The sequence below is a fragment of the Centruroides vittatus genome, unplaced genomic scaffold (genome assembly GCF_030686945.1).
Source record: "Centruroides vittatus isolate TY-2023 unplaced genomic scaffold, ASM3068694v2 contig_2258, whole genome shotgun sequence".
NCBI lineage: Eukaryota > Metazoa > Arthropoda > Arachnida > Scorpiones > Buthidae > Centruroides > Centruroides vittatus.
Window position 1 is genome coordinate 1 of NW_027121411.1, and position 55,425 is coordinate 55,425.

At 33.6% G+C, this 55,425-nt stretch overlaps 3 protein-coding genes across 4 annotated transcripts; 1 reads left to right on the forward strand and 2 right to left on the reverse strand.

Moving 5' to 3' along the window:
* Positions 1-5,719: 5,719 nt before the first annotated feature.
* On the reverse strand, positions 5,720-45,065 carry LOC136971012 (gastric triacylglycerol lipase-like). 2 transcript variants are annotated; one of them, XM_067265495.1, is made up of 9 exons: positions 44,906-45,065; positions 44,633-44,834; positions 44,244-44,358; positions 44,034-44,181; positions 43,881-43,973; positions 43,661-43,816; positions 43,529-43,600; positions 43,388-43,456; positions 5,720-5,963 (listed from the first exon to the last, which is right to left on the reverse strand). In XM_067265495.1, the coding sequence occupies exons 1-9, from the start codon at positions 45,020-45,022 to the stop codon at positions 5,727-5,729; spliced, it is 1,209 nt and encodes a 402-aa protein (XP_067121596.1). In that variant the 5' UTR covers positions 45,023-45,065; the 3' UTR covers positions 5,720-5,726. The 2 variants fall into 2 exon arrangements, with proteins under 2 accessions (XP_067121596.1, XP_067121597.1); XM_067265496.1 differs by lacking the exon at positions 5,720-5,963 and adding an exon at positions 42,983-43,295.
* Positions 5,978-38,340, reverse strand: LOC136971011 (uncharacterized). The gene is made up of 17 exons (XM_067265494.1): positions 38,209-38,340; positions 37,923-38,127; positions 37,509-37,623; positions 37,301-37,448; positions 37,135-37,227; positions 36,919-37,071; positions 36,784-36,855; positions 36,639-36,707; positions 36,352-36,564; positions 19,058-20,341; positions 7,261-7,462; positions 6,912-7,026; positions 6,685-6,844; positions 6,539-6,631; positions 6,327-6,473; positions 6,195-6,266; positions 5,978-6,124 (listed from the first exon to the last, which is right to left on the reverse strand). Exons 1-17 carry the CDS (start codon positions 38,338-38,340, stop codon positions 5,978-5,980), a joined length of 3,420 nt encoding a protein of 1,139 aa, XP_067121595.1.
* A 2,643-nt stretch (positions 45,066-47,708) lies between the features above and the next one.
* On the forward strand, positions 47,709-49,703 carry LOC136971013 (gastric triacylglycerol lipase-like). The gene is made up of 9 exons (XM_067265497.1): positions 47,709-47,885; positions 47,961-48,162; positions 48,397-48,511; positions 48,579-48,738; positions 48,792-48,884; positions 48,950-49,096; positions 49,157-49,228; positions 49,299-49,367; positions 49,460-49,703. The coding sequence occupies exons 1-9, from the start codon at positions 47,709-47,711 to the stop codon at positions 49,694-49,696; spliced, it is 1,272 nt and encodes a 423-aa protein (XP_067121598.1). The 3' UTR covers positions 49,697-49,703.
* Positions 49,704-55,425: the final 5,722 nt, after the last annotated feature.

Here is a 55,425-nt window from a genome sequence, read left to right on the forward strand (position 1 = left end):
ATTTTATTTTGTGATAAATAGAATTGTTTAAATAAAATTTACACATGTCGAGTGAATTCATTTATTCTAATGTTTTCTGGTGTATTGGAAAGTTCAAACAGGAATTTGTAGTACACACTTAAACATGGAATTATTTTTTCCTTTTTTAATGTTTTTGGGTTTATTGGACCCAAAAGGTAGAAATTTGGAAATAACTTGGAGGGTCAAATTTGATTGGATTTCAATACTTTTCATTGTTGTGTATAGGTGAATCATCAGTGAGAATAAAGTGCATTTTCAATCCACTAATATTTTACACCATTAGAAAGAAAACAATATGCAAAAATTAAAAATATAATTGTAGTTTTTGATGCCGTGCTGATAATTTTTCTTTTTTAAAATAAAAACTGGCCTCATAAGACACCATGTTTATAGACGTGTTTTTACGGAGAACAGCGGGAATTTATAGGTCTTCAAATTTTTCAAATTGCAGCCCAGCAAAATGACCGGGATCGCGCGTCGAACGTTGGCAGAAATTTCCGACCTCCTACGGCCGACCTTGAATTTTACTTTTGTTCTCGTTGTAATTATGAGTAAGCATAAAATTGCTGGAGAGAACGAATCGTATAGGGGGACACGCTAAGTATATTCAGGCTTTTATTGATTTGTTAGCATGTGCATTGTGGGGAACACGTGCAGTACCTCATCAGTCCTTTTTTAGTTTAACATCAGTCAGATTACAATTTACATTTGATTAAACATTATAAAGTTTATGGATTTTTTTAACTATAACTTACTGCCACAACTTCCGAACATTTTCGAAAAAGTCGAAGTCTCCCGAGTTTTCCTGCCGCAGACATCGTTTTTAATTAAAAACGTATAGCATTTTCCTAATTTTAACTAATCGACATTCACCCAGCTGGCGATATATTCGAAATAAATGCATTTACTTATTTATTTTACATTTTTTTTATTATTACTCAAATACGAAGGTTGTCAACACCGACATTCCATTGCCACGTGCGAGAGATACGGAAGACTTTATGCACAAAATATTTGGCACGGCCTTAGCCTTCTATCTCCCTGCATAGCTTACGTAAGGCTGCATCATTTGATATTTTCTTATTTTAAATAAGTAAGGAGAGAGAGATTTCTTCTGGCATCTCGAGTACCTTTGTCCCACTCCCATATTTATCGTCGTAATTTTTCCAAGTAAAATTCCTACTTTTTACTTTGCATTAAAATATTGGAGATTTATAAATGTCCACAGTCTCTGTCTGTCTGCCTATCATTTTATCTCGAGAACAGAGTTAGATAAGTGAAACTCGAGACCAGATATGGAAACCTTTGGGGTAACAAGCCCTTATTAAGTATACATGAACTTCCGATACAAACCAGAAGTCACGCTATTTTAATTCAAAAACTTTCTCCCGAAAGGAGTTAGATAGATGACCGGCACGACTCCGTTGCCAACGGGAAGGCACGAAGTACAGGGGCAAGTCACTACTACTGTAATTTAAGGTGGGAAGCATATACACTAAACTCTCGGATTTCGAACTTCTGGCTTTTCGAACAATTCGGTTTACGAAGAAAATTTTTAACGTCATTTGTCCTGTTTGCCGTACGATAACTCAGTTGCCGAAGAAGCTATTAAAAATGCAATATAATATTATTTATAAAATATAATAGAGTACAGTAAAGCATTTTTAGGCATTTTTATGCATGAAACACAGCTAAAGATAGAAAAAGGGCATTGCTTTGGAGGTCGGGAACGGATTCATCCATTTTATATCGTTTCTTATGGGAAAATTTGTTTGGGTTTGAGAGCAAATCGGATTTCGAATAACTTTTAGGAACGAATTAAGTTCGAAAACCGAAGTTTGACTGTATTTTAACCCGTCATCACGAAATTAAAAATATTATTAAAAATTGCAGCCCTTCATTGTGACCATGTCACTATAAATAATTTATAGTTACAAATATTTTACTTATTCCAGTTTGATTTTTGAACTTAACCTTTAATATCCGATTAATGTTCGTATTGTTTTCGAGTCGTAATGTAAATTTATTTTCAATGGTTAAGAAGTATTTCCAGCAAGAAATTTTAGACTTTAATTTCAATACAACAACAATTTTGGTTTATTTGAATTTTCGTTAATCCAGATAAACGGCGTTCGACTATAATTACAAAAGAAAACTATTCCAAGTCGTTCTGTTATTAATTAATAAATTGGAAAAAAAATACATTTATATAGCTTAACTTCAATAGATTTAAGATTTAAAAACAACCACTACAGGTATATTTGTTTAAACAATTTATCGTATTAAAATATTTTGTTTACACAGAGTTTTATGTTTGTGTTTATAAAGACACTTGGTTGTGTTCTCAATAAACTTTGTTTTGAAAATTCCGTTACGTCAGACGATATTATTCTATTTCATTTCGGATTTTCGTCATTTATATATATATATATATGGTGTCTGTGCATCGCTGAGCTGAGCGTTAAGAGGCGTATGTAGAACTCAGTTTAAGAAAACACGAAGAACTTCTTATAACATATAAGGACGTACACTTTAATATAATACAGAGGACGTTACAACACAAAGAACACTAACAAATCGTCTTGAGGCGGACATGTCGTAGCTTCTTCCTTTCCTACTCTTACCGTCGTCGTCTTTTTGCCTCGGGGGAGAAGAATGCGCTTAAGCTTCGTCTTTTCCCGCGTGCGCCAGAATGGGTGCGCACGACATTCGGCTTGACCATGTCGCTAGCGCGGGGGACGGGCACCACATATATATATATATATATATATATTTAGTTATATTAAAACTTCTTGATATTTTTCTACAAAATTGATTTTTGTCTTTATTTAAAAATTAGACTTGGTCTCGTGGTTCTAATGTTCTCGGAACTTGTTTAGTTATCTTCAATTATATATTTTCGCTGTTTTTATAATTTCTAACCTTTGCTAATAAATTATTATTTGAAAAAGTTACGTTAGTTAATACGTGAAAAAATTAATTACCGGGTATTAATTAAATTGTACTCTTTTCGTACAATCTTAAATTCTTAATTACGTAAAATTAAGAATTTGAGATTGAGAGCCAAGAAAAACGCTTATAATTTGAATTGAATAAGTTCTATATTATTTTCGGCAGTTCAATTCTCTTATCCTTCGATTTTATAATCAATGAGGTAAATAGGCTGGGGTACAGATCGTCGCCATCTTTATCTAGGCTGTTAGGGCCCGTTACCATTCTAACGAGTATTCTTTACAGTGTTTAATTGGGGGAACAATCTACCGGAACCTTTTTACGTGTGAAAATCTGTTACCTCAATTCGATTGATTTTGCAGTTGTTTTCTGCGTCTTTAAATATTATATATTCATTTTCTGTTCCTAGAAGGATTGCGCATTCGAATTTAAGGACGAGTTAGCTATAATTTACCGTGATTCGAAAGGTTAAATATTGTGAAATAAAATCACAGAAAAATAAAGATATGAAAGAATTTTTACGAAAAACATAACAAACGTAAAGCAATTATTAGACAATTTCAAAAAATAGAACTTTTGTTTCTCGATTAGATAAGAAATTCGAATTTAGCGAAGCAGATTTGAACCACTCAGAAATATTTAAATTTGACAATATCGACAGAAATTTACTCGTTACGCAATTGGTTAACGAAATAAAATCGATTTAAATAAATAAAAATGGGTACGGATACAATAGACAAATAACAAACGCAGTCGTGTTTTTTTTTTAAATATTTTGTTTATCACATCCTGTTATTGGTGTCGAACGGTTAAACTTTTGTCTACGTTTTGACATTTAGGTATTCCGGTTCGTTCGTACGTCGAATAACAAAATTTCCCCGGCAAATTTCGGTCGGCGCTAATCCAATCCCCGCTTAATCCGAATCATGTGTTTTAGAATTTTAAATCGAGTCAATTGTAAATTTCGCACAGTTTTCAATCGTGTTCAATTGCAAAAAGTCATTGAATAGAGAAGAAAAACCAGAAGCTATTCCAATTGTTAACAGATTCATGAATGGTCTAAAATGGCCCTTCGTGACCGAACACAAAGACTGAGAAGAAAGCCATTCGAAAAACTGACTGATAATTTCGTGGCTGATAAATATTCCAGCAAAAAGGATAGAAGTCATAACGTGTTTTTAATGACTAATTTGCTAAGTTCAATAGGGCTAGGGCTAACAGATAATTTTAAATTGCAGTGTTCGTGCAGACCTGTCTATGTTCTTATATTTTATCGAAATCGAAAGACAAATCGTGGTTGTATTTATATTATAATTAATAAAAGACGAAATTTACTTTCAGTTTATTAAATTGGGGCTCAATAAGGTTTGCCATCCCTGCTATAATATAATTTCGTAAAATGTAACGGGCATTGCTTATTTTTCTAAATGTATATTATGTCATTATCTGCCATTTAAAGACGAATACTTACAGTTATTATCCTTCTGTCGTTTCAAACGTATGTTATTTTATTGGACTGCAATTTTTAAATTGCAGACCCATAAATGCCCATTAGTGTCTATCTGTGTGCCTGTTTTTCGTTAATTTCGCAAACGAAGACAGAGTGATGAAAGTCGAGACCAGATAAGGAAAGCTTAGGGACAGGAGGCCCCGAGTAACTATATTTGAACACTTGGACCAGAAGTCACGTGATATCAATTCACAATTTTTCTCCAGAACGAACTTACTTGTTAAATAGATGACTGACACGACACCACTGTTATGGGAAAAAGTAAGATGTACAGGGGCAGGACACTATTAAAATCGAGAGAATTTATTTTAAATTAAATAAATTTAGAAATATGATTAAAAATTGCAGCCCGGCATTGTGTTAGTTTCACCATATTGATGATGAAACAAATAGGATAAACCTATATTTTACCATTACTCAGTTGATTAAGAATTAAACTAAAATTAAAATTCGGTTTAGAAAATCTAAAAGGTTACTTTACTACTTAACTTTTGAAACGTCAATAGCCTATTATACTTTCATTTTGAAATTGTAAAAAGTGAATAATATGTCACAGCATTGTTTGTCAATCATGTAATCTGTTTTCAAAATTTCGTTGTTGTCGAACAGAAATAATAAAGGCCGGAAACGTGCGCAAAATAGAGTTAGACCGCTGTTTATCTAGAAACATTTTAATCCGGATAAAATTACGAAATGAAAATGGAAAACTTCCGCCATTGCTAGACGGATATTTGAGCAATGACGCGTGGCATTGAGTGTAGAGTGCGCTATTTCAGGACGGATTACCGACAGTTTAAGTAAATAAAACATTGTTATAAGCGTAGAACTAATTAATAGAATTGGTCAAATTCTTCTAGAAATGTTTCCAAGAACATGTACTTTAGCAAAAAGCAAAATATGGTAGTTTGTAATGTTTCCAGCAATCCACTGCGCTTTAGTAGCACGGGATGATAGTTAATGAGTCAGAAGTGTATTGTTAAATTTTTATTATTATGTGATTTCTGTTCATATGAAAGTTTATAAAAAAAAAAATCTGGAAACAAGAATACCAGAAAATTGGTGATGTTTCTCTGTTATCGTCAAATATTAATTTCGTTTTATTTCCGTTTAAAATTAATAAAAATACATAAAACTCACTCATCGCTTACTTTTTTAACTAACAGTTTGATACACAAAATCTCTTTTGATCGATTTCTCCGAAATAACATCGAAAATTACGTTATTGCATACAAATTGTAAACCTTTAAACGTTTTTCATTACTCTAATTAACTCGTCGTAAACATATTTCTTTGCTTCGATTGCCATTATGAAGTCTAGATGACCCCATTCTTCTAATTCCACTTTATAGTCTGCTGCCAAATTTTGGATCTTCTCTCGAAGTATACCCACGTCTTTAGGATCGGCCAAATTGTCGTTTGAACTCCAGAAAAGCGCAATGGGAGTGCGAATATTTTCTACTTTATACTCGGGAGGTGTAGGCTAATACATAATTATTAAATTAATACAGGAAGATGAATATAAGAACGATTACGGACATAAGGATAGCTATGGATAAAGGATTTGTCACCTACCTGATTGTAGGCTATTAAGTTTTTCTGTTTTCCGTAATCGAATTTTGGAAACGATTTGGAATTAATTCTCTAGGAGAGATAGAAAATTATTATTCTTATTGTATTTGAACTAGAAAATTTTCTTAAAGAAGCGGCTTACCTGTCCAAGATGAATCATATTCTTCGTAGACGCACCTGCAGGAAAGTGCGAAAAGTAGACGTCCAAACGAGTCTAAGACACTTTATATTAGCCGACATTAAACTAAAATTTTCTCAACAATCAGATTCTTACCTTATTTACTAGAGACGAATCTCCATTTATTACATAATAGGGACTGGAGCATAACTTATTTCCTAATCCACAGCCACCGAGTGCAAATAAATTTGTAATGTAATCATTTGCCAAAAATCCTTTCTTTCCTACAATCTTAGTTAAAAGCTAAAAAGAATAAAAAGTTAAAATTGTTGATGGAGAAGACACCGAATAGTGTAGGACATACTCACATCTGCCGGACTAGTTAAAGGGGCAAATACCCGTAAAGGATTTGTCATGTAGCCGACTGTGGCCACCGGTGCTAGCGATAATACTATTTTGATCTAAGAGGTTAAACATGTTAATTTCGAACAATACATTAATTTACTCAGATAACATTTTCACCTGCCTTGTTATAGCCGGGTGTCTCGGAGAGAAAAGCGTAGGCGTTAGTGGTGCCCTGTGAATGTCCCACGTAATATAGTTGATTCTGTTTAGTGACGTTCAAAATAAAGTCTACAGTGTCGGGTAGGTCGTACTTGGCAAATTCGTCGATACTAAAGAGCAAACATTAATTATTTAATATATCTACAAACGATTTAAAGTCTTCCACTTTTGACTTACGTGAAATTCCAAAATCGTTCTTCTTCGGGTGAATATTCGATATGTTTTTTGGAATAAGTATTGCCTCTCTGATTCCCCAACCAGACGTCGTAACCCTCGTCGGCCAGAATAAAACCTAAACATATTTTTAAAACTTAATATTTAAAGCCGAAGAACCGTTATAAATATCAGAAATATTCATAAAGACCCGAAGATTATAAACGTCTTCGTCAATCCAGACTGCTTTTAATCCATCGAAGTTTAGCGTCAAATATTTACTTCGATGGATTAAAAGCAGTCTGAATATTCGATAAAACAGAAATGAATTGATAGAAAATATCACGGGAAATTCCCGAAAACGAAGTCTTACCCAGGCTCTGGTGGGGAAAATTCATCACCCAGTCGGCGGAAGATCCGAAAAGTCCGTGTTGCAGGTACACCACCGGACGATCCGTGGCGTTTTGTTTACCCGATAGGCCACGTGGTATCCTTTGGATTCCCAAGACGTAACCGTCTCTGGTCTGGACGGAATATTCTTCCACCGGATAGCCCTTGCTGCCGATCATTTGACTCTAGGATAAAAGACGATTTGACTGACAGAAATATAATAACTTATCGTGGGAATAAAAAATCAAATTTAAATTTACCACATTTCTGTTTACGTCGGGATCCTTATCTCGAAACGCGGGTAAGATATTAAATAAGTCGAAACAACTTGTCAAACCCCAGCACAAAAATATCAATAAAAGACGGGCAACCGAACGATGCATTTCTCTAACAATTCTACCAAATACTGTACTAAGGAATAACGATTCTAACGCCATTTATACTGTCTGTATCCGATATACACTATATAACTCTACCGTCTTACGTAATGTGTCTCGACTTCATCGCCGTTTAACCAATGTCTGTGGATACGTTAATGTCTACATGTATTGGTGTAGTTTATTCACTTTTAATTGTTTTTAATTGATTCGGATCGGAAGATCGGTGACTTTATACGTGTACGTCATTGCCGGTTTTTCTTTTTCGAAATTTATGTAAATAGAGTAAACTATCGGAGGGTTAAGAGCGGCTTGCGATTTATTACTTGTTTTCATTGCAAATTTTTGTCTGCCTTCTTAAAAACAAATTTTTCATTGTTTCTCTATCGCGTCACTACGTATTGTAAATGTAATATTTGACGTAAGCGTCAAATATTACATTTACGTCATGGCTTGCAAAGCGACTGTCCGATAACGCATATATTAAAAACATCTGTAGCCCAAATTTATCTTTGTATACTAGTATATTTATCAATTAACAGGACTGGAAAATTATGGATGCAAATATTTAGTCTTAGAGATCAGAAATAATATTTTTTATTTAGTTCACCTGTTAGAGTTTCTGATTCTATTTAGTTTCTGATCTGTAAGACTAAATATCTGCATCCATAATTTTCCAGTATAAAAAGTCCTGTTAATTATTAAATGTACTATTATACAAAGATAAATTTAAGCTATGATAAAGGACACAAAGGCATAATAATTGAAACATCTGTAGCCCATTTGGTAGAAAAGCAACAGGTCACCCTGGATTTTCTGTACCCTTTCGACTTGTCCCGATTTTAAGTTTGCTCCCATCGCTTCATACGATGTCGAAAGCTCATTTTCTGTTTATAAAAGCGTGTCTGACGTCGTTTAGCGAGTGTTAATAGAACAATCGAACGTATCCAACACCTCATTATTACGTACCGTGAAAGTCGTATGATTGTTGTGTTATCTGTTTTTCCACTTTATTGTCAGAAGCAGGATTTTAATACTTTTTCCTTCAGTGACTCTGTCTAAACACTCGAACCCTAGAGATAAATTTTCATTGGTTAATCGAGTTACGATTCGTTATATTTCGAAGTTTCCGAGACTAACGTTTGGGTAACCCCAGAGAAACATCCGCCAAGTTAGAAACAATACCTGTAAGGTCTATCTCGATAGGTAACAAAACCGCTTTTATTCTTACACGTAAAATACGTATAAGAATAAAAGGCATTTTTACGCGCACTTGACGTGCGCGTAAAAATGCCTTTTATTCTTATCTGGCACGTGCGCGTAACTTTTATACTTTCTTTACAAAAGGAACTTTCTCTAGTACAGTACATGTGCTACACAGTGGCTATACGATTGATAAATTTGTAGTTTTTCATTTTTTTCGTATCAAACGGATCCAAGCATACGAAACGGCGATTACAATTTTACCAATTAACAGTGCAGATGAGTGGGGTCACCTTGTGACCCCAGCTCATCTGCTTTTTTTTATATTATTTTTCTTTATATTATAAATAAATATTATTTTTAGAGTTTGAGTTTTTTTTTTTTTTACTTTTATTCCCTACGGTTTGTGAACAGAGTATATTTGACAAAAATTCGATAATTGTAGTGGTTCCTATAAAAGAAATATTTGATGCTGCGCGATGGATTGTTGCTCTCGTGAGAATATTATATTATTTTGATTTGAGGAATTGTAATCCTAACTATAGTAGTAACTATAAGGTGTATTTAGTGTATTTATTAAGTGTATTTAAAAGTGTATTTATTAAGTAAGAAGCCGGAGATTATTCATTATTATAATTAAACCAAAGCAGGTGTTGATACACCTGACTAGGGATTACAATTGCTGGATCCCTCATCCAGCAATCCAGCTGGATCCAGCGCATTCTTCTGCCTGCTGGATCCAGCACCAGGTGCTGGATCCAGCGCTGCGGATCCGCAAATACTCAATTAACTTTCTAAATAATGGCGCAAAAGTCTACGTTGTCGGTGTTGCCGCTTTGCTAACTACTAGACTGCTACTAATTACTTACTCATTACTTCACTAACACCAATAATTAAATTACTAAAATAAATAAACTATACCTTTATCAATCCAGCAAAATTTAATAAAATAATAACGTATTCAATCGCTTTTAGCGATCTTCCTCAGTTACAAAAAAATACATTAACCACAGTACATAAAATGTGTTCGGAATAAATATAAAAAGAATTGTGCTTAATTACATCCCATTTTAAAACAAGATACATAGATGTACTGCTAGGTCTAATAATTTTCGCATTGTATACCGACGTAATCCTACTGTTTTCAAACTTTTAAGAAACGATAAAAAGAAAGAGGATCGGAATTCGACAACAGGTACTTTACACGACCAACGTTTCAATTCCAAGCTTGTTTATGTGGGTGCAACGATGCGTAGTTTAAAACAAAGGCTCAAGGAGCACAAATATTCAATCAATAAGAACCTTGCGCTGGCATCATACGCAAGACAGAAGGATGTTAACGTCCAATGGGATTAAGCGGCAATTATAAAAACGACGACGAATAGGCAAACGGTCAAACATCTTGAGAGACTGGAAATCTGCAAGACGTACATGGCAACTTGTTGTATAAACCATAGAGATGCAAACTCATTGTCTACCGCGTAGAGATCCTTTTACATTAATTAATGTTATTAACGGACAATGCTGGTTTCGTTGTCATATCTGTTTTTTTTTTTTTCCTTTTCGCTATTTATTTTGTTTATTTATCTATATTTTGTCTGCTTGGGCATTTTCCGTTAATTTTTATATTTATTCCGAACACATTTTATGTTCTACTTTTTTGTAACTGAGGAAGATTGTTAAAAACGATTGAAAACGTTATTATTTTATTAAATTTTGCTGGATTGATAAAGATGTAGTTTATTTAACTTATTCTACTTCTAGTACATAGTTTTTATATACTTATAAATAACTACACACTAATATGTAGAGCCTATATAAGAAAACTGGTAAGACTGATAGCCACTTAGCCACTGATTATCCGTTCTTACATTATTATAATATAATATATTAATATAAATTAATTAGTAGAATTACCTTTGCTATTATTTAATTTAAAGATTACATTATAATTATAATCTAACAAAACATTTAAAGTTAATTATCTCTATCTCAAGAGTTAAACCGAACCAAAGTTAAGTTTACTACCTAAATGTGTAAGAAGTTTTACTGATTTATAGTGACCAGTCTAAATAATAAAAGTTTCTTAAGTATTTTTAAAAAATGTTTTATTTCTTTAGAAAAAACCATAAATTTCCGGATAGATAGATAGATAGGCAGATAACACTTTATTGCACCAAAAATACATCCGCTGGAATTATTTTGATCCAGCAAAAATCCAGCTGGATTGAAAACACTGCTGGATTGCAATCCCTACACCTGACAAATGTATTAGAACATATAGCTGTCGGTGTAGGTCAAGATGGCCGATGGCTGTGCTTTTTAATTTGATCGGTCTAGTCGCTTATAATTCATATGTGCTTTATTGCCAGGCAAACGAAACTTGGGCCAAGAAATACCCAAAACGTAAATCAGGTCGAAAAGTTTTTTTGAAGAGTCTACGCAAGTTATTATACCAGATCAACATGAAATACAGATATGAACATTCCCAAGGTTTACGTAGCAGTTCAGTATCAGCACTAAAAGTATTTGATTTTGAATGCAATCAAGTGGGAGCAATTTCAAGAGAGACAGCTCAAACGGAACCAAAAGGAAGAGCAACAAGGAATGCTACTAAAAGTATTCCTATAAAAGGAGATGCTTTCTATGTCCAAGATCAGAAGATAAAAATATATGAAATCTAGTACAAAGTGCGCGAAATATATTTGCCCTAGACATACATCGAAAGAGGTACACTGTATTGTTAGAACATGTACTGAGTGCAATTAATTTAATTTTATAATAATTATTTTCAAGAATAAAAATTGTTTTGAGTTCTAAAAGTTGAGTATTTTAAAAATCCAAAGTTTTAGAAACAAACATATTAATAAAAAAATATATCAGCATGGGGTCAACACCTAACTCCCCTCATCCACAACGCATACATTTTTTAGAGTTGGGGTTACTTACTGACCCCTCTCATCTGGGTTTTCATGGTACACTTTTAGCATCCGGATGCGACTGTAAACGACACTTACACGTCGACTATTCGAAACGCCGTAGACGTGGCGATACGTCACACGAGGTAGAGGTATGGCACGCGTAAGAAATCGGCGCAGATATAAACAACAATGCCGATACTTCTCCCGCACTAGTCACACAATCGTACAAATATGTATCGTTCCTACGTTTGCCTCTTATGTCTATGCTTAGGTTTAGCAAACTGTTTGGATTTACTAAATATCCTAACAATATTGAACGACGACGAGCCCGACGCCAACAGAAATATAGTAAACTTACAAGTGTTATTGGTATTGTTAAAATTACATTTTCACTTGTATTTAACACGCTGTTTTCTTAGACCGAAATCATCAGGAGTAAGGGCTATCCTGTGGAAGAGTATTCCGTTCAAACGAAGGACGGTTATGTTTTGTCCGTGCAAAGAATACCCTACGGTTTGTCGGGCAAACAAAACACCACCAATCGCCCCGTAGCCTATTTACAACACGGTCTTCTGGAATCCGCCACCGACTGGGTCTTAAATTTCCCTAATCAGAGTTTGGGTAAGTTTTCGTTTTTGGAATAGTTTGGTTAATTTTCCCCATTCGACTTATAAAATTAAATGTTTACCCACACACAATTGAAATTATTATTTGTATCGTCCATACGCGTAATTTGCATCGATAACGGTCTTACTGTATTACTGTTACGTTTCGAATTCCCTCGGACCGGTATCTTTTCGAATAATTCTGGCTGATGATGTATATTTTTATGGTTACGAAAATCGTTTTTGTAACGCTCTTTTGGATTCGTTGCTAAATATTTAAATATAATTAGGTTATATCCTGGCCGACAACGGTTACGACGTGTGGTTGGGGAACCAGAGAGGTAACACTTACTCTAAAAAGCACGTTGAATATTCGACTAAAGAAGAAAGATTTTGGAATTTCACGTAAGTCGAACATCGGAGAGTGTAAAGTGTTTACGTATAAAGAGATTTTTTTCCCTTTTTAGCATTGACGAATTCGCCAAATACGACGTACCCGATACCATAGAGTTTATTCTAAATAAAACTAATCAGAGTCAGGTATATTATATCGGACAGTCGCAAGGCAACACTGTAGTTTACGCTCTTCTCTCCGACAGACCCGACTATGACAAAGTAGGTAATGATTTTACATGCCTGGATCCTTCTATCCGTATTAAAGATTTAATATTTCAGATCAAAGCGGTGCTATCTCTGGGGCCGGTAGCCACGGTCGGTCACATCACTAGTCCTCTCCGTTTACTCGCCCCCTTAACCAGCCCCATAGACGTAAGAAATGGTAAATATTTCGCTTCCTTTCGATTAAAAAATGTAATTTTCGTTTTCTTTTTAGCTTTTATACAAGAAATTAGGATACAGAGAATTTTTGCCGAACAGTTTTGTCATGAAATTATTTGCTCAAGTCGGATGTGGCTTCGAAAATTTCAATCTTTTATGTTCCAATGTGTATTTTCTAATGAATGGATATAATCCGTCTCAACTAAACAGGGTAAGGAAAAGATACTGGGAAAATATTACGATTCTATCGACTTATACAAATGCATTTTAGAGTCGCATAGACGTCTACATGTCTCATTACCCCGCCGGTTCTTCTACCAAGAATATCGTTCATTTCGGACAGGTAGGACACGCTGTCGAATGTTCGAATAGAGTTAAAATTTTGGTAATTGCAATCATTTTGATTTTATCGCAGATGATGAATTCGAAAAAGCTTCAAAAATTCGATTACGGGCCGGAGAAAAACATAATAGCCTACAATCAGGTAGGTGACAAATTCTTTATCCATAGCTACCCTTATGACCGTAATCTTTCTTATATTCATCTTCGTGTGTTAATTTAATAATTCTGTATTAGCCTACACCTCCCGAGTATGAAATAAAAAATATTCGCACTCCCGTTGCGCTTTTCTGGAGTTCAAACGACAATTTGGCCGATCCTGAAGACGTGGGTATACTTCGAGAGAAGATTCAAAATTTGGCAGCAGACTATAAAGTGGATTCTGAAAAATGGGGTCATCTAGACTTTATAATGGCAACTGAAGCAAAAAAATATGTTTACGACGAGCTGATTAGAGTAATGAAGACTATTTAAAATTCTAATTTTCTACGTAATAATGTATATTTTGTACGTTAACGTAAAAGCAATAAAATTGTAATTTGAATTTTAAGTAGACTTATACGAATGCTTTACGACTTTGTTTTATTACTAAATAAATACGTATTCTATATTTATACGGAAAATATTTTAAGAATTGCATATAATCAAAGGTTATAACGGCAAATATTAATCCCAATAATTACAATATTTTAATTTGTATTTAAAACGGAATTTTCTTTTTAGATAAGTAATCCGGTATTCAATTTGCCCAGTAGTATAAAAATTACGAGAATTTTTATTTAATTTTACTGTTAAAATATTTCTCGCCGTCGTTAAAATATTAAGCGCAGTTCGCTAATTTACCATATTTTTTATATTGCAAATAATTAACGGTTACTTAAAGGTGCATTAAACAGACAAACTGTCTTTTTTGTCATTGTAAACATGTTTCTAACAAAACAGATTTATCAAATTAATGATTTTTAATAGGGTTTAAGTAAAAATTAAATAATGAAAATAAAAGTAATTGCCTTCTAGTAAGTTCATTTTGCAACGTTTAGCTGAAATGCTATTAAATAATCACGTCTCCGAAAGTCGATAGACGTTTTTAGAACCTTAAAATCTTTTAATTTTTCTAATTCGGACGGAAAATTTTATTTGAAATATGCAATTTATAACGTAATTCTAACGTTCCTATCTATCCGCTTTCTTTATGCCTATTTAACAATAACAATAATAATTTTATTGGGAATTTAGTAAAATTTCCAAAAATATTGGCAGGTTAAGTTATGTTTTACAATGCATAAAAACATTTTCTATTTTTAATTTCATTTTTTATCTATTTAAACGATATCACATTGTAATCTGCCTTTATAAAAACGCGTTAAGGACAGATAAAGTTGGGAAGTAGATAAGTGAAGTCACATACTGACCTTCTATGCGCGTAATTGATCATCCCAAACCATTGGAAACGTCGCTAAATAATAAATAAAATTCGTGTTAATGATCCACGGAACCGGCCTTACTTTTAACACTTCTCATCATTAGAGCACCCTTAATTAACATTACATGTATCTTTACATTCGTTCATCAAATTGACTTTCGTTAATTTTTACATTTGCTTTTCAAAGTAAAACACCACACGTGGCTAACTCCAAACTTAATCTATAACAAATATTAATGTCAGATTAAATTTGTGAAAATTAACATTTGGTGATTATTCGTAGATACGTAGAGCGAGAATGTAATTTCTTGTGTTAAAAATACAGTAATTGGAAGTAAAATTTTGACGATTCTGTGCAATTCCTGTAAACAGGGGTATTCTTTTATGATAAAGTTATATTATTACGCTTAATACAAATATTAGTATTCTTATAAAAATGTGAGAATAATACACTGGAAAAACTGTATTTTACCGGATACCAGCAATTTTTAGAATTCGATATACGGGTGTAGGCAAAATACGAACGCGTTTTGGTTCGTCTGGAGTTTGTAGTTTCCCTAATACTCGTAGCACGAGTATTAGGGAAACTACGGACTTATATTTCTGTTATATTTTACTTTTGGGAAACACAAAGAAAAATTCCCAAAAGTAAAATATAACAGAAAACGGAGAAAAAAAATGAATTTCGAATTTAGGTACTTTTCTCCATATTTTAATCGAGCATCCCAAACACCAGTAAGGGTTTCGATCGTAAGAATCCAAACAGCCCAGCGAACAAGAAAGAAAGAGCTTTTAAGTATTAAAAAGACACTTGAAATAATAAAACTGTGCGAGTTTACAGTGTTCTACTATTAACTGCATTTTTTCATAATCCTTGTTACGTTTAATTACGCCAAATTCCATAACACGGGAATTCGTCATAGTAGAAACGATTGCATTAAAATCAGAGTCGTGTCAAATTCTTCGTTATTTTGTTTCTGTTATTTTTCGAAAGATTCATTCTTATATGTATCGTACAGCATTCGCGATTTACGTGTATCTAACAATTATAAATATATTATTAAAAACATGGCCGCGTAATAACGCCGGCCATGTTTTTTATAATTTTTACTCAAAATGTAATATTTTTACTGTGGCAAAAAACCAGAGGACGCTTTACCTACTTTGCATCTTTGCACGGAGGCAGTAGCCTCTAAAGAAAGGTCGTCTCCGGAGGATTGTGAAGCCTTGAGGACTGCGGATGGTACGAACGGCGAAAAAAAAAGGACAAAGTTTACTTTGTAAAGTCCGTATTATATTTTTATATTATTAAATGTAATAACGCCGGCCATGTTTTTTATAATTTTTACTCAAAATGTAATATTTTTACTGTGGCAAAAAACCAGAGGACGCTTTACCTACTTTGCATCTTTGCACGGAGGCAGTAGCCTCTAAAGAAAGGTCGTCTCCGGAGGATTGTGAAGCCTTGAGGACTGCGGATGGTACGAACGGCGGAAAAAAAAGGACAAAGTTTACTTTGTAAAGTCCGTATTATATTTTTATATTATTAAATGTAATAACGCCGGCCATGTTTTTTATAATTTTTACTCAAAATGTAATATTTTTACTGTGGCAAAAAACCAGAGGACGCTTTACCTACTTTGCATCTTTGCACGGAGGCAGTAGCCTCTAAAGAAAGGTCGTCTCCGGAGGATTGTGAAGCCTTGAGGACTGCGGATGGTACGAACGGCGGAAAAAAAAGGACAAAACCTACTGTGTAAAGTCCGTATTATTTTTATATTATTAAATTATAAATAATACAAGTAAAATGAAAAATACTGTTATAAATATCAAATCTAATTTCATTTATTACGTAATTATTTGCGTAATAAGTAAAAACAAGGACGTCTACGTAGGCCGTCGAATGGAACCGTGGAATTTCCTCCTAGACTCGAACTTAGGTGTCCGTAAGGATTCCTACCTCTATAAATTAACGTTATTATTACTAAGAGAAACTAAAATCTTTAAGACCATTTTTAACTAATAAACAAATCTTTCTCCTATTTCGATTGATTAAAAAAAATGTCTAAAGGGATGGTTAAGTGTCAAAAGGGACCATTTCAATTCCGACCCCTTACAAGTTCTCAACGTTCTTGCATCTAGGTATCAAAAATAATATATGTAGTTGTTAACAATTATACGAGTTTTAGTATGTTTACTTAGATATTTCTCAGCAAGTACTATTCATTTTGCAACGATGCAAAAGTGTTGGTTTAAAAATTAATCTAAATGAATATTTGATTATAAAGATAAACGAATTCCTCGCAAATTAACGATTGTTTTATCTCATCGTTTATCTCTCAAGTTTTTAAAAGTAAGTATAAAAATGAATTCAAGGTTAATTTAAGGCTGTAAGTATAACTATTGTCGTTTCATTTGTTAATTGAATGTTTTCTTCTGCTGCCATCTGTTGTCTACGTCGCTTAACATTATCGACTCACTTTTATCAAGTTTCTATTATTCTTCCCCCTTTTGATTTTCCTTTTCGTTACAAAAAAATTAGTTACAGTTTTTTTCTTCTTCTAGAGATCCCTCGATCCTTAACCTGTTATTAATATAGGAAAAGGGGATCACCTGGGAACTACCTGCGCCTGTGATTCGTAGAATGTGTCTTGTTTTTCGAAGCTACTGACTTTCGGAGGCCCCAAGCGCGCGCTTCAGCCTCTTGTGCCATGATCAGCCACTGCAAATTTAAAAGTTTTTATTTTTATTTTTAAGAGCTGTGAAGAAGTCCCTTGGCATTCGGATGACGTGCATCCGGAATCCGGAAACTTCATAAAACAACCGTATGAGACAACCGTATATTGATGGGATCTTGCTCCCACCCAATTTCCGGCTACGCAACTGTCTACAGCTGAAATTTCTTTTTTCAGCCCACTTGCTGGCACCATCTTACTTTCTGTGTTTTATTATTAATTCGAGGAAAAAAAGCATTACGTCATTCTTTGACGTATTTTATGTTTTGGACCTTTTGCGGTTTTTCGTTTCCTGTCTAGGGTTATAAATTATATTAAATAATTGCCATTACATTGAGCAAAGTGTAGAAAGTCTAGATAAATATCCCCAAGTTAAGGTAAGTAAACCCATCTTTATTAGCAGCTTTTCACAAAATTGCAGGAATTTCGAAAAATTGCAAATTGTTCGGCGAATAATTTTAGCATGCAATATGTTGGGAAAATATTCAAGATTTGAGCTTCACAGCAAAAAGAAAATTAAAATGGTGGGAAACAAGAAGGTGCTCGACTTGCTGCATAGTCGAGGAAATACACCTTATGATGAAATTCTCGCCTCTTCAGTCTATAAAAAATAAAATTGTTTTGTAATTTACAGTTAATTTTTTTTAAAACAAAGACATAAAATACAGTATTAAACTAAATCACTTACAAAACGTACAATCTGTGACAGAGCCTACACCAATATTTTGGACTCTTCAAAATTTTTATGTATATATACGAAAAACATATAGCAATATATAAAGCAGATACTAGCTCAGCCAATAATTAGTCTAATTCACAAAATAACACCTTTTACTTATAGCTGAGATAATTTTTATTGAGAAAAACTAACGTTTTCGGCTTATTCAATAAGCCATCCTCAGGTTTTAACTTTCGAACAAAAAGGAACACTATCGTTCCATTAAAAGAATACAATTGTTTGAAAAAATTCAAAACATTAGTAACTGACAAAAAGCAAGAACATGGCAATATAAATAAATAAATATACAAAATTAAATAAAAAAAAAAAAAAGGAAGAACATGGTAATATAAATACACAATTAAATCGTTATATTGGGGATAAGAAGTAAAAGATAAAAAATAAAAAATGAAAATAAAAATGATTCCACTGGTGATACTTTTAAAAAGAAGAATGGCAGAAAATCGAGGAATGATGCCAACAAGCTAAGACAAGCCTACGAGTTCGTGATACGAGTTTTCTTAACTACGAATTTCCAAGCTGTTGGTAGGCTGTCAGCGTTTCTCGCATTTATGCATGCCTCTTCCAACTTGCTTTTATAGATTTCAATTTTTTTTGCGGTACTTGCTAACGTTGGAGAGCTCAATGGTTTTACAATATCAGCTTCCTCCCATTTAATTACCGAGCCTTGGGTCTGCGCATATTGCGAAAGTACTGTTGCGTTGGATCCTTTCCTGACGTCATACTTGTGCTCTTTAAGTCTTTTCCCTAAACTTCTTGTTGTGACTCCTATGTAATCTTTTACGATACCTAGCTCAGCGTTCTCGTACGGGATTTTGTATACTCCTGCTCTATCTTCCTTCCTAAAGCGATCTTTATCATTCCTTAAGATTGTGTATAGGTTCGGAGCTCTTTTTAGAAGCATTCTGGTCCCCTTGCGGTTTGCAATTTCTTTCATAATGCCTTTTAAATTCTTGTTGTAAGTAAACTTTGTGATTTTACTGGGAACGTATTTTGAACCTCTTGTTGTGCCCATCTCATACTTTTTAACTAATCCTGCTATTGTGCCTTTCTTATACCCTAGGGATTCGGCCACTTGCGTCATTCTGTCGATTTCCTTATTTCTATTAATAACGTTGTCACAATAGGCATAGGCCCTTCTGATAAGAGCTCGGAATGCTGCCAGCTTGTAATGGTACGGGTCGTTAGAATGCGATGGAATATAAAGTGGGCTGTGTGTTGGTTTTACGTACACGTTGGTGGAAAAATACCCTTCTTTGAACACAATATTAATGTCTAGAAAATGGATAGCAAGGGAACTCTTTTGTTCCATTTTCAATTTTAGGCCATCATTGTTGTTGTTTACTCTTTCTACGAATTTGCCTATCATACTATTATTCCTCCATACAATAAGAACATCGTCCACGTATCTCTTGAAATATAATACATCCTTTTTAAAATCATACAGGACTTTCTTCTCCATTTTTCTAATGACCAACTCGCACAATATTCCTGAGACCGGACTTCCCATTGGTACTCCCCGTTTTTGCCCGTACGCTTGACCGTTGAAACTAAAGCAGGATTCATAACATATTAGATTGACCATTTCTGATATCTCTTCGTTGTAACGTGCTAATTCCGGGTTCACATCGAATAAGAACTCTAAAAGGGCTTTCTTGCAGGACTCGTTTTTTACGGAAGGATACATGTTTTCATAGTCAAAAACTGATGCCACTTCCTCTTCCATTAATGATAAGTTTTGTATTTCCTCAACCACATTCGCAGGATCTTGTGCTACTAGTGCGCTGTTATCAAGCTGAGAGGATATATATTTGTGTAATCGCTTTTCTAAGATGAAAGTCGGTTCCTTGCGTTTTTCTACTATTGGTCTTACTTCCTTCCCTTCTTTGTGAGTCTTGGCGAAAGCAAACAATCTTGGCATCCCTGGTCTTGCGTTATTGCATTTCTTGAGAAAGGGTAAAATAGTGTTAAGTTTTGTTCCCGCTAGCCTTTTGATTTTGTTCCCGCTAGCCTTTAATATTGTGTTCAAAGAAGGGCATTTTTCCTCCAACGTGTACGTAAAACCAACACACAGCCCACTTTATATTCCATCGCATTCTAACGACCCGTACCATTACAAGCTGGCAGCATTCCGAGCTCTTATCAGAAGGGCCTATGCCTATTGTGACAACGTTATTAATAGAAATAAGGAAATCGACAGAATGACGCAAGTGGCCGAATCCCTAGGGTATAAGAAAGGCACAATAGCAGGATTAGTTAAAAAGTATGAGATGGGCACAACAAGAGGTTCAAAATACGTTCCCAGTAAAATCACAAAGTTTACTTACAACAAGAATTTAAAAGGCATTATGAAAGAAATTGCAAACCGCAAGGGGACCAGAATGCTTCTAAAAAGAGCTCCGAACCTATACACAATCTTAAGGAATGATAAAGATCGCTTTAGGAAGGAAGATAGAGCAGGAGTATACAAAATCCCGTACGAGAACGCTGAGCTAGGTATCGTAAAAGATTACATAGGAGTCACAACAAGAAGTTTAGGGAAAAGACTTAAAGAGCACAAGTATGACGTCAGGAAAGGATCCAAAGCAACAGTACTTTCGCAATATGCGCAGACCCAAGGCTCGGTAATTAAATGGGAGGAAGCTGATATTGTAAAACCATTGAGCTCTCCAACGTTAGCAAGTACCGCAGAAAAAATTGAAATCTATAAAAGCAAGTTGGAAGAGGCATGCATAAATGCGAGGGACGCTGACAGCCTACCAACAGCTTGGAAATTCGTAGTTAAGAAAACTCGTATCACGAACTCGTAGGCTTGTCTTAGCTTGTTGGCATCATTCCTCGATTTTCTGCCATTCTTCTTTTTAAAAGTATCACCAGTGGAATCATTTTTATTTTCATATTTTATTTTTTATCTTTTACTTCTTATCCCCAATATAACGATTTAATTGTGCATTTATATTACCATGTTCTTCCTTTTTTTTTTTAATTTATTTATTTTTGTATATTTATTTATTTATATTGCCATGTTCTTCCTTTTTGTCAGTTACTAATGTTTTGAATTTTTTCAAACAATTGTATTCTTTTAATGGAACGATAGTGTTCCTTTTTGTTCGAAAGTTAAAACCTGAGGATGGCTTATTGAATAAGCCGAAAACGTTAGTTTTTCTCAATAGAAATTATCTCAGCTATAAGTAAAAGGTGTTATTTTGTGCATATAGCGATTAATTTACGTATGTTTTTTTTCTAACTATCTTTGTAAGAATATAAATCTTATTCCTTAATCAATCCTGGTGTGAAGTAGTTTTGAGCAGAAGAGATGAGAAAATCTAGTAATAAATTGTAAGAATGCGACTTTTAAAACTAGAAAAAACACCTGGCCAGCTAACTCAATTGACGTAATCATTAAACAAAGTGTTATCCGACTGTCAATATTAACGCTGTGCGCCGATTGCAGAGACAACGTTTAAAGGCCGACGGCGGTTTACAGATCGGGTAGACCGCGGGTCAGAAAAATTTCATTGCAGAGACAGAGTTTCACGCTTGCCACAATGTAGACAGCGATTAGAAACAAGTTATTTGACCTACTTTCTAGACTCCCTCGATAGCAGGTTTAGAGAGCATTTTACTTGAGTATAAGACGCCATATTCATTTGTTGGTCGTATTATAATGGATATTCTGAATTTAATACATCTTGCGAATGGGAAGAATCAAGAACATTATTCATCTCGGCAATTACGAAGAGAGAGGGTAATGCGAGATCGGAATAATCCTATGGAAATCTATTCCGAAGACGAATTTCGAATTCGGTATAGATTTTCTAAATCTGGATTCGTTCGCATTTTAAATCGTATTGGCGACGAAATTAAACATCTAGATGGAAGAGGGTTGCCGTTAACTACCGAGCAACAATTATTGACGGCATTACGATTTTATGCCACCGGAAGCTACCAGAGGGTAGCCGGTGATCTTATCGGAGTTCACGTCTCTACTGTATGCAGGTATCTATCAAACTATTATTAAATAAATTTAAAAAATTTTTTGTATAGTGTTAGAGACGTTTATAAGAATGAGGTCTTATTTAACGTTTGTATAAGTTATATATTGCATTTTTTATTAATTATCGTTATATCCTTATCAGAACCATCCAAAACGTTTCAAAGGCATTGGTTCATTTGAAGAATGCCGAAATTGTATTTCCGACAGAATCGGAACTTCCATCTGTTAAACATGATTTTTCGGTATTGTCTAAGGATAACTTTCCTGGTATAATTGGGGCAATTGATTGCACCCATATACCTATCCAGTGTCCTGACAGCAGTAGAGCACAAGTTTTTTATAATAGAAAATCCTATTATTCTATTAACTGCCAGGTGAGAATTATTTACATATATCATCATCTTTACTTAATTATGAGGTTAAGAAAATAACATATTTAAGTAAAATTTCAATAAAATACAATTTTATTGTTCTCCACAAATATTTTTGTAACTAATTTATTGTAGCTTAAATGACTATTAAGTATGCAATGGCCTATATATTTTTCTAACATTTTAAATTGTTATGCCTTGTTATGAACAGTTATTCTTGATATTTCTTTGACATGAAAATCAAAAATATCAAATAATATCTTTGATATCTCAACCTGATAACTTTAATGAAAATATATAATTGATGCATGTTTAAATGTATATTTTAGGTCATCTGTGATGGAAAAATGAAAATTAGGAATATTGTTGCTCAGTGGCCAGGTTCAACACATGACAGCAGAATTTTTTCAAACAGCAGTATTAAAGAAAAACTTCACCAAGGATATTGTAATGGATATCTTGTTGGTGACAGTGGCTATCCTTGTTTGCCGTACTTAATGACCCCATTTCTACATCCGCAGAATCACGGCGAAAGACGGTACAACAAAGCTCATTCACGAGCAAGAAATATCGTGGAGAGATTATTTGGGGTGTGGAAAAGACGATTTCCCTGCATAGGAAGTTGTCTAAGAACGAAATTAGACAACACACTCAATATAATAATAGCCACTGCAATTTTACATAATTGGGCCATTGATTTTAAAGAGGAGGAGTTTCTGATTGAGCATTCAAATGAACAGAGAGAGGAAGAAAGTTCAACAGTGAATGAGCAATTAAGTTCAGGGTCTGCTCTTCGAAGATCTATTGTACTGCAACATTTCACTTAAATGAAACAGTACTGTAGAAATTTCACAAAAGGTCCTTTTCAGGACCATACAATTTTGATAAAGAGTGAGCCTATCACAGACAAAATAATTCTCTTTTTATTCATTTTAAATAAAAATATTTCTTAACATAACCTATGTAACAAATTAAATAAACATTCATACAATTGTTTTATTCATCCATATTTCCTCAAAAAGATTTAAATTATGATTTCTATGTTTAATGTTTGTTCTACCATATATTTGGTTATTTTACACTAAAATTAAATACATAAAATGTCAACATAAATCTGATAATGTGGTTAAAAACAGTTTTAAAGTCATTATAGAATTTATTCATAGAAAGCTGAGCTAAAAATATAAATTAATGTCTTCATTTTATTTACAAATTTCAAAATTTTGTTTAAAACTTACATTTTGGACTTAGCACATTACTTAGATATTTTATTACTGATTTTTAATCTGTTCTTCTACATTCTGTTATAAAAGTATAAGGAACACCATAAATTTTGTGATGTGATTTTTCAAAATTTATTTAAATTTGTTTTATAAAAAACAGTTTTATATGTTTTAAAACATAATTTTGTCAGCAATTACTAAATCAGTTTTACCTCTCCATCCATTCCACTCACTTCCAAAACCACTCCAAATCATTACATACCCAGCCTCTTGTTGCTGGCTTATTTTAACGTTGCTTTCTCTTCTTAAATTATGCCAATATGAAAACCCATCAGGGCCATCTAAATTAAACTTCTTCTCGTCACTAAACATTATTTCTAACCATTCTTCAGTTCATCCCATCTTGTCATTAGCCCAGTTTAAATGCATTGATTTGTGTTTGGCAGTTAAAAGGTGGTTTCAACTTTATTTTTAAATAAATTACATTGTCATTGTTTTTTAAAGTTCTCCAAACAGTCACATGAGATAAATCTATTGGTAATTCAGCAGCAGCTTGCCTTGTTGACTTGCTTTTATTAATTATAAGCTTAAAAACTTCTCTCTCATTTCTTGATGTTAAACATTTAGGCTGTCCTGACTTTCTTTTTTGCCCATAATTTTTACCTTGTTGGAAAACATTTTGAATAGCATTCGTACATCTATTTACAGCAACAGAAATTTGTCTCAGAGACTTGCCTGAACCACTCAAATAATAAATTTTATGTATTTCTTGCTCCTTAAGTACAGTTCCATCAGGTCCTCCACCTGTTATATGTGCAGCACGTCGGTTATTATCTGCCTCTTTTTTGGCATCTATTTTTAATCGCTTCCAGTAACCTATAACATAGATCAGGGGTGGCCAACTTTTGTGCACATAAGATCTACTTTTTATCGTAAAAATGTGTCGCGATCGACTTGTTGTCATAGGCATAGTCTAAGTGGGGAGGGGGAAGTGCGAAATACATACTATGTTTATACACTGTTTCAGTACGAAGTGCACTCACTGCTTATGAGTCGAGTCATAACTGTATGCATACAGTTGCGTTCGGTTACAAATATAATACATTAAGTGAAGACATCGCTAGCGATCGACCAAAATTGGCTTGGCGATCGACCGGTCGATCGCGATCGACTTGTTGGCCACCCCTGACATAGATCATAAGATATACTTTTCTAGTATTTTCTATTTTCTTTTTATTAAAATTTTGAATTATTATTCTACTTTGATATTATTAATGTTAAAAATATTGGTAAAAAATATTAACTAACATCTTATAATCTGAAATGAATATTTTACATTCATACTTGCCTTTCAATTGTGCTATTGTACGAGCTGCTCTACAGGGAAATGACGAAGAGAATTCGTTTTGAATCTTCTCCCATGCGGTTTTTTTTGACGCTAGAGTACGGTTATCATACTTCTTCTCTTCAATTACGGGATAATTTTTAATAATTTCCGCCAGGACGTTCTTTTCTTCTTCCGAAAAGTTCCTACACGTTTTCGACACAGTCGCCATGTTTCTGACGTCACACTGTGGTGTTCGTAACAAGAGGTACACGATCCCGCGAGCGAAATGGTACAAAATAAAACTTAATACAAAGTAGTTTTATTCTCTCTGAACAGGTTCTTTACATAGGATCCCAACTTTACAACTTCCAGAATTTAATATATATATATAGGCATTAAATATTTGTCCTCAAAAACAGTTATCTTGCACACACGCGACAATCTGACGAGGACCGTATTCACTTACACTAACTTATACTAACTTATACTAACTAAAACTAAAAGAAATTGGAAGAATAGAAGAAATAAGGAAAGATAAGAAAAGTAGTAGAAATACCCGGGTTTCTTTGCGATGTGTCTTTTGGTGGGGAACAACTTCGGATCTCTCTCTTTTGTTACGCTTGTAGCCCTTTTCCTTATAGATCTTTCGTCTATAATCTTTTTCTTTCAGACTGAGTCGTCTTTCCTCGATGATCTCTCTCTGCACTTTATCCTCTTAGATCACCCTTCTCCCTTTCTGGAGCACTCCTTTTCAGCTCCTACCTCTTCGGGATTCCAACCCAGACTTCCTTCAAAGTTCTCTTATAGGAATTCCTTCCTATCGATTCCTTGGCTCCTCGTAGCCTCCAATCGTCGGACACTCGATCTGGAGCGCTACCTTCTCTCGTCAAGAGCTCGACCCAGACTGGCACTCTTTCTGTCTGTTTTGCTTCAGGGCCTCACTCCCTCTTTTGTTCTTACTATTGAGGGAAAGATAATCCTCCCCCAAGGGCAAAGAGTTAGACAAAGAGAGTTCTAGGAAGAGTTAGACAAAAGAAAGTTCTAGAAAGAGTTAGACAAAGAAAGTTCTAGAAAGAGTTAGACAAAGGAACAAAGAAAATCTAAGACTAATTCAATATAAAATATACAAAATATACAATATCATGGCCGACGGCCACAACACGAATAATCTGATTGGCTGAATTACTTCTAAAACAAGGGAGTAATGGCGAAGAAAGTAACAGCCAATGTTTTGCCGAGATTCGTTTAGACGACGTTCAGAAATAGACGGTCGTCGTCTTTGCAATGCATTTTTAACCGCGGTTCAGCCAGCCAACGTCTATAGGCCGTTCTGTTGTTAAACGTCGTTTAACGTAATCTCTGTCTCTGCAATCGGCTGTGTAAGTTTATCGAAATTCTGCATGAACACGAATGAGAAATGTTTCCTTGATATTTCCGACAGACTTAATCGAGGTTACCATTCAGTAGATAATATAGATGGAGAGATGCCATTGTAATCACTTTTCGTTTTCGTTATAGACACAACTGCTCTGGATAGAACGACTTTCCGATTGTTCAACGAGCAAAGTTTGCGAGGCATTAGCCTTGTGCATTTTAAAACAGTTTTGTGTATTTTTATTTGTTTCAGTTTTATTTATTTATTTGTGTGTGTTTTAATATAAAATCGTCAGATTCGGTTTTATATCGTGTGTTTTTAAAAAGATGCGGCGGAAACTTCAGGTTTTACGAAGGAAAACGCATGGCGAAAGGCGTCTCTTTTACGAAGAAGAGGTGCGAGAATTGGGAATGAGTAAACTTCTCAGATAAACATTAATTATGTTAGCAACCTGCTCTGTTCGTAGCTGCAAAAGTAGTTGTTATGAAGACAGCGAGAACGATAAGAAATTTCTGTAAATCCAACAAAAAATTGTTTGAGTCCCGGAACAGACAAATTCTTAGGAATGAAAAGGAACTGTAATCGAAGTTTTAACATTAGCGTTTCGAGGAAAGGTTCGTAGTAAGAACTTTTAGGCATGGTATAAAATGACAGTTATTTGAGATACCCGTGGAACCAGAGAAATGGAGCTTGGTTTACAATCCGTATTCAAGAATAATTTTCCACTTTTCCAAATATTTGACAAAAAAGATTCCGGAAGAAAGAAATCCAACATCAAAAAAGGAGATGTTTACTTCAGAACAGAACGAGACAAAAAGAAACGAAACAACTTTTTTGCTAATTCACATTGCATTGAGTACCATAATAAAAGTTTGGATAATTTAATGTAAATGTTGCTAATATGCTGGATATTGAAGTATAGTTTACGGTAAATTTATTCATCTAATTTCCATTGTTTTAATTTAAAAAATCACTTTTAACTTTTGCTTTCTTTTGATTCCGCTTCCATTTCTATCGATTAAAGGTATGACTTTTCTCTTTACAGACGATTTTCCTTCTTTTTATTTCTATACCATCGACATAGTTTCCACCAATGGAGTTTTGGCCTGGTAGAGTGGGGTGATAAACTTTTAATATATTTGTAATTATGTAAGGTGTTTTTATTATTATATGCATTCTGCCTAAGTCATATTGAATATTAAAATGTTCTCGAAAGTAATTTAAAATTAAATTATTAAATACTACTAATATAATAAATGCTGATACTACATCTTACTTCAGAACGTTATACAGCGGCACATCTGTAATGAAACCGTTCCGAACTCTAACAATTCGCCATTCGAACATATTTTCGAGGGAAAAAGTTGCGCGGTTCTCGACCGTTTCCTTTGGTACTCAAGAACAATCTCGAACCGTACAGTTCATAGCGGGTCGAGATTGTTTTTGAGTACCAATAGGTAAACATTATTATTTTTTAAAAGTCCGCAACGATATCTATTGTTGTAACTTGTAATAACATCTACCATAAAACAAAGATAATAAATATGGAAGTCGGAATTACTATATATTTTCTAAAGATCTAATATATTAGAAAGTCTTAATTTTAAATTAAAATATGAAAATTATGCTCTATAAACGAAGAATGATTTTACTGAAATAGGAATGAGACTAACTCAAAAATATTCAAACTTTTGGAAAAGTAAAACGTTATCATCTAAAAAGAATGCCAAAAAATTAATAAAAACACTCCAGCCATCAGTTACATGACTTTCAATGCTGTTATGACATTTTATTTAAAAAATAACTTTTATATTATTAATGTGTGTAGCGCCATCTGTTCTGAGATTTTGTTATAAAAAATTGTTATTATTAATTATTTTAAAATAGCATATGAAAACTTAATTTTGAGGGTAGGGAGGAGTTTCATATCTAAGAAAAAATTGTAAATGACAATAACGAATAACATCTTCATTAATTCCGACCCTTCTCGAGATATGACATATGACCCCCCTGTATCTCGGCATCCCTCCATCTATCACCACCAAAATTTAATAATATCGATGCTCCTTATATGTTATTTACCGTGTGCGCCGCCCTGAAAAGTGTTGGACTACAGATACTATCGATATTGTATTTTCATAACAGAAAATTGTAGAAAGTTATTTTCCCATTTGTAAGTAAATGTCGTTTTCGGTGTTAACGGATCGAACTGTTTATTTTTCTTTTAATATCCCTCTTAGCACGTGGAATAAAACGCACGCAAAAAGTGAAATTTTTTTTCGCCTCCAAGCACCTCTACCTTTTTATAAATCGGTCACGTACGCCCTATTTTCTTCTATTCATTTTTTCCTTATTAAATATGAAATCCGCTAGATTTGGTGGTGTAATGAGAAAAATATCGTTGTTAACAAAACATTTTAATGGCGAAAGAAATAAATCCAACATTTAATTCTCTCACTTGCATTTAATTTAAATATTTGGCGTGATTTAATTACATCATCAATTTTCAATTAATTAAAAATAATTTTAAAATCTTACTTTAATGATACTTCGATTAATTATTATTTAAATGAAAATTTTAAAACAAATCTATATTTACTCTGGCGAGGAGTGGAGAAGTCTCGTTTATTGTATATCGAGTGGTCTGTTGTTCTGGAATCCGAAAGTTTTTCTATGTTCGATTTTGATGGAAAAAATCTGAACGTTTCTTAAGGGATTTGGATAAAATCTGTACTTTTTCCTGATTAATTTTAGTGTGGATGTGTATTTCCAAACGAATCTGGAGAGGTATTTTATATTAAATATCGTTAAAATAACTAATGCGATAAGAAGCAAATTTCTATCTAATCACGTGATTGGGTTTATTCGACTAAGAAAATGCTATTCTGTAACGAACTTTTCATTTTTGGTTCCGATAGCCTCGGATAAGCAAGCATAGTTGCCCGTACAATGGAGTACTTGGGGCACGTGCCTGCCATTTCCGTCTGAGTTACCCTTTTCTTAATCACCAGAAGGTAACCAAATTCTATTATTCAATAAACTAGTGACGTATTGCTCAATTTTCCCGGCAATGTTTAACATTTTGGTAGTGCCATCACTTATCATATTTTATTAAGAAAACTTTTATATTTTTAAATATTATAAAATATCCGTTAAATAGAGGCGTCCGCTATTCCGGAGTGTCCGTTAATGGAAGTTTCACCCTATTACAATTTCTGGTTTACAGTTCTGACATCTTATAATCTTACGAGTTTTAGCATTCCGTTCTAAACATTATCGTATTTTCTTATGGAGAAATCATTCATTTATAAGATGTTTATCAAAAAATTTAATTTGTTTTCATTTTTAACTAACAGTAATTACGAATAAAGCATTTGTAATTTGTAACTATGGCCAGAAAATACCACAAAACGAGCTTCGGACTATTGGCACTGTTTGCCTCAGCGAGTAATTTAATTTAAAAATTAAATTGCTCGCTCGGGGTCTAGACGTTTGCGCTGTAAGTTTAACAGCGAGGTTGAGGCCGAAGTTTTCAACGCGAAAACGTGTATGTCGGACGTTCGGCGCCGCTTTCCTGTAAGCCTAGAAGTTTGACAATGGCGTTTGGAATGTCGAGCATGATCCCCCTGACTTTTCAAAAGCCATTGTCAAACTTCTAGGCTTACAGGAAAGCGGCGCCGAACGTCCGACATACACGTTTTCGCGTTGAAAACTTCGGCCTCAACCTCGCTAATTTTGTTACGTTCCTAACTGTAATTAGGAACGTAACGAAATTAAAAAAGAACACGGCAGCTTTTAGGTGGAAGGCTAATACAGGTATACCTCGCCTTACGTCGGTAATTGGTTCCAGGAGAAGCGACGTAAGTCGAAACTAAGGTGGAAAACGCCAATAATGAGCACTTAAAGACCACTAAATATGACGACAACACAGAAACACAGATATTTTCATGTTCGTTCTCTAGGATTTATGATGATTATATTAACATTTACTGTAAATGTACATATTTTAATATGATTTTATGTGCTTTTAACGCTTTTCTAGTGATAGTACGACTTCAATATTTGTGGCGGACGGATGTAAGGTCGAATAAAATGACTTAAACTTGATTTTTATTTTTCCATATACTTTTTTGACAAACGACGTATAATCGAGAACGACGTAACTCGAGGTATACCTGTATTACTTTGAGAGCAATTAGAAACAGAGAATGTTAGCATTCGACATCGCGAATCTCAGTTTCTGCTTCAGCTAAGTCATACCGATTGTAAAAAGTATCGGCGTCTTCCGAAGCCATTAATATTGTATATATGTAATAAATAAAGAGATTAGCTACAGCCGAAATGTTCTTTTTAAAAATGCTCTGCCCGTAAAAATAAATTAAATATTTATGAAAAACTAATTAAAATTTAAGTCAAAAATAAGTAAATATATTATAGTTACTATTTAAAAAATATAATGTGTTTAATTTCCATTTGTATAAATTAAAATGATAGTTTTGAATACAAATGAAGTATATAAAATTTGCGTGTATATTCTTTGAAAAGATATTTTCATGCATAAAGTTCGGCAAACACTAGTACACGACAACACTAAAACCACGTGCTTCTCTTCGAAAACGGCGGTTTTAGTCGCGTGACAAAAGCACAATCATAACTAAATTGTAATTGGTTAAAGTGTGCGATAGCGTGGAACCCAGACACGTTTCAATCGATTATCAGGAACGTGATTTGTCTAAGATTCGTTAATTGCCTTTTGCCAAAGAAACTATCGAACATCTTGTGTATCCCTTTCGTCGAGTTATCAGAAGAGCTCTGATTAGACCCCAATGAACTTAGTTTACGTAATCCTCACTCGGAATTGTACAATTCTTTTCATCTGTCTATAGCCTATATATACGTATTATTAAATTTTTATTACGAAAAGTCTGTATTAGAATGGATGAGCCAAGCCCATTGAGAGAGAAGGAAGAGTTGGACCAGGGGACGAAGCCACTAGTTAATTTTGTAACAATATTTGGAATTTTTGGAACTTTTCAAAAAAAAAAAAATATTAAAAAACATATATAAATCATAACATTTCTAAATAATGCGGTTTAAAGTAAGCTACGTATTCACATCTGATTTATTATTGAATATTTGCAGCTTTTGAAACTGCAACACACACAATGCTTCTTTGTGTGCCTATTTTTTAATTTCTTTTTATGCCACATGTTTCAATAAATTCATACGGATTTATCAATCATGAAATTATTTTTCTTGATATTATTATTTATCAAATTATAAGAGGAGGGTTCGCTATGTTAATGCTTTTAACAAATTCGTATGTAATCTTTTTAACTATCAGTAAAAATTTTTTAATAATAATGTAAATAAAACATGCGAGTAACTTCGAAACAAACTGTGACGCGATTCGAATACAAATTACTTGGCCATTTAAATAACGTATTCTAAAGGATCTGCAAATAATGCTAATTATCGATCTGTAGATTCTGTTCCTGTTGATAACACATGTTTGTACGTGTACTCTATAATACGCTACGTGTTGCGTGTTGCAAATAGAAAAGAAAAACGATAACAGCTTTACTCTTTGACAAAATGTAAATCTATAAAGTGCCAGTTCTAATTCTATTATATCAATAGTTACCATTTGTGTGTGTGTGTGTTTGTGTGTGAATGATGATTTTTACTGTTTTAAGCAAAAGTTTATATTTTTAAGTGCTATATGGAAGAAACAATAATATAAGTAGAACACAACATTATCTGGATATCGCGAAAAGAGGGATTTTTTACATAACATAACCGTTTACATACCATAAAACGGCATAAAATTTCTTTCTCAATACTTATATCATCCATAAACATACATAACATTCCAGTATTCTACATAAAGAAATTTTCTTTTGTAAATTATGAAAGTTTAACATATTTAGTTATATAAAAACACAAAATACATAACTCCATTTAAAATACTAAAAATTTTTTATAAAAACTTACAATTTCTATAGACTTAAAGTGGGTAGATACCAGTACACTTTAGTAAAATTCTATGAATGTTAATATTCTGTGACATAACAATTGTAATTTAAAAAGTAAGTTATTTTAGAAAATGTTTTTATATTAATGGCATATAAATACATACCACCAATAGGTTTTATGTAGTATTTCTAATCCATTCGGACAAACCGTACAACGTATTTTGCATTGTGGTTTTATTACAATGCACAATGTGTTGTGGCGTCCTCTATTAAATTATACCACTGAGGGTCTATTTGCATACCGTCAAAAATATTAACTAGATTTTTCTTGGGGTGTTTACTTATTTCAATATGTTCCTCGAATTTCTTTTATACGTATCTTTTTCTGAGTGTAGAATTTTTATATTGTTTCTATTAATTTGACATTTTTTATTTTTTTGTATGTGTTTACCAAGGGGATCTATTGTACTCAAGCCGAATGGCTGCTTCATGTTCTTTTATCCTTTATTCTAATGTTCGGCCAGTTTCACCTATATAAACTTTTGGATATTGACAACTACATTCTATCTTATAAACTATACCTGTTTTTTTAAGATTACCTATATTGTTATATTGTTTTCTAATATAACTATAAATATTATGCGAAATTTTATTAGTAAAAGCTAATCGAACATTGATTCTTGTGTTTTATATTACCGGTAACAACGCCGGTAATATAAAATTCATGAAACTGAAGGAAAGACCACTACTAATTTTTATGCACAGAACTTATCTTTGATTTCGTCAGGAAACTCATGATACAGTGCTATTTTCTGACGACAAAATATTTCATCTAGATGATGCAAATGGTATTAATTCCTACTGGCATGATTTGAGAGGCATCCAAGCACCTGAAATGAACTGTCAAATGGGGAGGCGCAATAATGATCCGAGTTCAGTTTTCTGCTTAAGCAAAAACCGATCCCTTTCTGTTTACGTACGAATTAATTCTCAAGCCTACGTTGAATGTTTGGCGCTCAGTTCGACTCAGATGAGGAATCGAGTTTCCCAAAAAGATAATGAATCAATTGATATATGTAATTATATTAAACAATGGTTCCGGCAGCAAATTTTTTTCGGCCTGATCGCATCACTTAAACCCTACGGAAAATCTGTAGAGTGTCTACTGTGTTAACATGAGTAACAATTTTCAGCTGTTGCTAGAGCTAAAGGAATCTGTAATAAAAGTTTGGGAAGATATAGCTTATAAAATCTTGATACACTTGCACAACACCTTACTAATTGTATGGAAGTGACAGAAAGTTGAGGTTGTTCTTGGATGTATTAATTTTGATATTAACTCTAAGAAACTGTGCCATTCACAGCGAAATATCAAACGGTATTCTGTCAACCAATGAAATTTCTCAAGAAACGGACCAAATATTTAAACTCGGCACCCTTGAAAACTACTTAAATTATATTTTGTACTCGCCAGTAACCTCGTATTATGTAAATTTCCTATTCGAATGCCATCATACCACTGATCCGATAGAAAGAAGGGGGTTAAGGAAGTAATTTGATTAAAAGTAGTCGTTGACGTCTCCCGGAAGAGAGGACAGTTGACGACTACTAATTAATATCTGTATACTATTAATATTTGAAAAGTCATCAGTGTTGAATAGGTTGTGATGGTCCTGCACAAAATCGAAGTTGCTAACCTTAACGTCCTAAAGTCTTCATATAAAATTTGTTTAAATAAAAATAACCTTGTCAAAATGCTTTTATGTAATAATAAAGTGTTTAAATTTTGGCAACAGACTGTATAAACTACGTGCAAAATATGTTTTAGTAAATATTACTTTTATAGAAAAATTATCGGGCTGCAATTTGAAAAAAAAAAAAAAAAAATGTAGACCTATAAATTCCGACCATCTGTCTGTCTGTCCTTCCTTAAACTAAAAAAGGGAGTTAGATAGATGAAACTCGAAACGAGACACGGAAAGCTTAGGGGCAAGAGGACGAATTAACTATATAACTTCTGGTGCAAACCGGAAGTCATGTTACTTCTATTCAATATTTTCTTCTGAACGGAGTTAGATATATGACTGACACGACTCTATTGCTAACAGAAAAATAATGACCTATAAGGACAAGAACACCACTAAAAGAATTGATAACATTGTGACGAAAAATTGCAGCCCAGTATTTTGACGACGTCACGATAAATAATTGCTCGTTAGAATTGGTTTGGTTTATTTAGTTACGGCAACGCGACACGTGAGCTATCTTCCGAGGGAGATGCATCCCGGGAAGACTTTTGTGTAAAGCTGTTCCTAATGTAAGTGGTACTAAAGCGAAAAAATTTGGAAAACTCCACATGGCCAGTCCGTTGGCCATGGTCGAACCCACGACCGACTGCCGGTGTTCGGTGGTTTTATCCACTCGGTTACTGGAGGGTACTTATTGGGTTGCAATTTGAAAAAGTTGCAGACTTATAAATTCTCACTGTCGTCCATCTGTTTTGTTTTTCCTTAATTTTGAAAACGAAGTTAGATTGAGACCAAACATGGAAATCGTAAGAGAAAGAGAACAGGATTAACTGTATACGAACTTCCGATTTGTACCGCAAGTTACGTTACTTTAATTCAAAATTTATCCCCTGAACGGAGTTAGATACATAACCGGCACGACTCTAACGCTATCAGGAAAAGTACGATGTACGGGGTAAAACTATTCCACACCATGCAGGCAAGTGCTATATGCTACCTGTCGCAGTAAAGGCGTAATGGCGCATCTATTTCGCTCTATATCATTGTCGCAGTAATTCGGTGAATACAATATATATATTTTTAAAACTATATCTTTTTTTGAAGAATTATATTTAGTTAATTATTTTGTTAAATTTTTTTCCAATTCCGTGTAAACCCAGCAATCAAATGTAGAAAGAAATTAATTGATATATAAAAATACAATTGATAATTTGGCGTGGGATGTAAGATATTATTTAAGTTAGATGTATTTGAACGTAACTGCCGAGTTTCGTAGCAATCGATTGAACGGCCTAAGAGTGTATAGCGATCAAACAAAGAAACAAACATCCTCATTTATATATAGAGATTATTTAAATTAACAGATAATCTGTAGCTAACGGTAATGCAGCATTCTGAGCCAAGAAATTATTTCCTAACAACTACGAATAATAATTAAATATACTAATTTATTACATATTTCTATTTCATTAACTACAGGTGATTCAAATACATGAAGCTCTCAATCATCGTAAAGGAATGACTGTAGATCAAAGTCATCAGATTATGTGAAGTTTATATGAAATCCAAATTATAAATTTTAATACAAAGAATATTTCGTACTGGTTAAGCATTCATTGAATTACAGCAAACCATACTGATAAATGCATTAATTTACGTCCGATCTGAAGAGTAAAACTGGTGTGTTTATCATTTTTATCCTACCGTCGACGTCGAACAACTCGTTATACGTTAAATAAAATGGAACGTAGCCGGTGTGGTTTAAAATTTAGTCATAGACAAAGTTTAAACGGGCGTATTAAGGTAACAAGCTCGTAAAGGACAACGACGTCAGTGAGGGAAATATTAAAGAATTTAGGTGCAAGTTGTATTTATCTACTTATCAGAAAAAAAGTAAAAATCGTACATAAAGTTTTTAAACAGTTTTCATTATTCGCACTACAGGGTCATAAACGTATTTCTTTGTATCTGTAGCATATACGAAATCTAGATGACCCCATTCTCTTAGGCTCACTTGATAATCCGCTAACTTATTCGGAATGCGGCTTCCAAGTATACCCACGTCTTTAGGATTTGCCAGTTTATCGTTTAAGCCCTTAAAGATTGCGATGGGAGTTCGAATTTTTCCGAGCTTATACTCCGGTGGATAAGCCTAATAGGTAGACATTATCACATAAATGGATAAAAGTAAAGATTTAAATATAGAATATGAAGCTTTCTACTTACCTGTTTGTACTTTTTCATATTTTTTTTTCTCCCGTAATCGAATTTTTGAAACTTTTTCGAATTTACCATCTACGGTACAGCTTAAATCATATCAGTTCTTTATATTTTAATTTCATCGAAATATCGAATACACTGTATAACCTACCTGTCCGTAATGAATGAGGGTTTTAGTAGATGTTCCTGCAGGTAAATGAGAAAAGTAGACGGGCAGGCGAGACTGAAATATATTTAAATTAGTAAAGATAATTTCGAATTTTCGTAGCAATCTTTCCGATCTTACCTCATTTAATTGACGAAAGTCATATCCATTTATTTGAAAGTACAGATTGGAGCATACCGAGTTTAAGGGACTGCTACAGACGGACTGTGCAAATAATCTTGTGATGTAGTTGTTTGGTAAAAGCTCTCTTTGTCCTAGGGCGGAAAATAAAAGCTAAACCAATCTTAAGTTTAAATCTTTAACGAAAAAATATTTAGTATTAGACATTAAGCTCACTCGAAAGTTATTAGATAAAGGAGCTAAATAACGAATAGGACTCTGAATATAACCGACTGTCGCCGTTGGTGCTAAAGCAAATATCGCTTTAATCTGAAAAATTCAATATTTTAACTTTAAATAACTGGTAAATGCAGTGTGGATTGTAAGTATAGACATCACTTACCTTGTTGTATCTGGGTTTCTCGGAGAGAAATGCGAAGGCTATCATGCAACCTTGCGACCATCCGACGTAATACAACTGTCTTTGACCAGTTTTTTTCAGGACAAAATCTATGCTATTCGGTGTATCGTACTTGGCGTGTTCGTTGATACTGAAAATAAACGTTTTATATTTATCTACAAAAATCCCGCAGTCTTCGCTTTAAACTGACCTGAAATCCCAAAATCGATTGCTTTGGGGTGAATATCTGACGTGCCTTCGGGCGTAGATGTTACCTCTCTGATTTCCCAGCCATACGTCGTAACCTTCGTCGGCCAAAATATAACCTACAAATAGTTTAACATAAATTAAAAACACTAGAAGAATTATTATTCTCTTTGGCAAGAAATGTTAACTGATTAATGATTTACTTTATTGTATTTGAACGTACTCGAACCTGTGCAAAACTAAGAACGCATTTGTATCTGTGCAGAATAGAAACCGTAGATAATCAGTATACTGATTATCGCCAAATTAATAAGGAGTTTGCACAGAAACAATTATTATATTTTTAATATAAGGATTTCCAATAAGAAGTTTTGGCTGTTGAAATTCATCAGTTAATCTCCCTTAAACGAAGGCTTACCAAGGCTCTGGCTGGGAAAATTTATCACCCAATCAGAAGCGGATCCTAGAAAGCCGTGTTGCAGAAAAGCTACCCGACGATTTCTGGTGTTTCGTCTACGATTTTTTCGGCCGTAGGGAATCCTAAACAGTTTCAAAAGATAGCCATCTCTCGTTCGAACCGTATATTCTTTCACTGGATAGCCTCTGCTGGTTATTAATTGGGTCTAAAACAAATATAAAAAATAATCTACAACTTAAAAAATATATTAAATAATTACTATAGTATGTATAAATTTTAAATTTACCACATTTCTGTTAGCATCGAGATCAACATCGCGCACCCTCGAAGATGATGCGGAGCAAATTGTTAAACCCCAGCATAAAACCAGAAAACAAAAGGCAGTACATTGCATATTTATGCCAGACTTATCAATCATGTGTTTAAACCAAGATGCTACCTTTGTTTACTTTTGATACCTTTGTTTACGATGCGAGATTAGTATAATTCTATTCTGTTACGTCACGTGCTTTGACACCTTTCGATTTAACCAATATCCGTGTTTTTCTGCTCGGGCGATTCGTCTATTGGTCGTTGGGTGGCCAATGTTGTAATGGTGTCATCCTATCGCTCTTGTGAACGCGAGATTTCTGTTTGCTGGCGCCATCTTACGGCAGGAAATAACAGAAAGGATTTGCAATACAGTATATTATGAGTTAGAAGATTTAGAAGAATTAACAAAACACAAATTAGACGATATTCTAAACGTTTATTCGTAATTTGAAATTGTTATTCCTATTTCAAAATCTTTATCTAATTATTTATCGATGAGGATAAGGTCACGAAATAATAATGAACGTCACGAAAAAATAATGGATTGTGATTAGTGTTTGTAATTTTGTTTGTGTTAGCAACGGAAATATTTACATGTATATAAAATTTAATAAAATAGGTTACAATTATTTCTTTAATTATTATTAATATTTGAACCGTTCGCAATCCAAATCGATTAACTGCACTTTTTCAAATATTTTATATCTTAGTACCAAAGCATTCCACTAATGCTTAACTTTCCTTATTTAAAATAAATATACTTTATTAATATGCTTAATACACATAACTAGAAAATTAGTTTTTGTTTGGGGAATAATAAATAATTTATTTCAGAAGCCAAGTAATTAATTGTATGAGGTGTTTTTACCTTTCTAATTCAAAAATTTTACCGAAAGGTGTTAGAGAGATGACCAGCATGACTTTGTTGTTAAAGGAAAAGTGTGATGTACAGGAGCAACACACTACTAATTCGTGGTGGAGGTCATATATTTTAATTTAAATAAATTAAAAATATGATTAAAACCTCGCATTGAGACTTATCACAATAAATAATTGCTCGTTCTTATATATGGCGTCATTCCATACGTCATATATTTACATCCCGCTATTCAAATTAATTAAGTTATCGTTATTTTTAATCGCTATATGTTTTTCGTATATATACTTAATGCTTTTGAAGAGTCCAAAATATTGGAGTAGGCTCTGTCACAAAATGTACCTTTTGTAAGTGATTTAGTTTAATACTGTATTTTATGTCTTTGTTTTAAAAAAAATTAACTGTAAATTACAAAACAATTTTATTTTTTATAGACTGAAGAGGCGAGAATTTCATCATAAGGTGTATTTCCTCGACTATGCAGCAAGTCGAGCACCTTCTTGTTTCCCACCATTTTAATTTTCTTTTTGCTGTGAAGCTCAAATCTTGAATATTTTCCCAACATATTGCATGCTAAAATTATTCGCCGAACAATTTGCAATTTTTCGAAATTCCTGCAATTTTGTGAAAAGCTGCTAATAAAGATGGGTTTACTTACCTTAACTTGGGGATATTTATCTAGACTTTCTACACTTTGCTCAACGTAATGGCAATTATTTAATATAATTTATAACCCTAGACAGGAAACGAAAAACCGCAAAAGGTCCAAAACATAAAATACGTCAAAGAATGACGTAATGCTTTTTTTCCTCGAATTAATAGAAAAACACAGAAAGTAAGATGGCGCCAGCAAGTGGGCTGGAAAAAGAAATTTCAGCTGGAGACAGTTGCGTAGCTGGAAATTGGGTGGGAGCAAGATCCTATCAATATACGGTTGTCTCATACGGTTGTTTAATGAAGTTTCCGGATTCCGGATGCACGTCATCCGAATGCCAAGGGACTTCTTCACAGCTCTTAAAAAAAAAAAAAAAATTTTAATTTGCAGTGCCTGATCATAGCACAAGAGGCTGAAGCGCGCGCTTGGGGCCTCCGAAAGTCAGCAGCTTCGAAAAACAAAACACATTCTACGAATCACAGGCGCAGGTAGTTCCCAGGTGATCCCTTTTCCTATATTAATGACGGATCGAGGAATCTGTAGAAGAAGAAAAAAACTGTAACTAATTTTTTTGTAACGAAAAGGAAAATCAAAAGGGGGAAGAATAATAGAAACTTGATAAAAGTGAGTCGATATTGTTAAGCGACGTAGACAACTGATGGCAGCAGAATAAAACATTCAATTAACAAATGAAACGACAATAGTTATACTAATAGCCTTAAATTAACCTTGAATTCATTTTTATACTTATTTTTAAAAACTGGAGAGATAAACGATGAGATAAAACAATCGTTAATTTACGAGGAATTCGTTTATCTTTATAATCAAATATTCATTTAGATTAATTTTTAAACCAACACTTTTGCATCGTTGCAAAATGAATAGTACTTGCTGAGAAATATCTAAGTAAACATACTAAAACTCATATATTATTTTTGATACCTAAATGCAAGGACGTCGAGAACTTGTAAGGGGTCGGAATTGATCGGGTACCTTTTGACACTTAACCATCCCTTTAGACGTTTTTTTTAATCAATCGAAATAGGAGAAAGGTTTGTTTATTAGTGAAATATAGTCTTAAAGATTTTAGTTTCTCTTAGTAATAATAACGTTAATTTATAGAGGTAGGAATCCTTACGGACACCTAAGTTCGAGTCTAGGAGGAAATTCCACGGTTCCATTCGACGGCCTACGTAGACGTCCTTGTTTTTACTTATTACGCAAATAATTACGTAATAAATGAAATTAGATTTGATATTTATAACAGTATTTTTCATTTTACTTGTATTATTTATAATTGTTAGATACACGTTAATCGCGAATGCTGTACGATACATATAAGAATGAATCTTTCGAAAAATAACAGAAACAAAATAACGAAGAATTTGACACGACTCTGATTTTAATGCAATCGTTTCTACTATGACGAATTCCCGTGTTATGGAATTTGGCGTAATTAAACGTAACAAGGATTATGAAAAAATGCAGTTAATAGTAGAACACTGTAAACTCGCACAGTTTTATTATTTCAAGTGTCTTTTTAATACTTAAAAGCTCTTTCTTTCTTGTTCGCTGGGCTGTTTGGATTCTTACGATCGAAACCCTTACTGGTGTTTGGGATGCTCGATTAAAATATGGAGAAAAGTACCTAAATTCGAAATTCATTTTTTTTCTCCGTTTTCTGTTATATTTTACTTTTGGGAATTTTTCTTTGTGTTTCCCAAAAGTAAAATATAACAGAAATATAAGTCCGTAGTTTCCCTAATACTCGTGCTACGAGTATTAGGGAAACTACAAACTCCAGACGAACCAAAACGCGTTCGTATTTTGCCTACACCCGTATATCGAATTCTAAAAATTGCTGGTATCCGGTAAAATACAGTTTTTCCAGTGTATTATTCTCACATTTTTATAAGAATACTAATATTTGTATTAAGCGTAATAATATAACTTTATCATAAAAGAATACCCCTGTTTACAGGAATTGCACAGAATCGTCAAAATTTTACTTCCAATTACTGTATTTTTAACACAAGAAATTACATTCTCGCTCTACGTATCTACGAATAATCACCAAATGTTAATTTTCACAAATTTAATCTGACATTAATATTTGTTATAGATTAAGTTTGGAGTTAGCCACGTGTGGTGTTTTACTTTGAAAAGCAAATGTAAAAATTAACGAAAGTCAATTTGATGAACGAATGTAAAGATACATGTAATGTTAATTAAGGGTGCTCTAATGATGAGAAGTGTTAAAAGTAAGGCCGGTTCCGTGGATCATTAACACGAATTTTATTTATTATTTAGCGACGTTTCCAATGGTTTGGGATGATCAATTACGCGCATAGAAGGTCAGTATGTGACTTCACTTATCTACTTCCCAACTTTATCTGTCCTTAACGCGTTTTTATAAAGGCAGATTACAATGTGATATCGTTTAAATAGATAAAAAATGAAATTAAAAATAGAAAATGTTTTTATGCATTGTAAAACATAACTTAACCTGCCAATATTTTTGGAAATTTTACTAAATTCCCAATAAAATTATTATTGTTATTGTTAAATAGGCATAAAGAAAGCGGATAGATAGGAACGTTAGAATTACGTTATAAATTGCATATTTCAAATAAAATTTTCCGTCCGAATTAGAAAAATTAAAAGATTTTAAGGTTCTAAAAACGTCTATCGACTTTCGGAGACGTGATTATTTAATAGCATTTCAGCTAAACGTTGCAAAATGAACTTACTAGAAGGCAATTACTTTTATTTTCATTATTTAATTTTTACTTAAACCCTATTAAAAATCATTAATTTGATAAATCTGTTTTGTTAGAAACATGTTTACAATGACAAAAAAGACAGTTTGTCTGTTTAATGCACCTTTAAGTAACCGTTAATTATTTGCAATATAAAAAATATGGTAAATTAGCGAACTGCGCTTAATATTTTAACGACGGCGAGAAATATTTTAACAGTAAAATTAAATAAAAATTCTCGTAATTTTTATACTACTGGGCAAATTGAATACCGGATTACTTATCTAAAAAGAAAATTCCGTTTTAAATACAAATTAAAATATTGTAATTATTGGGATTAATATTTGCCGTTATAACCTTTGATTATATGCAATTCTTAAAATATTTTCCGTATAAATATAGAATACGTATTTATTTAGTAATAAAACAAAGTCGTAAAGCATTCGTATAAGTCTACTTAAAATTCAAATTACAATTTTATTGCTTTTACGTTAACGTACAAAATATACATTATTACGTAGAAAATTAGAATTTTAAATAGTCTTCATTACTCTAATCAGCTCGTCGTAAACATATTTTTTTGCTTCAGTTGCCATTATAAAGTCTAGATGACCCCATTTTTCAGAATCCACTTTATAGTCTGCTGCCAAATTTTGAATCTTCTCTCGAAGTATACCCACGTCTTCAGGATCGGCCAAATTGTCGTTTGAACTCCAGAAAAGCGCAACGGGAGTGCGAATATTTTTTATTTCATACTCGGGAGGTGTAGGCTAATACAGAATTATTAAATTAACACACGAAGATGAATATAAGAAAGATTACGGTCATAAGGGTAGCTATGGATAAAGAATTTGTCACCTACCTGATTGTAGGCTATTATGTTTTTCTCCGGCCCGTAATCGAATTTTTGAAGCTTTTTCGAATTCATCATCTGCGATAAAATCAAAATGATTGCAATTACCAAAATTTTAACTCTATTCGAACATTCGACAGCGTGTCCTACCTGTCCGAAATGAACGATATTCTTGGTAGAAGAACCGGCGGGGTAATGAGACATGTAGACGTCTATGCGACTCTAAAATGCATTTGTATAAGTCGATAGAATCGTAATATTTTCCCAGTATCTTTTCCTTACCCTGTTTAGTTGAGACGGATTATATCCATTCATTAGAAAATACACATTGGAACATAAAAGATTGAAATTTTCGAAGCCACATCCGACTTGAGCAAATAATTTCATGACAAAACTGTTCGGCAAAAATTCTCTGTATCCTAATTTCTTATATAAAAGCTAAAAAGAAAACGAAAATTACATTTTTTAATCGAAAGGAAGCGAAATATTTACCATTTCTTACGTCTATGGGGCTGGTTAAGGGGGCGAGTAAACGGAGAGGACTAGTGATGTGACCGACCGTGGCTACCGGCCCCAGAGATAGCACCGCTTTGATCTGAAATATTAAATCTTTAATACGGATAGAAGGATCCAGGCATGTAAAATCATTACCTACTTTGTCATAGTCGGGTCTGTCGGAGAGAAGAGCGTAAACTACAGTGTTGCCTTGCGACTGTCCGATATAATATACCTGACTCTGATTAGTTTTATTTAGAATAAACTCTATGGTATCGGGTACGTCGTATTTGGCGAATTCGTCAATGCTAAAAAGGGAAAAAAATCTCTTTATACGTAAACACTTTACACTCTCCGATGTTCGACTTACGTGAAATTCCAAAATCTTTCTTCTTTAGTCGAATATTCAACGTGCTTTTTAGAGTAAGTGTTACCTCTCTGGTTCCCCAACCACACGTCGTAACCGTTGTCGGCCAGGATATAACCTAATTATATTTAAATATTTAGCAACGAATCCAAAAGAGCGTTACAAAAACGATTTTCGTAACCATAAAAATATACATCATCAGCCAGAATTATTCGAAAAGATACCGGTCCGAGGGAATTCGAAACGTAACAGTAATACAGTAAGACCGTTATCGATGCAAATTACGCGTATGGACGATACAAATAATAATTTCAATTGTGTGTGGGTAAACATTTAATTTTATAAGTCGAATGGGGAAAATTAACCAAACTATTCCAAAAACGAAAACTTACCCAAACTCTGATTAGGGAAATTTAAGACCCAGTCGGTGGCGGATTCCAGAAGACCGTGTTGTAAATAGGCTACGGGGCGATTGGTGGTGTTTTGTTTGCCCGACAAACCGTAGGGTATTCTTTGCACGGACAAAACATAACCGTCCTTCGTTTGAACGGAATACTCTTCCACAGGATAGCCCTTACTCCTGATGATTTCGGTCTAAGAAAACAGCGTGTTAAATACAAGTGAAAATGTAATTTTAACAATACCAATAACACTTGTAAGTTTACTATATTTCTGTTGGCGTCGGGCTCGTCGTCGTTCAATATTGTTAGGATATTTAGTAAATCCAAACAGTTTGCTAAACCTAAGCATAGACATAAGAGGCAAACGTAGGAACGATACATATTTGTACGATTGTGTGACTAGTGCGGGAGAAGTATCGGCATTGTTGTTTATATCTGCGCCGATTTCTTACGCGTGCCATACCTCTACCTCGTGTGACGTATCGCCACGTCTACGGCGTTTCGAATAGTCGACGTGTAAGTGTCGTTTACAGTCGCATCCGGATGCTAAAAGTGTACCATGAAAACCCAAGATGAGAGGGGTCAGTAAGTAACCCCAACTCTAAATGAAATGTATGCGTTGTGGATGAGGGGAGTTAGGTGTTGACCCCATGCTGATATATTTTTTTATTAATATGTTTGTTTCTAAAACTTTGGATTTTTAAAATACTCAACTTTTAGAACTCAAAACAATTTTTATTCTTGAAAATAATTATTATAAAATTAAATTAATTGCACTCAGTACATGTTCTAACAATACAGTGTACCTCTTTCGATGTATGTCTAGGGCAAATATATTTCGCGCACTTTGTACTAGATTTCATATATTTTTATCTTCTGATCTTGGACATAGAAAGCATCTCCTTTTATAGGAATACTTTTAGTAGCATTCCTTGTTGCTCTTCCTTTTGGTTCCGTTTGAGCTGTCTCTCTTGAAATTGCTCCCACTTGATTGCATTCAAAATCAAATACTTTTAGTGCTGATACTGAACTGCTACGTAAACCTTGGGAATGTTCATATCTGTATTTCATGTTGATCTGGTATAATAACTTGCGTAGACTCTTCAAAAAAAAACTTTTCGACCTGATTTACGTTTTGGGTATTTCTTGGCCCAAGTTTCGTTTGCCTGGCAATAAAGCACATATGAATTATAAGCGACTAGACCGATCAAATTAAAAAGCACAGCCATCGGCCATCTTCTTGACCTACACCGACAGCTATATGTTCTAATACATTTGTCAGGTGTATCAACACCTGCTTTGGTTTAATTATAATAACAAATAATTTCCTGCTTCTCACTTAATAAATACACTTTTAAATGCACTTAATAAATACACTAAATACACCTTATAGTTACTACTATAGTTAGGATTACAATTCCTCAAATCAAAATAATATAATATTTACACGAGAGCAACAATCCATCGTGCAGCATCAAATATTTCTTTTATAGGAACCACTGCAATTATCGAATTTTTGTCAAATATACTCTATTCACAAACCATAGGGAATAAAAGTAAAAAAAAAACTCAAACTTTAAAAATAATATTTATTTATAATATAAAGAAAAATATGAGCTGGGGTCACAAGGTGACCCCACTCATCTGCACTGTTAATTGGTAAAATTGTAATCGCCGTTTCGTATGCTTGGATCCGTTTGATACGAAAAAAATGAAAAACTACAAATTTATCAATCGTATAGCCACTGTGTAGCACATGTACTGTACTAGAGAAAGTTCCTTTTGTAAAGAAAGTATAAAAGTTACGCGCACGTGCCAGATAAGAATAAAAGGCATTTTTACGCGCACGTCAAGTGCGCGTAAAAATGCCTTTTATTCTTATACGTATTTTACGTGTAAGAATAAAAGCGGTTTTGTTACCTATCGAGATAGACCTTACAGGTATTGTTTCTAACTTGGCGGATGTTTCTCTGGGGTTACCCAAACGTTAGTCTCGGAAACTTCGAAATATAACGAATCGTAACTCGATTAACCAATGAAAATTTATCTCTAGGGTTCGAGTGTTTAGACAGAGTCACTGAAGGAAAAAGTATTAAAATCCTGCTTCTGACAATAAAGTGGAAAAACAGATAACACAACAATCATACGACTTTCACGGTACGTAATAATGAGGTGTTGGATACGTTCGATTGTTCTATTAACACTCGCTAAACGACGTCAGACACGCTTTTATAAACAGAAAATGAGCTTTCGACATCGTATGAAGCGATGGGAGCAAACTTAAAATCGGGACAAGTCGAAAGGGTACAGAAAATCCAGGGTGACCTGTTGCTTTTCTACCAAATGGGCTACAGATGTTTCAATTATTATGCCTTTGTGTCCTTTATCATAGCTTAAATTTATCTTTGTATAATAGTACATTTAATAATTAACAGGACTTTTTATACTGGAAAATTATGGATGCAGATATTTAGTCTTACAGATCAGAAACTAAATAGAATCAGAAACTCTAACAGGTGAACTAAATAAAAAATATTATTTCTGATCTCTAAGACTAAATATTTGCATCCATAATTTTCCAGTCCTGTTAATTGATAAATATACTAGTATACAAAGATAAATTTGGGCTACAGATGTTTTTAATATATGCGTTATCGGACAGTCGCTTTGCAAGCCATGACGTACCTGTAATCTTTGCACGCTTACGTCAAATATTACATTTACAATACGTAGTGACGCGATAGAGAAACAATGAAAAATTTGTTTTTAAGAAGGCAGACAAAAATTTGCAATGAAAACAAGTAATAAATCGCAAGCCGCTCTTAACCCTCCGATAGTTTACTCTATTTACATAAATTTCGAAAAAGAAAAACCGGCAATGACGTACACGTATAAAGTCACCGATCTTCCGATCCGAATCAATTAAAAACAATTAAAAGTGAATAAACTACACCAATACATGTAGACATTAACGTATCCACAGACATTGGTTAAACGGCGATGAAGTCGAGACACATTACGTAAGACGGTAGAGTTATATAGTGTATATCGGATACAGACAGTATAAATGGCGTTAGAATCGTTATTCCTTAGTACAGTATTTGGTAGAATTGTTAGAGAAATGCATCGTTCGGTTGCCCGTCTTTTATTGATATTTTTGTGCTGGGGTTTGACAAGTTGTTTCGACTTATTTAATATCTTACCCGCGTTTCGAGATAAGGATCCCGACGTAAACAGAAATGTGGTAAATTTAAATTTGATTTTTTATTCCCACGATAAGTTATTATATTTCTGTCAGTCAAATCGTCTTTTATCCTAGAGTCAAATGATCGGCAGCAAGGGCTATCCGGTGGAAGAATATTCCGTCCAGACCAGAGACGGTTACGTCTTGGGAATCCAAAGGATACCACGTGGCCTATCGGGTAAACAAAACGCCACGGATCGTCCGGTGGTGTACCTGCAACACGGACTTTTCGGATCTTCCGCCGACTGGGTGATGAATTTTCCCCACCAGAGCCTGGGTAAGACTTCGTTTTCGGGAATTTCCCGTGATATTTTCTATCAATTCATTTCTGTTTTATCGAATATTCAGACTGCTTTTAATCCATCGAAGTAAATATTTGACGCTAAACTTCGATGGATTAAAAGCAGTCTGGATTGACGAAGACGTTTATAATCTTCGGGTCTTTATGAATATTTCTGATATTTATAACGGTTCTTCGGCTTTAAATATTAAGTTTTAAAAATATGTTTAGGTTTTATTCTGGCCGACGAGGGTTACGACGTCTGGTTGGGGAATCAGAGAGGCAATACTTATTCCAAAAAACATATCGAATATTCACCCGAAGAAGAACGATTTTGGAATTTCACGTAAGTCAAAAGTGGAAGACTTTAAATCGTTTGTAGATATATTAAATAATTAATGTTTGCTCTTTAGTATCGACGAATTTGCCAAGTACGACCTACCCGACACTGTAGACTTTATTTTGAACGTCACTAAACAGAATCAACTATATTACGTGGGACATTCACAGGGCACCACTAACGCCTACGCTTTTCTCTCCGAGACACCCGGCTATAACAAGGCAGGTGAAAATGTTATCTGAGTAAATTAATGTATTGTTCGAAATTAACATGTTTAACCTCTTAGATCAAAATAGTATTATCGCTAGCACCGGTGGCCACAGTCGGCTACATGACAAATCCTTTACGGGTATTTGCCCCTTTAACTAGTCCGGCAGATGTGAGTATGTCCTACACTATTCGGTGTCTTCTCCATCAACAATTTTAACTTTTTATTCTTTTTAGCTTTTAACTAAGATTGTAGGAAAGAAAGGATTTTTGGCAAATGATTACATTACAAATTTATTTGCACTCGGTGGCTGTGGATTAGGAAATAAGTTATGCTCCAGTCCCTATTATGTAATAAATGGAGATTCGTCTCTAGTAAATAAGGTAAGAATCTGATTGTTGAGAAAATTTTAGTTTAATGTCGGCTAATATAAAGTGTCTTAGACTCGTTTGGACGTCTACTTTTCGCACTTTCCTGCAGGTGCGTCTACGAAGAATATGATTCATCTTGGACAGGTAAGCCGCTTCTTTAAGAAAATTTTCTAGTTCAAATACAATAAGAATAATAATTTTCTATCTCTCCTAGAGAATTAATTCCAAATCGTTTCCAAAATTCGATTACGGAAAACAGAAAAACTTAATAGCCTACAATCAGGTAGGTGACAAATCCTTTATCCATAGCTATCCTTATGTCCGTAATCGTTCTTATATTCATCTTCCTGTATTAATTTAATAATTATGTATTAGCCTACACCTCCCGAGTATAAAGTAGAAAATATTCGCACTCCCATTGCGCTTTTCTGGAGTTCAAACGACAATTTGGCCGATCCTAAAGACGTGGGTATACTTCGAGAGAAGATCCAAAATTTGGCAGCAGACTATAAAGTGGAATTAGAAGAATGGGGTCATCTAGACTTCATAATGGCAATCGAAGCAAAGAAATATGTTTACGACGAGTTAATTAGAGTAATGAAAAACGTTTAAAGGTTTACAATTTGTATGCAATAACGTAATTTTCGATGTTATTTCGGAGAAATCGATCAAAAGAGATTTTGTGTATCAAACTGTTAGTTAAAAAAGTAAGCGATGAGTGAGTTTTATGTATTTTTATTAATTTTAAACGGAAATAAAACGAAATTAATATTTGACGATAACAGAGAAACATCACCAATTTTCTGGTATTCTTGTTTCCAGATTTTTTTTTTTATAAACTTTCATATGAACAGAAATCACATAATAATAAAAATTTAACAATACACTTCTGACTCATTAACTATCATCCCGTGCTACTAAAGCGCAGTGGATTGCTGGAAACATTACAAACTACCATATTTTGCTTTTTGCTAAAGTACATGTTCTTGGAAACATTTCTAGAAGAATTTGACCAATTCTATTAATTAGTTCTACGCTTATAACAATGTTTTATTTACTTAAACTGTCGGTAATCCGTCCTGAAATAGCGCACTCTACACTCAATGCCACGCGTCATTGCTCAAATATCCGTCTAGCAATGGCGGAAGTTTTCCATTTTCATTTCGTAATTTTATCCGGATTAAAATGTTTCTAGATAAACAGCGGTCTAACTCTATTTTGCGCACGTTTCCGGCCTTTATTATTTCTGTTCGACAACAACGAAATTTTGAAAACAGATTACATGATTGACAAACAATGCTGTGACATATTATTCACTTTTTACAATTTCAAAATGAAAGTATAATAGGCTATTGACGTTTCAAAAGTTAAGTAGTAAAGTAACCTTTTAGATTTTCTAAACCGAATTTTAATTTTAGTTTAATTCTTAATCAACTGAGTAATGGTAAAATATAGGTTTATCCTATTTGTTTCATCATCAATATGGTGAAACTAACACAATGCCGGGCTGCAATTTTTAATCATATTTCTAAATTTATTTAATTTAAAATAAATTCTCTCGATTTTAATAGTGTCCTGCCCCTGTACATCTTACTTTTTCCCATAACAGTGGTGTCGTGTCAGTCATCTATTTAACAAGTAAGTTCGTTCTGGAGAAAAATTGTGAATTGATATCACGTGACTTCTGGTCCAAGTGTTCAAATATAGTTACTCGGGGCCTCCTGTCCCTAAGCTTTCCTTATCTGGTCTCGACTTTCATCACTCTGTCTTCGTTTGCGAAATTAACGAAAAACAGGCACACAGATAGACACTAATGGGCATTTATGGGTCTGCAATTTAAAAATTGCAGTCCAATAAAATAACATACGTTTGAAACGACAGAAGGATAATAACTGTAAGTATTCGTCTTTAAATGGCAGTTAATGACATAATATACATTTAGAAAAATAAGCAATGCCCGTTACATTTTACGAAATTATATTATAGCAGGGATGGCAAACCTTATTGAGCCCCAATTTAATAAACTGAAAGTAAATTTCGTCTTTTATTAATTATAATATAAATACAACCACGATTTGTCTTTCGATTTCGATAAAATATAAGAACATAGACAGGTCTGCACGAACACTGCAATTTAAAATTATCTGTTAGCCCTAGCCCTATTGAACTTAGCAAATTAGTCATTAAAAACACGTTATGACTTCTATCCTTTTTGCTGGAATATTTATCAGCCACGAAATTATCAGTCAGTTTTTCGAATGGCTTTCTTCTCAGTCTTTGTGTTCGGTCACGAAGGGCCATTTTAGACCATTCATGAATCTGTTAACAATTGGAATAGCTTCTGGTTTTTCTTCTCTATTCAATGACTTTTTGCAATTGAACACGATTGAAAACTGTGCGAAATTTACAATTGACTCGATTTAAAATTCTAAAACACATGATTCGGATTAAGCGGGGATTGGATTAGCGCCGACCGAAATTTGCCGGGGAAATTTTGTTATTCGACGTACGAACGAACCGGAATACCTAAATGTCAAAACGTAGACAAAAGTTTAACCGTTCGACACCAATAACAGGATGTGATAAACAAAATATTTAAAAAAAAAACACGACTGCGTTTGTTATTTGTCTATTGTATCCGTACCCATTTTTATTTATTTAAATCGATTTTATTTCGTTAACCAATTGCGTAACGAGTAAATTTCTGTCGATATTGTCAAATTTAAATATTTCTGAGTGGTTCAAATCTGCTTCGCTAAATTCGAATTTCTTATCTAATCGAGAAACAAAAGTTCTATTTTTTGAAATTGTCTAATAATTGCTTTACGTTTGTTATGTTTTTCGTAAAAATTCTTTCATATCTTTATTTTTCTGTGATTTTATTTCACAATATTTAACCTTTCGAATCACGGTAAATTATAGCTAACTCGTCCTTAAATTCGAATGCGCAATCCTTCTAGGAACAGAAAATGAATATATAATATTTAAAGACGCAGAAAACAACTGCAAAATCAATCGAATTGAGGTAACAGATTTTCACACGTAAAAAGGTTCCGGTAGATTGTTCCCCCAATTAAACACTGTAAAGAATACTCGTTAGAATGGTAACGGGCCCTAACAGCCTAGATAAAGATGGCGACGATCTGTACCCCAGCCTATTTACCTCATTGATTATAAAATCGAAGGATAAGAGAATTGAACTGCCGAAAATAATATAGAACTTATTCAATTCAAATTATAAGCGTTTTTCTTGGCTCTCAATCTCAAATTCTTAATTTTACGTAATTAAGAATTTAAGATTGTACGAAAAGAGTACAATTTAATTAATACCCGGTAATTAATTTTTTCACGTATTAACTAACGTAACTTTTTCAAATAATAATTTATTAGCAAAGGTTAGAAATTATAAAAACAGCGAAAATATATAATTGAAGATAACTAAACAAGTTCCGAGAACATTAGAACCACGAGACCAAGTCTAATTTTTAAATAAAGACAAAAATCAATTTTGTAGAAAAATATCAAGAAGTTTTAATATAACTAAATATATATATATATTATATATATATGTGGTGCCCGTCCCCCGCGCTAGCGACATGGTCAAGCCGAATGTCGTGCGCACCCATTCTGGCGCACGCGGGAAAAGACGAAGCTTAAGCGCATTCTTCTCCCCCGAGGCAAAAAGACGACGACGGTAAGAGTAGGAAAGGAAGAAGCTACGACATGTCCGCCTCAAGACGATTTGTTAGTGTTCTTTGTGTTGTAACGTCCTCTGTATTATATTAAAGTGTACGTCCTTATATGTTATAAGAAGTTCTTCGTGTTTTCTTAAACTGAGTTCTACATACGCCTCTTAACGCTCAGCTCAGCGATGCACAGACACCATATATATATATATATAAATGACGAAAATCCGAAATGAAATAGAATAATATCGTCTGACGTAACGGAATTTTCAAAACAAAGTTTATTGAGAACACAACCAAGTGTCTTTATAAACACAAACATAAAACTCTGTGTAAACAAAATATTTTAATACGATAAATTGTTTAAACAAATATACCTGTAGTGGTTGTTTTTAAATCTTAAATCTATTGAAGTTAAGCTATATAAATGTATTTTTTTTCCAATTTATTAATTAATAACAGAACGACTTGGAATAGTTTTCTTTTGTAATTATAGTCGAACGCCGTTTATCTGGATTAACGAAAATTCAAATAAACCAAAATTGTTGTTGTATTGAAATTAAAGTCTAAAATTTCTTGCTGGAAATACTTCTTAACCATTGAAAATAAATTTACATTACGACTCGAAAACAATACGAACATTAATCGGATATTAAAGGTTAAGTTCAAAAATCAAACTGGAATAAGTAAAATATTTGTAACTATAAATTATTTATAGTGACATGGTCACAATGAAGGGCTGCAATTTTTAATAATATTTTTAATTTCGTGATGACGGGTTAAAATACAGTCAAACTTCGGTTTTCGAACTTAATTCGTTCCTAAAAGTTATTCGAAATCCGATTTGCTCTCAAACCCAAACAAATTTTCCCATAAGAAACGATATAAAATGGATGAATCCGTTCCCGACCTCCAAAGCAATGCCCTTTTTCTATCTTTAGCTGTGTTTCATGCATAAAAATGCCTAAAAATGCTTTACTGTACTCTATTATATTTTATAAATAATATTATATTGCATTTTTAATAGCTTCTTCGGCAACTGAGTTATCGTACGGCAAACAGGACAAATGACGTTAAAAATTTTCTTCGTAAACCGAATTGTTCGAAAAGCCAGAAGTTCGAAATCCGAGAGTTTAGTGTATATGCTTCCCACCTTAAATTACAGTAGTAGTGACTTGCCCCTGTACTTCGTGCCTTCCCGTTGGCAACGGAGTCGTGCCGGTCATCTATCTAACTCCTTTCGGGAGAAAGTTTTTGAATTAAAATAGCGTGACTTCTGGTTTGTATCGGAAGTTCATGTATACTTAATAAGGGCTTGTTACCCCAAAGGTTTCCATATCTGGTCTCGAGTTTCACTTATCTAACTCTGTTCTCGAGATAAAATGATAGGCAGACAGACAGAGACTGTGGACATTTATAAATCTCCAATATTTTAATGCAAAGTAAAAAGTAGGAATTTTACTTGGAAAAATTACGACGATAAATATGGGAGTGGGACAAAGGTACTCGAGATGCCAGAAGAAATCTCTCTCTCCTTACTTATTTAAAATAAGAAAATATCAAATGATGCAGCCTTACGTAAGCTATGCAGGGAGATAGAAGGCTAAGGCCGTGCCAAATATTTTGTGCATAAAGTCTTCCGTATCTCTCGCACGTGGCAATGGAATGTCGGTGTTGACAACCTTCGTATTTGAGTAATAATAAAAAAAAATGTAAAATAAATAAGTAAATGCATTTATTTCGAATATATCGCCAGCTGGGTGAATGTCGATTAGTTAAAATTAGGAAAATGCTATACGTTTTTAATTAAAAACGATGTCTGCGGCAGGAAAACTCGGGAGACTTCGACTTTTTCGAAAATGTTCGGAAGTTGTGGCAGTAAGTTATAGTTAAAAAAATCCATAAACTTTATAATGTTTAATCAAATGTAAATTGTAATCTGACTGATGTTAAACTAAAAAAGGACTGATGAGGTACTGCACGTGTTCCCCACAATGCACATGCTAACAAATCAATAAAAGCCTGAATATACTTAGCGTGTCCCCCTATACGATTCGTTCTCTCCAGCAATTTTATGCTTACTCATAATTACAACGAGAACAAAAGTAAAATTCAAGGTCGGCCGTAGGAGGTCGGAAATTTCTGCCAACGTTCGACGCGCGATCCCGGTCATTTTGCTGGGCTGCAATTTGAAAAATTTGAAGACCTATAAATTCCCGCTGTTCTCCGTAAAAACACGTCTATAAACATGGTGTCTTATGAGGCCAGTTTTTATTTTAAAAAAGAAAAATTATCAGCACGGCATCAAAAACTACAATTATATTTTTAATTTTTGCATATTGTTTTCTTTCTAATGGTGTAAAATATTAGTGGATTGAAAATGCACTTTATTCTCACTGATGATTCACCTATACACAACAATGAAAAGTATTGAAATCCAATCAAATTTGACCCTCCAAGTTATTTCCAAATTTCTACCTTTTGGGTCCAATAAACCCAAAAACATTAAAAAAGGAAAAAATAATTCCATGTTTAAGTGTGTACTACAAATTCCTGTTTGAACTTTCCAATACACCAGAAAACATTAGAATAAATGAATTCACTCGACATGTGTAAATTTTATTTAAACAATTCTATTTATCACAAAATAAAATA

Coding starts and splice junctions, on each gene's coding strand:
- LOC136971011 (XM_067265494.1), bottom strand. CDS start 38,340: ATGATTGATAAGTCTGGCATAAATATGCAATGTACTGCCTTTTGTTTT. Junction 20,342..36,351: donor AATACGTTTATGACCCTGTA/GTGCGAATAATG, acceptor CCCTTTCTCAAG/AAATGCAATAACGCAAGACC. Junction 7,027..7,260: donor TTTTCCCCACCAGAGCCTGG/GTAAGACTTCGT, acceptor AAATATGTTTAG/GTTTTATTCTGGCCGACGAG.
- LOC136971012 (XM_067265495.1), bottom strand. CDS start 45,022: ATGTATCGTTCCTACGTTTGCCTCTTATGTCTATGCTTAGGTTTAGCA. Junction 43,601..43,660: donor ATCCGTCTCAACTAAACAGG/GTAAGGAAAAGA, acceptor AATGCATTTTAG/AGTCGCATAGACGTCTACAT. Junction 43,457..43,528: donor ATATCGTTCATTTCGGACAG/GTAGGACACGCT, acceptor ATTTTATCGCAG/ATGATGAATTCGAAAAAGCT.
- LOC136971013 (XM_067265497.1), top strand. CDS start 47,709: ATGGCGTTAGAATCGTTATTCCTTAGTACAGTATTTGGTAGAATTGTT. Junction 48,512..48,578: donor GAACGATTTTGGAATTTCAC/GTAAGTCAAAAG, acceptor TTTGCTCTTTAG/TATCGACGAATTTGCCAAGT. Junction 48,739..48,791: donor ATAACAAGGCAGGTGAAAAT/GTTATCTGAGTA, acceptor TTAACCTCTTAG/ATCAAAATAGTATTATCGCT.